Source organism: Ananas comosus, linkage group 11 (genome assembly GCF_001540865.1).
Source record: "Ananas comosus cultivar F153 linkage group 11, ASM154086v1, whole genome shotgun sequence".
NCBI lineage: Eukaryota > Viridiplantae > Streptophyta > Magnoliopsida > Poales > Bromeliaceae > Ananas > Ananas comosus.
The window spans coordinates 9582468-9651115 of NC_033631.1; the positions used below are offsets into that span (position 1 = coordinate 9582468).

At 34.2% G+C, this 68648-nt stretch overlaps 6 protein-coding genes, 1 long non-coding RNA gene and 1 pseudogene across 12 annotated transcripts; 4 read left to right on the top strand and 4 right to left on the bottom strand.

Moving 5' to 3' along the window:
• LOC109717148 (protein RADIALIS-like 3) lies at positions 6040-11201 on the top strand. Its single transcript, XM_020242821.1, has 2 exons — positions 6040-6320; positions 11102-11201. The coding sequence occupies exons 1-2, from the start codon at positions 6040-6042 to the stop codon at positions 11199-11201; spliced, it is 381 nt and encodes a 126-aa protein (XP_020098410.1).
• On the top strand, positions 12794-14085 carry LOC109717582 (protein RADIALIS-like 3). The gene is made up of 2 exons (XM_020243428.1): positions 12794-13152; positions 13738-14085. The coding sequence occupies exons 1-2, from the start codon at positions 12869-12871 to the stop codon at positions 13757-13759; spliced, it is 306 nt and encodes a 101-aa protein (XP_020099017.1). The 5' UTR covers positions 12794-12868; the 3' UTR covers positions 13760-14085.
• Positions 18521-20375, top strand: LOC109717389 (late embryogenesis abundant protein D-29-like). Of its 2 annotated transcripts, XM_020243157.1 has the most exons (4): positions 18521-18838; positions 19364-19473; positions 19813-20160; positions 20297-20375. In XM_020243157.1, exons 1-3 carry the CDS (start codon positions 18594-18596, stop codon positions 20115-20117), a joined length of 660 nt encoding a protein of 219 aa, XP_020098746.1. In that variant the 5' UTR covers positions 18521-18593; the 3' UTR covers positions 20118-20160; positions 20297-20375. The 2 variants fall into 2 exon arrangements, with proteins under 2 accessions (XP_020098746.1, XP_020098745.1); XM_020243156.1 differs by having other exon boundaries at positions 19813-20324.
• On the bottom strand, positions 23012-28672 carry LOC109717388 (zinc-finger homeodomain protein 6-like). Of its 5 annotated transcripts, XM_020243154.1 has the most exons (3): positions 26412-28672; positions 25244-25342; positions 23012-24419 (listed from the first exon to the last, which is right to left on the bottom strand). In XM_020243154.1, the coding sequence occupies exon 1, from the start codon at positions 27823-27825 to the stop codon at positions 26776-26778; it is 1050 nt and encodes a 349-aa protein (XP_020098743.1). In that variant the 5' UTR covers positions 27826-28672; the 3' UTR covers positions 23012-24419; positions 25244-25342; positions 26412-26775. The 5 variants fall into 5 exon arrangements, with proteins under 5 accessions (XP_020098743.1, XP_020098744.1, XP_020098742.1 ...); XM_020243155.1 differs by lacking the exon at positions 25244-25342; XM_020243153.1 differs by having other exon boundaries at positions 23012-25342.
• Positions 46176-48406, bottom strand: LOC109717716 (long-chain-fatty-acid--AMP ligase FadD26-like). Its single transcript, XM_020243594.1, has 2 exons — positions 46845-48406; positions 46176-46765 (listed from the first exon to the last, which is right to left on the bottom strand). The coding sequence occupies exons 1-2, from the start codon at positions 48224-48226 to the stop codon at positions 46240-46242; spliced, it is 1908 nt and encodes a 635-aa protein (XP_020099183.1). The 5' UTR covers positions 48227-48406; the 3' UTR covers positions 46176-46239.
• LOC109717149 lies at positions 55542-56677 on the top strand (annotated as a pseudogene).
• LOC109717843 lies at positions 57204-58580 on the bottom strand. Its single transcript, XR_002218321.1, has 2 exons — positions 57695-58580; positions 57204-57546 (listed from the first exon to the last, which is right to left on the bottom strand). It is a non-coding gene; the product is annotated as an uncharacterized LOC109717843 (long non-coding RNA).
• Positions 59455-60926, bottom strand: LOC109717842 (probable DNA-3-methyladenine glycosylase 2). The gene has a single exon (XM_020243783.1). The coding sequence runs from the start codon at positions 60909-60911 to the stop codon at positions 59766-59768; it is 1146 nt and encodes a 381-aa protein (XP_020099372.1). The 5' UTR covers positions 60912-60926; the 3' UTR covers positions 59455-59765.

A 68648-nucleotide genomic window follows, 5' to 3' on the forward strand; every position in this document is an offset into this window, starting at 1 on the left:
TTCTGGCGTCACAATGACAATAACATTTTCACTGCTTAGAATAAGTGTATCTACATAAAACTATCAGTAGGGGTGGAAACAAGCCGAGCTTGAGCGAGCTTATCTCAGCTCAAGCTTGGCTTGAAATTAATCTCGAGGCTAAATTTAGGCTCAAGCTCAGTTTGAAATCTCGAGCCGAGCTCGAGTGAGCCTAATTTCGAGTCAAACGAGCTCGAGCCCTAAACGAGCATTTTGAAATTATTAAATTATGCAATTTATAGTTTAATTTTTATAAACATTATCTAAAATGTAATACAAAAATATGTCTAATAGTTTAATATACAAAATAAATGTATGAAACACGATATTATAATATTAAGAAAAATAATTTAGGGGAAGGGACATTGCGAGCAAATGAAAGAGAGGGAGAAAGAGACTAGGGTTTTGCTGGTTTGGTTTTGTGGACCAACAAATATGCCCAATAACCTAAATTATATATACATATGATTAGAACTATGCTAGAATACTATCAATAGCACCAAGTTGTTGCTGTTATTAGGTTTTCGGCCATTGGATTAAGAAATGTCCGGCTAGGATGATGTGAGCCCTCTAGGATTGAGGGAGTTATTGGTTGAGTAGTATAATCTAACGGATAAAAATAGTCAAAGGGTTAAATCTAACAGCGGAAAATTTGGTAGCACCAAGTGCTTGGTGCTATCGATAATATCCCAACCGAACTCCATATAATTAATATATATATTATATATTATTATATATAATTATATTTATATATTTATAAATATTTTTATTTTATATATATATATATATAGAGAGAGAGAGAGAGAGAGAGAGAGAGAGTTGAGCTAGAATACTATCGATAGCAAACGGGTTCCGTTGCCACCCATTTATTTTCGATGATGGAGCCTCCAAATCGACGATAGGTACTGTTGAACATGATCTATACCACTTGAAATGTTTAGAAATCAAATTTCAAATCACTACAACAAAAACAGTCTATAGCGACACTTTCAAATATCGGTACAGGTCAAAAAAAATAATGCTGACTAAATTACCGACACTTTTAAAAAATGTTGCTATATGTGGGGTCACTAGATATATAGTGACAGTTAAAGAGTGTCGCTATAACCTAAAAAGAGTGCTGCTAATTTACCAACACTTATTTAAGTATTTAGCAACCACCGGAATTCTACCTCGTTGGCTGTGGTGGTAGAGGAAGAGGAGAGTGAAGGGCTCTTCGTCTAGAATTTAAGTGGATTGAGTGAGGGAGAAGGGGAGATGGTAATCGATTTTTCTTTTTTTTTTTCTTTTCTATTTGTAATCGGGCAGAATGGGCTGGGTGGGGTAGTTAAGTAGAGTAATCTTTTATTTTTGATTGGATTGAATTTTATATTTAGGCATTAGTAGATTTTTTTTAAGCTTTGGTATAAATGAGACACTTACATAAAAGTGTCCCAAACATGTCTCCCTATAACCCAATTCTGTTGTAGTGAATCTTTTCGACATCATTTGCCTAATGATCAAAGGATTTCAAAATTTGTAATTTTAATGATCGATAAGAGGCGTTTTCTCGTTTAACGGCGTAAAGATATTCAAATCAATTGAATTTTTATTAGAAAATTCTTTAAACTATTTAAAATAAGATCCATACTCTTGANGTCTCTGTTCCCAGGTTCCCTCAAAGGTTGGCTCTCGTTAATTATTCACAGCTGTTTTATGCTGTGAGGTCTAGTTGTTGAATCTCCCTATTATGCCGAGGCTACCACCTTTTCCACCCTATCTATAAAAGCATGAAAAAAAATTTGGTAGGGAAGATCAGTAAGGTAAGGCCATTTTATCTGTCATTCATCTATATCATGTGAACGATACGAATCTTAGAGTTACGTGAATGGTGGATAGGAGAGTTTAATATTGAGGACTCTTCTCACCAATTTTTTTTCTTCTATATACATACACCATGCATCCATCAATACCTCTATCCTACTTGTACCTCAAAGATTATAATTCATCAGTGCTGCAGCAGATTGCAATAAGAGAAAATATAAAACAGTTGATGAACATTTGTTGTTAAGCATGCGTGCAATAATTTTTCCTCCAACGATTAACAAAAAGTCGTAATATATGGTGTAACTTAACAATTTGTGGACGAAGATGAATTCGACGAAAACTCCAACTGCGAATATTGATTCTCTGATAATCTATTATATCCGTGTTCGAATCTAGTTGATACGAAGACCACCATAGATTCTTGCACAAGTTGTGTGCAAGGGACCAATAAAACATGAAAAAAGGGGGGACCCAATTTATGCGGATGGAAAGAGAAGGAATCAGCATTCAACACTCATTATGGAGAGAGATATGAATGATAAGGATTCTAAATATTTATCGCGAAGGATGTGTATCTCAAGGGATCTAATGCTTTTTTTTTGCACGTATATATTTGGCTGAATCTTGTGCACAACAAGAGGTGCAATTTGATAGAGGGGGACCTCCTCTTTTTTTATAATTTTTTTTTATTATTCTTTTAAATGGATCTCAAAGTTCCACATCTCTGAGGTGGAGGAGAAGCGCTTTTGGTGATGGGGTCTTCACAAGCCTTTTGTAGATTCTGTAGCCGACTATTGTAGCAATCAGAGTGGGGAGAGGTGATATTGTGTGAATGAGACAAAAAAAATTCCCTTCCAAAGTCATAGGAGGGTCAGCAACATGTGCCTTTTTGTTTTGATTATTTTAATTTATTTGGTTGCTATATATTGGTGATATGATTTTTTTTTTTTTAATGAAAATGTGCTAGCCATATTATATGTATTAAAAAACTTCATTTGTTGTGTGTGTGTGTGTATATATATACATGCATACATATATATATATATATATATATATATATATGGATTCTGGAGTTGTTATCTTTTCTATGATCAATGTGACAAGAATCGAAGTGTGTTATGTTACGAACGAGCGCACAAATAGAAACGAAAACAACAAACATAAAGTAAACAAATCACGAATAGAAAATAAAATGAACACAAAGATTTACGTAAAAAATCCTTAGTAGAGAAAAAATCACGGACAAAGGAGAAGAGAGCTTCACTATAAAAAATGGAGTACAATGTTCTGGAGATTACAAATATTGTATTGCGTCTAAGGCAAAAGAGAAGAAGAAAATTTCTTAACAGGTTCTTCACCATCCGCTCGAGCCCTCTGCTACCTACAACAAACATTCATTTTTTCTTCACAATTTATTTTTTTTAAAAAAATCTATAGCTCCTCCAAACTATTGACGAATAGAATTTCAAGGCACCTCTAACATGTTATTAATTTGTTAACTTGGGAAGGTACAAGAGTCATGTAAATAAGTGTGTTGAAACTAGAATATTGAAGGTTCAATCTAAGCTGCTAACGTTTTTTTTTTCATTCCATATAGTGTGACACTTGATTTATTTTCCTCGGGTAAAGTTGCTAAGGATGTTAATTCCATAGTGGATAGAAATTAGAATTTTGACAAGCATGTTATGTGAAGGATTGCTAAACCTAGCTCTCGGTTTATGCTTCTAGTGTGAACGTCAGCCCATTAATTAACATATTATCAGATGTAGCTTGGTTTCACACCTCTCTTATTTCCAGTCCAGTTTCTTTCTGTGTAGCCCTCTTTCAATCTACTTTCATCCTTCAGCGAATAATTTAATTGTAAAATTAAAAGAAACAATAGTTATTCTCTAAAAGTTTAGGCCGATAGAAAATAATGTTTAAATATTTTTATATTTAACACTCTCCTTCGTGTCTGGACTAGACATTTTTTGTAGGTCCATAATGTGGACTTAAATTAAATTGGAGGAAATTAATAATACTAGAAGCCTGTAGTGACTCGAACTCAAAACTTTCTATTCTGATACCATGTTAAATAATATTAAACGACTGTTATTTTCTAAACACTTAAGCTGGTAGAGAACGGTACGTATTTAAATATTTTTATATTTAATATTAATATGGTATCAGAAAAAAAGGTTCGAGTTCAAGCTTAAGTTATTGAAAATAAACGGTTGTTTTATGTAATTTAACAAAATAATTATTTTTAATATTTATATTATTAAAAATATCATTTTCTAATAGTTCAGGTCATTAGAATAGGCAGTTGTACTTTCACATATAATTTAACATAGAAGCTGTTTTACTATTCTATTTCAAGCTATTATGCGCCTAATGAGAGGACTTAGTATGATGAATTCATCATGCGTGGATATCCCTTCATAGCAAAATTATTTATTCTTTTTGTGAGTGGAAAAATATATACATTTTCTAAAGTTAATTAGCACCTACGTACTAATATGCTTTCACCAAGTTGGTAATGTGAACATCAACCATTAGGACCATTTGGTACACAACTTGAATATCCCTTTTGCAACTATTAGAGATCCTGTAGCAATGCATATAGCTCCTCCAAAGTTTGAGGGAAAAGTAGTCAAAGAGAGAGGCTCATATTGAAGAATCTATCCCAGGAAATGCACCAAGGCTAAGTTACATCCCGAAAGGAACTTTTCTCAAAGAAAGTGATGGAGAAAACATAATTTGGAAAACAACATCTTTTGGATATGAAGGGAAGAAAAAAAATACATTCTTTTAGGTTATTAACAAAGTTGGATTGGGTAGCTAAAAGTTGTTACTGTCATATTGAAGTATAATATTCTTTCATAGATATGATTCTACTAGCCTTTGTTTAAAGCACTTAATTTCTCCAAGACATTTGACATGCTACCCTATTTCTCTTTAATTTGTTAGTCACTATGATAGTCACAAGTCATTAATTTAACTTATATCATTTGTACCAGTAATTGGCTCTCGCAAAATATAAAAAAAGATCCTTCAAATATGGTTTGATGAGTCAGATTTAGAATATAGTACACAAAATAGATATAAGTCTAAGGGTCAGTTTGAAAATATTGTTTGTTCGTGGCACTGGAGTAGCAGACGCTTACAGAAGCATTTTCCAAAATGCTTTTGCTAACGTAAGTCACATTGCAGAAAATATTTTATAATTATTATAGTGGAACGCTCATATGCAAAACCATTAGAAAAGACAGAAGATATATACCAAACAGTCGCAAATTAATTTGCACATCGACACTGCCACGCAACATGACTTCCCAAACACACTCCCTCTCTTTCCTTTGCGTCGCACCGCATTGTCAATCGAGTTCTAATAAGAGTTTAACTCCAAATAAGAAAACAATAATATAAAATAAAGAATTATTGAACGCTCAATCTGAAATAATAATCACTTCTTTTATTGCGCGGTGATCCTCATTTCATTAATAAATTCGCGGCGCCACACATGCAGTTTGTTGCAGCTTTCACTTCAGGGCCACTAACTGCTACATTTCGAAGCGCTTTCGTAAAATCTACTTTAATTGGGGCACGTTAATATTGAGATGCCTCTAACGTAACTATACTCTCCGTGAAGTGTTAACAGGAATTTATCCCAATAAAGTGGTTTAAGTGAATTTTGACATTTAACCTAATTCAGTAATCTATTCTTAATTTCATCAGTACCCTCAGATCATCATTTTACTTACTCTCTTTTTTTAATCCTTATTTTTTTATTCAATATATAAGAATAATAGTAAAAAAAAAGAAAAAGGGATGTGAATATATGATGTTGATAGAATATATTATGTTAGTTAATTAAGGGCGCAGTATAGAGGATAAATAGGAAAACCTAATTTTCAAGAAGTAAAACAATATTTTTTGAAGGATTTAAATATATGTTCTCTTCATTGCACACATTGAATTCCTTAGTTCATGGAAGAGTAATTCCTCTATATATTCCTCTATATAGAGTAATTCCTCTGAATATATATTCTGGGCATGCATTGTTATATCTCTAGTCATTGTGCTAGTCCGACATTCCTATATATGGGCTCCACAACTACACCCCACAAATCCACTCCCCTTGGGTATATAAGGAGCAGCACACGCCAACTCTTTTTACGTGCCAAACTTAAACGAGCAAATTAATAATATAGCCTTGCTTTGAGCTCAAGAGAGATGGCATCTGGGTCATCGAAGAGCTCGTCGCGTAGCACTGCAGGCTCGCAGTGGACTGCGAAACAAAACAAGACGTTCGAGAGGGCGCTCGCTGTCTACGACAAGGACACACCCGACGTGGCTCGAGCCGTCGGAGGGAAGACGCCCGAGGAGGTGAAGCAGCATTACGAAAAACTCGTTAGGGACGTCCAGCAGATCGAGTCTGGCCGCGTGCCGTTCCCTGCGTACACTAGCTACTCATACAGTCGCGAAGGAAACACTGCTGCCAATGAAGAGGAGAGGTATATATACCATCTACTAATTATTTATCACTTAAAAAAAAAAAATGAACAGTTACTAAACATATGCTCCCCTTTTTTTGGTAAAAGAGTTAATGCATGGCAATTTTTTCATTTAACCTATAAAGAGTTTTATACACGAAAAAAACGTGAATACAGACTTAACAAAGACCTTTTTTTTTTTTTTTTTTTTTTTTTTGAGAAAAGATACACGTTTCCGTTTCCAATTCATTGGACTATACGAATTAAGGCTTACAAATTGGAACACAAGAAAAAAAAAAAAAAAAAAAAAAAAAAGACTTAACAAAGACTTAACAATCGTTTTTGACTGGTTAAAATTTACATATACCATTCAGTAAATGGGCCCCACATTAACTCTGAATATTTGACTTGTGCTTCTCCATGTATATTACATGCTTAAAGCATGAGAACCTTGCTTTGATCTATAAATGACGTTTACATCTTAGGTTGCTTTAAATCCTAAATTTTAAAAAATTTGAAATTTTATTTTTTCTAAATTAATTATATCTTGGTTTTAGTCATTTTCGAATGATTTAGTAAGATTTTTTTAAGTACAAATGATTTTCATTCATTTTTCATTTAGATTTGTTAGAACTCAATTTCTATGCAAAATATTTAAAATTAAGTACGTAAATTAAAGCAGTATTAAGAAAAACTCATTAGCTAGGGACGAGTAGATGACCACAAGTGGCCGAGAAAAACATACCATAAAAAGAAGAGATTTCATATAGTAATTGTTTAAAGTTGCTTAATATATATACTTCTTATTTTTAGACATAAATAGAGTATGAATATAAATTTTTTTTTTTCATTTTGACTGATCGCCTGTGTCTAACGTAGTGAGTAAGGGTTTAATAATTGATTTCAAAGGTCCCAAGTTGATGTAACATTCAATTAATGAGCGCTACAACTATGGAAGAAGAAAGAATTAATTCTAAAAAATTTGACTTTACTTCTCCATGTACAAAGCATGTTGTTTTAATATTATTTGGTTACTTTAAATTCTAAGTTTTTCCAAATATATACCTTTATTTTAGTCATTTTGAATAATTTAATAAGATTTTTTTCGAATACAAATGATTTTAATTCAATTTTCGTCTTTTACGGTTATATTTGTAAGAACACAATTTCAATCCGAAATATTAAATATATGAGGTGAAGCAACATTACTAAAAGAGCAGATACAAGTTGCTTAATATATGCTTTTTTTTATTTAGTGGCAATTTTTTTTTATTTGGCCTATAGAAATTTTCGACACAAAAAGAATCTAAATATAGAGTTAACAAATTTTTTTTTTATTTTGATAATCGGCTGTACCTAGTACAGTTGACTAAGAGTTTGATGGTTGGTTGGTACTCGAGATTCTAAGTTTATGCATCATTCAACAAATGAGTCCTACATGTATGAAATAATAAGCAATTAATTCTAAAGTTTTGGCTTTGCTTCTCTATATATTACATGCTTAAAGCATGCTGACCTTGATTTGGTTTACAAATAACATATTATACATGTTATTTGATTGCTTTAAATCCTAAATTTTAAAATTTTGAAATTTTATTTTTCCCAAATTTATAGTTTGATTTTGGTCATTTTGAATAATATAGTAAAGTTTAAAACAGATTATTTCTATTCAATTTTCATCATTTGATGTTAGATTTATGAGAATTCAATTTCTATTCAAATTATGTCCATTCTTAAAATAGTTATTTTACCCTTAAAATAGTTATTAAGAATAAATTAAAAAAATTAATTCCTATTTAATTTAATTTATACCGATTTTCATATATCTTTATAATTTAATTAAGAACGAATAGAACATTTAAATTAAGCTTTATTTCTGTTAGATTTTCTATTTCCGACTTTTACATTTTTTATACTTTTTCATATTTTCATATATTTTTATATATTACAGCTAAATGAATATAATTGCAGAATTGAGCTTCTATGCTTTTAAAAGTACAAAGTCATTGGTGCTTGTAAGTTTTCGGCCCTTGGATTAAAGGATGTGCGGTTAGGATGATGTGGGCCTCCTAGGGTTGAGTGGGTGGTTGGTTGAATAGTATAATCTAACGGGTAAAAATGATCAAAGGCATAGATCTAACGGTAAAAAATTTACAAGTACCAAGTGCTTGGTACTTTTACAAGCACCATAGTCGGACTCTATAATTGCATTAATTTTATCAGATTCCTATTTAATTTAATTTATACCGATTTTCATATATTTTTATAATTTAAGAGTGAATAGAACATTTAAATTAAGCTTTATTTCTGTTAGATCTTCTATTTCTCACTTTTAAATTTTTTTTATATTTTCATATATCTTTTTATATAATTTTATTTTCGCTGAAGTAATTCTATTGTAGCTAATGGTCTTTTCAGCATAACATTTTAATTTAGATACAAAGATCAAAAATCAAGAATAAGATGATTTCTATTTATTTTCTAGTAAATGCAACACTTGAAAAAAGTAGAATAGTATAAGAAGGTATAAATGATAGTACATAATTTACATAAATAACAGAGAATATTGTATTGAACTTATTTATCCCATTAAACTTATCAGTTTAACATCTTTTTTATAAAAGGAAGAATTAGACTTTGCTTCTTGAAGCATGCTTCACAACGCATTACTTCAATCTGTAACTCACATATACATCTTATATAGTTTTCATGAAATTTAGAATTCTACAATTAGAATCATAGATTTTTCAAAATCATTATTCGAATTACAATCAATTTGGAGAATTTGGTATGTTCTAAAATTTCCACATGTATTATGATTTAAGAATTTTGTGAAAACAAGAATCAAATTTTTGTCAAATGGAAATAGTATTTGATGTAACTGCAACTTTGTTTAATGATTGAAGCTTGACTGCGAAGATAGTATTGGATGTACAGGTGTGCCTACCTTATAAACGTAGCGAAACAAACTCTTTAATTTTTAAGCCTCAATTCCATCATATACTTTAATACCTACGTTGTCCGTCATGATTCTATATACTACTATTTTTTAACCGCCAATCACATCGCATATTTCAATATGCAACTTGTAGTTGTCTATACTAATCTAGCTAGTATGTAATAGAAAAATGGATGATTCTGAAAGGACGCTAATGTTGTGCACCTGTTGAAGGCACATTATTTCTACTCACTGAGATGCATTTTAAACTAAAATAGATTTTATTGCTTTGAATTTCCAGTGATGGTTTTATATGCATATTTTTAAAGCATAATATGCTTTCAAAATTTCTTCTATAGATCTCGATCCATGAAATTTCATGTTTTTATAATTTGCTTAAACTTTGTCCGAATAAAATCAGAAAATAGATTTTTTTTAATTAATGTGTAACACCAGTTAATCTTACTACTTCTACATGCTTTACAGGTTGAAGTATCTAAATTAAGCTCCAGTGAAGAATGAAGAACAGAAACAAGTCCTGATATTGCTAGATAATTATAGTTTAGATCAAGAAGATCCGTTATTAGTTATCATATAGAAGACTTAGTTTGTGCTCTCTTGTATATGTCTAGTTCTCTCTTCCAATAAAAATGTATTAATTAAAGAAAGTCATATGTATTAGACGTTAGTGTCAGTGTATTTGTTGTTTAATAAAAGTTTATTTGATAGGGTGAGTGTATTTGTTGTTTAATAAAAGTTTATTTGATAGGGTGAGTGTATTTGTTGTTTAATGAAAGTTTGTTTTATATATGTTATTAAACATCTTTGTACCCATTGGTTGTGATTGAAGGAATAATATTTGTCCTATAATAACTATGTAGTTCACTATATATAGCATTAATTGTGTGATAGAGCAAAAGGCATAAATCAACTTGTGTGGAGAATCAGGATTGGCATGGCCTCGAGTTTTAGGGCTTTACATCGAAGTGGGCACAAAACACTGGAACGTGTGGGAGTCGAAGTCATATTCATCCTATAAGAGAATCTGGTTTGATTTTAAGCATAAGCTGCATATGTATTCTAGACTAAGTTACTTTATGTTGTTATCAAAGAATCGGCTTCTGCTGATATGCTGCAGCAAACAATATGCTTTTAGTTCGTGAATTTTTGATGAATTGAAGAGAAAAACAACAACAACAACAACAACAACAAAAAGAAATTAATTTGTGGCTCTGCACTAGGCATATTAGTGCATCACTTTTGCCTACTTTTCTGTTTTTTTTTTTATAAAAAAAGAATATATTATTAACGTTGCATATATTTTCCGTGAAAAATGCCCAGTATCTATCTGGTAAAGTCAAAACACTTTTCTATCTAAAACTACAATTTTAGTTGAAAAATAATTTGATTAAGTAAAAATAAAATATGGGTCAACTTGCCATATATCAAGAAAAAATTAAAATCGACAACTATATATATGTGCGCTGAATCATAAGGATTATTAAAAAAAAAAAAATAGAGAATGATAGCATGCTATCACTTCATTAATTTTTTTTAAAAAAATAATTAAAAATTTTAAACAATTAGATTTAGAATTTGAAACTCAGATACTAACAATTAAATCTTTTGCCACTTTGTACTAGAAATGAGCGGGTTTTTTTTTTTCATTTGTCGATGTCATGCTTTTAAATGTCATCTCCTTAAACATGGTGACAAATTCAATTTCACTGATATTGCCACATATCTTATGTGACAAATTCAATTTCACTGATATTGCCACATATCTTATCTCTCTCTCTCTCTCTCTCTCTCTCTCTTTCTCTCTATTATTATTTTTCTTTTTAAATGTTGACTCCTGTGAAAGTGGGAGACAGACGAGTGAACAGATGCAGCAGCAGGACAAGGCCAACGAACCTTTCTCTGTAAAAGATGTAAGACAGCTTGATTATGCTAATATGCTTTAGGCTTCTCTTGGGATTGCAAGCAAAATACGAGTTTTAGACGCACGACGAAAAAATGCGATAGAAAAATATTTTATTTTCGTAGATAACAGCGTGGGGGACACATTCAGAGTAATAAATTCCAACTAGCTGATAGTTCCAATCTTAAACCAGCAATTTTGATTAATTTTTCATCTTTAATTTGAACTGTACCTGCAATTTTGATTAATTTTTCATCTTTGAACTGTCATTATCCGTTTTCCATGATATTTATCTTGCACATCCAAAATTAACTGATAATTTTAGAAACAGTGACTTGACATGTTACAACATAAATTTACATCTATTGGCATCTGAAATTCACTCTGGGACTAAACATTTTTAAAAAATATATGATATTTAGAGTTTAACTTTGATAGAAGAAAAGTCAACAAAGTTTGGGTTCAAAGTAAAACCAGAATAATAATAAACCAACCAATTACCCCCTTATGAAAAAGAGTAGAAAACCAGGGCATCTTTAATGTTTTTTTTACTTTTTCAAATATAGAAATATAGAAGGGAATAATAAATTAGTTACAATTCTTACATATTCATTAAATTTATTTGACAATAGAAAGTAAAAATACCTAAAAAGTAACTATTTTGTGCTTTTATTTTGGTCGAGTTGTCATTCACAACATATTTTAAGCTAATCAATGAAGCCAGTATACAAATTTGATGCTTAAAAAAATAGACAACAACAATACTAAGAATGACAATTTATAGCGCAGATCTGAATAGACAACAACAATACTAAGAATGACAATTTCTGGCGCAGATCTGAATCTATGCGGCAATCCATCCTTACTGGAGTGGGAACGGGGAGGATTTTGTCCTTGGGGGACTAGAACGGAAAAAAAATTATCCCAGCTCCCAGTAACAGGCGGCCGACAAAATTTCTAATTTTTGCGAAATAATATATTTAAAACATTCATAAATTATTAAATTTAATTAAAAATATTAAACATGTTTTTTTTTAAAAAAATGATATTTGTTTGTTATATATTTTTAGTAATTTGGTTAGCCATACTAAATAATTTGATATTTTGAAAAATAAACTTAATAATTGATAGCATTTAAACAAATTTAAATTTAATAAATTTTAAAAAAATTCGCGGTATTTCTGCGGGGACGGAGGAATATTTTTTCCGCGGGAATGTGGCGGGAATGGGATTCTTTAAAAACCTGCGGGCGGGGACGATGAAGGGCCCCCCGTCCATGCCCCGCCCCGTTATCATCCCTTAAGCAATACCAAACGAGGTCTAAGTAAGCAGCTGAGTAGAGAAAAAAAACAAAGAAACAAATCATATTGGGTGAGGGTGAGATAACCAAGCAATTATTAATGAGATGAAAAGATCCCCCACTTCCCCGGGACAAATCTGGGTTCTTTCTCCACACTTTTTTTTGTGGCTCTCTTAAGCCCCGTAGTTATACCTTATTCTCCATATTTCTCCCTCCTCACTTTAGACCTTTGCAGATACTATTCCCCTTCCCATCACCCCTCCCCCACCTCTCAACCTTTTTGACCCTTATAAATACCCCACACTCACCATACTCACCTCCTCATAGCAAGCACTACAACAAATATCCCAGCTCAAAGATAACCAGTAGTTGTAGTAGTTCACAAGTTTATTTAGATAATATATATTTTCATGGCATCGTGCTCGATGAGCTCGTCCCGCGGCTCGGTGTCGCAGTGGACGCCGAAGCAGAACAAGCTGTTCGAGCAGGCGCTGGCGGTGTACGACAAGGACACGCCCGACCGCTGGCACAACGTGGCGCGGGCGGTCGGGGGGAAGTCCGCCGAGGAGGTGAAGCGGTACTACGAGCAGCTCGTGGAGGACATCGAGCGCATCGAGTCGGGCCGCGTGCCGTTCCCCATCTACCGCTCCTCCGGCGGGAAGGGCGGCGGCGCCGTCGCCTATGAGGAGCAGAGGTAGTTAACCAGAATTCTGAACCGCGTACAATATCCGAGAGCATCTCTACTTATTAGCTTAAGCTTTTGAATTTGTTCGAACTCTCTATTTAACATGGTATTAGAGCATGATTGATATCCAAAGTCCGCCTTTTATATTAGCACATGATAAGAATTTATATACTTTTCGGCTAAATAGGTGAAAACTTCAATTTGAAGCTTTTATATATACAAAACGTAGCGAACAATTATATATAAGGTCTTATTCAAAAGCACTTCTATAAAAATGCTTTTTTTAAGAATTCTGTTAAACAACACTTCAACAGAAACTTCACGCTAACAAAGATCTCACGCCTTTCCAAGGTCATAGCTACACAACCAATGGCTTTTCCTAAACCTTTTTTGGGGTCACACTCGGGCCACTTTATTCTTTTAAGAGAATCTTTGTTCTTCTTGGAATCTACTTATCTTCATGTACCTTTCATATCTGCAAAAAGCATATGTGACAGGGAGTTACATAAAGATTGATGGACATATATATACTCTACTTAAGAGCTAATTATTATGGGTTATAATTTGTTTTATTGTCTTATATATGTTTTACAGGCTCAAGCACTTGAAGCTCTAATCAAGCAAGATGAAGAAACAATTAATGGTGCATATATGCATGGTGTCTATTGGAAGAAGGGATGTTGCTGTTCTCTCAAGTGTAGTATAGATTCTAATTAATTAATGGTCTTAGTAACTTTAACAAGATAAGAAAATGCTGATCTTATTAAGGTATTTATATATGTAGATCTTTCATTTTCAAGCCCTTCGAATTATCTCTATCCTCATGTAAATCTGCTAATTGTACGTAAGGTATGGTATAAAATATATGTGTAGTTATTTTCTATGTAACTCTTTGAGAATGTATGTAACTCTTTGAGAAAGTTTGTGGAGTTTATTATTGTATATTCTATGTTGGCCAATTAAGGTTTCATGGCGAAAGCAAGATTTAGTCTATGAACTCTAGAAAGAAAGTTGCAATGATTTCAAATTAAGAGATAAAAAGAATAAAATAGCCATAAGCTGTCCTAATTAATGTTACTGTAGTTCTTGGAATTTGTCTATATTTTTATTTTATTAATAACAATAAAATAAAATAAAATCTGAAACACCTATTGAATATAAAAATAAAAAATATTAAGTTTTAGGAGAACAACAGTTTTTTTTTTCATATAATTTAACATAGTATCAAAATAAAAAATTTTACGTTTAAATCCGCTCATAATGTTATTTAATTTTCTCTCATTCAATAAAATTCACATTTTGAACTTGTCACGAAACAAATCAAGATATAAGAAAAAGTATAGAATATAAATATTAAAAAATACTGTTATGCATGCAATACAAAAAAATGTGCACTTAGTCTGTGTGTGCACGTGACAAGCTATAATTTATTACATGCACCACACTGTGTATAATACATCAAGATCTTCAAAAGTCATAAGAGGCCTTGAAATCTATATCAAAACCAATATAAATTTTTCCATCACCCTTGAGGCTTTACTGTCTCACCCATGTAGCTTAATTTATCATCGGAATGAATGAAGCGGGTAGCGAGCTATTTTTTTCTCAAAAAACAAAAAAAAAGTTTCTCCCATGCAAAGAGTGATCGTTTTAATTTTTAACACCATTAACTTTTGCAATTATTTAATGTGCAGATATTAGACTTTAAAAAATTATAATATGTGATAAACAAATTATTTAGAGGTTGAGAGAAAAATAGCATGCTATCTCTTTTGTTTCTTTTTTGGAAATAAATTTAGCTAAAAATATAAACAAAGTAAGATTCAAACTTAAAATCACGGATATCAACTAACAAGTCCTTAACAAACTATGCTAAATACAATCAGTGAGTTCTAATATTCATTTGGATAAAGCACTTTGCTCCTAAGTTTTCGAAAAGAAAAGTAACCTACTGGATTATATGATTCATAAACATTTGTATAAGGCTAATCCTAAATTTCACGCACTACCAAATTAATAATCTATAACTAAAATTCTTAAATAAGTACTATTTTTTTGACCCATAAGTTTGGCCAGTGCTCTTCTAGTCCTTCTCTAGACGATAACAAATTCAGTACAGTGTTTGGCAAATAGAACAGTCGAGAACTTTTGCCGTGGAAGGAACTAGAATTAAAATTTGCAGTCCCTACTCTCTGTAAGGAAAGGAAAGTGTGGCAAAAGCAAAAAACACAAACATCGATCATCATCGTATATATTCTCCAATCTAATTTTGAACTTCTGGTATATGATAAAAAATAATTTAAGATTTGAGTAGGGTTACTATACTCTTATGAGTATTGGACCCTTCATACTCATAAGTTGTTTTCGATGATGGGACTTCCGAATCGACGATCCACTCCGTTAAATATGATCTACAGTATTTGAAACTTCTAAAAAATAAATTTCGTAATTTTTTGAAATCATAATAAAGTCTATCAAACGGGCATAAAATGAACGGTCAAAATCGAACGACATCCTAAAAATGGATGATCGGATTCTTCAATTTAAGATCGAAATTATTGATCTTTATGTAGGTAGTGAATAGAATTTTCTATCAAAAATTCAACCGATTCCGATTCTTTTACACCGTTAAACTAGCAAGTATCCCATATCGGCCGCTAAAAATTGTCAATTTTGTGAGTTTTTGATCGTAAGGCAAATGATGTCAAAAAATTATGAAATTTGATTTCTGAAAGTTTTAAATACTCTAGATAATATTTAACGGTACGGATCGTCGATTCGAAAACTCTATCATCGAAAACGACTTATGAGTACGAGGACGATCGTACTCATAAGAGTATAGTAGCCGGACTCTTAAGATATAATTAATTAAGGCTAAAATGTAGATAAGCCTTCTCTAAATATCCTGTTTTGCACTTTCTGCCCTTATCTTTTTAAAAATTCTCTATTTTACTCCCTTACAATTTAAAGTTGTAACACTTTGTCCAACACCATTATTACTTCGGCANTTTTTTTTATATAATTTAACATGATATCAAAATAGAAAATTTTAAGTTCAAATCCGCTCATAATGTTATTTAATTTTCTCTCATTCAATAAAATTCACATTTCGAACTTGTCACGAAATCGCAAATCAAGATATAAGAAAAAGTATAGATTATAAATATTAAAAAATACTGTTATGCATGCAATACAAAAAAAATATGCCCTTAGTCTGTGTGTGCACGTGACAAGCTATAATTTATTACATGCACCACAGTGTGTATAATACATCAAGATCTTCAAAAGTCACAAGAGGCCTTGAAATCTATATCAAAACCAATATGAATTTTCCCATTACCCTTGAGGTCTTACTGTCTCACCCATATATCTTAATTTATCATCTGAATGAATGAAGTGGGTAGCGAACTATCTTTTTTTCAAAAAAAAATAAAAGAAGCAAAGAGTGATCGATTTAATTTTAACACTATTAACTTTTGCAATTATTTAATGTGCAGATATTAGACTTTAAAAAATTATAATATGTGATAAACAAATTATTTAGAGGTTGAGAGAAAAATAGCATGCTATCTCTTAATTTTGTTTCTTTTTTGGAAATAAATTTAGCTAAAAATATAAAAAAACTAAGATTCAAACTTAAAATCACGGATATCAACTAACAAGTCCTTAACAAACTATGCTAAATACAATCAGTGAGTTCTAATATTCATTTGGATAAAGCACTTTGCTCCTAAGTTTTCGAAAAGAAAAGTAACCTATTGGATTATATGATTCATAAACATTTATATAAGGCTAATCCTAAATTTCACGCACTACCAAATTAATAATCTATAACTAAAATTCTTAAATAAGTACTATTTTTTTGACCCATAAGTTTGGCCAGTGCTCTTCTAATCCTCCTCTAGACGATAACAAATTCAGTAGAGTGTTTGGCAAATAGAACAGTCGAGAACTTTTGCCGTGGAAGGAACTAGAATTAAAATTTGCAGTCTCTACTCTCTGTAAGGAAAGGAAAGTGTGGCATAAGCAAAAAACACAAACATCGATCATCGTATATATTCTCCAATCTAATTTTGAACTTCTGGTATACTGAAAAAAATAATTTAAGATTTGAGTAGGGCTACTATACTCTTATGAGTATTAGACCCTTCGTACTCATAAGTTGTTTTCGATGATGGGACTTCCGAATCGACGATCCACTCCGTTAAATATGATCTACAGTATTTGAAACTTCTAAAAAATAAATTTCGTAATTTTTCGAAATCATAATAAAATCTATCAAACGGGCATAAAATGAACGGTCAAAATCGAACGACGTCCTAAAAATGGATGATCGAATTCTTCAATTTAAGATCGGAATTATTGATCTTTATCTAGATAGTGAATAGAATTTTCTATCAAAAATTCAACATATTCCAATTCTTTTACACCGTTAAACTAACAAGTATCCCATATCGGCCGTTAAAAATTATCAATTTTGTGAGTTTTTTATCGTAAGGTAAATAATGTTAAAAAATTATGAAATTTGATTTCTGAAAGTTTTAAATGCTCTAGATAATATTTAACGGTACGGATCGTCGATTCGAAAGCTCTATCATCGAAAACGACTTATGAGTACGAGGGCGATCGCACTCGTAAGAGTATAGTAGCCGGACTCTTAAGATATAATTAATTAAGGCTAAAATGTAGATAAGCCTTCTCTAAATATCCTGTTTTGCACTTTCCGCCCTTATCTTTTTAAAAATTCTCTATTTTACTCCCTTACAATTTAAAGTTGTAACACTTAGTCCAACACCATTATTACTTCGTTACTATTTTGTACATAAGTTATAGAATTTGTAGGAATGTAAAAAAATTTTATTTTTTCTCAAATTAGGTAACTTTATGAAATAATTCTTTTACTATTTACTGATTAACCTTTTTTTTTCCCGTCACTTCTAAAAGTAAAATGGATATATCAGTAGTTATCTACAATATATGCATGGAATGGTGACGTAGTTATTTATATAATTTTAAAGTTTGAGCGGACAAAATAAAAAAAAAAAATTTCAGGAGTAGTTTTTTCCATTTGAGGCTATAATTAAATAATAATTCTCATAAATGTAACGTGACAATTTGAAGAACAAGCTCGGCCCAATGTCCGCAACTGGGGTGGCCTACGAAGCAAGCTCGGCCCAACGACTCGGTCCAAATGGTCGGTCCAAGGAATCGGGCTATGCCCAAGCCACTCCTCTCCCTTACGGACACGTGGCACTCTCTCAGCGTCTATCCACACGTGGCACCGCCACCCCCGTTCCAATCTCCACGTCTCCCTCTCTCCACTCCCCCACCGCCACGTGGGCAACGACCGTTACTATATGTAACGAAACATTGCTCTAAATAAAAAAGTGGAAAGAAATTTTTTTAAAAAAAAAAGAAAAGAAAAAAGAATTGAACAAGAGAGAATTAGAATGGCACGAAGAGGCATGGGGGAGTTGAGTAATGCTATGGCGAGCGTGTTATTTGTGGTAGTGTTGTTGTTGTTCTCATTGTGTGGGCCGAGGCCGGCGTCGGCCTACGGCTCGGTGATGGAGAACGCGAAGGAGAGAGTGAACTTGGCGGCGGAGGAGGCGAAGGTGAGGGCTGCGGAGACGGCGCAGGACGCGAAGGAGACATCGGAGTCGTGGGCTGGGTGGGCCCGTGAGAAGATCTCTGAGTACTCCCCCTCTTTTAGCTTCTACCATCTGTGCTAGCATATTTTAATCTAGGGAGTGAAAAACTATATGAATAGACCCTTGTCCTAAATGACAAAATTATAAATTTGCAAAACTTTTACTGGTGCTTTAGTCTCAAATTGTTGAAAAGTAACATTTCCATCAAATCACTCAGGTACATCTCCAAATGCACTATACTTGAGATATGATCCGCACCAGTTTTTACATTAAAAAACAATTTAATATCAATTATGAAATAAGTGGTTCATTTGTTTGAAAGGGAGAGTAATGCCTCTTTTATGAGAATGTTCAAGGACGAAAGTGTTGTAAGTTAAAATATATATATATATATATATATATATATATATATAAAATACGGACGCATAAGTGTGTTTTATAATCATGCAAATGTTCAAGGACGAAAATGTACAAGTTGCAATTTCGATATTATACTGGGAGAATCCATATATTTCACCCTTTAATTCTACGGACTAATGTGTGTTTATGCGACTCTTTTTTATCGAAAGAGGGCTCAGGCTGAGGCACGAGAATGCGAGAGAGGCGGCTGAGGAGATGATGGACGAGGCGGGGGACATCGCCATGAAGACCAAGGACAAGATGTCGAATGCCGCATCCGGTATCATCCTGAAATTTTCGAATTTTGACAGTTAAAATCAAGTTTATCATTTTATTTTTTCATCTATTTTAGAGCACTTATTGAGTGTGAATATATAGGTGCATATGACTGTGGAGGGATGTTACGGAAATTCAAATAGTATATAAAATATTATCCGATGTGATATAAGATAATTCTGGACGTACTTAGTAAGTGTGAATAGGTGTATATGGATGTAGAGGGATGTTACGCGAATTCAAATACAGTATTTGATTTGACGTATACGAAACATTAAACTGGTGCGATATAAGATAATTCTGGACGTATTATTAAACTCCAGGAGTAAAATTTTCGGTGCAGGAGCTGCAGAGATGACGTCGGAGAAAATGGGAGAGGCGAAAGACGCGATGACGGGGAAGGCGGGCGAGGCGAAGGAGCACATCATGCAGAAGGCAGAGGATGCCAAGGACAAGATGGCCGACGGAGCGGCAAACACCGCAGACGCGGCGCAGAGGGCCTACGAGGGAGCGAAGCAGAAGGTAGGGGAGACGTACGAGACAGCGAAGGAGACGATGACGGAGAACGCGAAGGCGAGCTACGAGGCCGCCAAGGAGACGGAGTCTCGGTTGGCCGGGGATTTGGGAGCCAAAATGGAGGAGCTGTGAAGGGTATCAGAGTTTCTTATGAGGCTTAGAAGAGGCTGGGGAGGTTTTTAAGTGCATCTCTCTGACTCTTTTCTTTAATCTTCTTTTCTTTTCTCTTTTTGGGTCTTTTTAATCTGGGCAGTTTCCTGAGGTTTTGGCGACCTTTTAATTTTGTGTTTTGGTACTGTATTTATATGCAGAGTGATCTTCGACATGCTGTTGCTGCGAGTGATCTGAAGCGTGTTCCCATGACACACACTTGTTATTTTTTTGCTTAAATAAAATTTGGCTAAATACTCTTGCTCGTTCTATATAAATTATAAAGCACTGCACGTATTCCAAATTAATTCATCGTAATATATATACTGTATAGAAGGCGTATACTTTTAGTCTTAAAGTTTATTAGTTGTAATTTTTGCTCGGAATACGCGAAGTATGATATTTTACTCTTTTAAATATTCTACATTATAAAGAATCTACTTACGATGCAACAATAAATAAAACTGCTACACTACTTGCAATATTAGCCATTCAATACTATTCAAGAAACTAGATTATGAAATTGTTATTGCAACAATTTGAAAAAGCTTGAAATTACAAGAATAATCTCTTACATTTTGAGTTAGAAATTGCAATAAAGTGAGACTAAATATTACAATCACCTCATAGTTAATTACAATTCTCAATTGAAATCGAATCACTAAAGTGGGCTATCTCCTATAATTAAGGAACAAAAGTGTAGAATTTACTTATTGACTGTCCTTATCGCAAGTATGAACAACTTGAAATGGTTTGGTATCTAACTACTTCCAAATTCGAATGCTATGTTTAATCACATTCTAGCTAAATTTTCTAAAAAAAAAATCAATCAGATTATAGAAATATTTGAAACACTTTTTGTGTAAATGCATCATTTATACCAAAATTTATTTAACACAACTACTCAGATATAAATATAAAACCCAATTCAATTAAAAAAAAACGTTTATCACCAACCAACTACTCAGTCCAGTCGACTTCAATTACAAATAGAAAAAACCAAAAAAAAAAAAATTGATCACCATCTTTCTTCCTCTTCCTCCCCCGCTCGCCGACCGGTAATGATTCCAGCAGCTAGAATTCGGCTCGCCAAGGATCTTGCAACGAATCAGTACGGAACTACGATCGCCACATCCTTTCGCCACATATCCTGAAAAGGGATGCAATTCAGAACCCGGCCGGCTACATATAGACGACCCAATATAGAGCAACACTTAAAAAATTCAACAATTTATCCCAGCAGCTCTTTTTTTTTTTACCCGTACTATATTATAAAGTATCGATATACACATACGTTTTATTTGGTTGGTAGACTCAAAAAAAAAAGTGTAATTATTTTAAAAACTTTTTTAAAATTAAAAGTACTCATCTAAATGCACCAGAATTCAAGATGTCCATGCATATTAGCCACAGTTTATAATTTTTCGGTCATAATAACTTAAAATGCAAAAATTCATATCAAATTGGGCGACTAATGCTGACAACAAGCCCATCTAAGATGAATATTTCTTCTACTTTTTGTGCGATCGTGTCCTTAAACAGAGATAAAACTCACAAAAAATGTTGAAATAATATATATTTGAATGTTGGCTTAACAACAATTAAGCATTTTTAATGAAATTGGATTTTCACTATTATGGATCTTTAGTCGTTTTTTCAAAGTAACCTCGAATTATAAAATTACATCCAAAATCCTAAACGGGTGTGAGGGAACGTGCACAGCACGTCGGCTATTATGTTAAGTGATCCTTTACTCCTAAGCTTTAATTATTGGGGATTTGAAAGGTACATCTTTATCTTATTAAATGATGTTTCATCATATCAATTAATGATCAAATCATAGACCGGACCACCACATGATTTAAACCAATGGATTCTATTGTGTTTTGACAATTATATAATATAATTTTCTTTGTAGATATGGAAAATAAATTCCGAGCAATAGTCTCTCCAGTAATTTTTTCACTCTTTTTAAATACAGAAAAAAATATTCTGTCAAATTAAATTAAAAATTAATTATTTATTTAATAAACAAACTGAATGCGCGCTAAATTTTTAAATTTAAAATATTAACAAGCCGAACACAAATTAAAATCAATTTACTCGTAGTTTTCTCAAAATATATATATATATATATATATATATATATATATGTGAGCTAAATATTTTCTACAAGTATTAATATTTCTTTACTTTTAACTTTTATATGGATATTGTTTACTATTTGATTTTTAGGCCAGCTCAAATGCATAAAGATTATATTCTATAAATTTTAATTATGAGATTATTAACTATTTGCGAGCTGGCTCATATTCAGCTTATTAATAACAAACTGGCTTACTATTTTAATAAGTCAGCTCGTATTCAGTTCGTTTATTACCTAAGCACGATGACAGCCCTACTTGTATGTGCATCTATAATATTATGTGAATAACATTGTTCATGCAGCACTTACCCTCACAACAAGGCCAAGCAAAATGTGTCTGCCCTAAAAACATCAATCCAACAATGAAGTACTAGGACAGATGCATCCGAGTCTAGTGTTTGAGTTAAGAGAAACAAAATAATGCGCAAAACAATTTTATTTAGAAAGGATTAATTGCACAATTGCTCCTCAAATTATATAGTGCTGGTGACACTTCTGGTACTCAAAACTTTAATTTATTATAATTTTTAGCTCGAACTTTTAAATTTGCTTTAAACTTAATTTAGTTTACTAAATATTATTGATATATCGTTAATGTTAAAGTGATATAACAATATTATGATTAATGACACACTAATAATCAAATATCACATCACTTTTATATCGGCAATACGTTAACATTTAGTCAATTAAATTGAATCGTGAAATCTGATTGTAACATTTCTGAAAGTTCAAATAAAAAATTATAACAAATTAAATTTTGAGTATCAAATATCAGCCACTTCATAGTTTGAGGAACAAATGTGCAATGTACCCATTCAGAAATTAAACTAAGTCTATAATAACATCCACCCAAAGTTAGCTAAGTATACAACATGAGATCTTACCTAGAGTCCAAGTAAACCTTTCAAGGCACCAGAGAAACAAATATTTAGATCGACTTGGAGAAATTTCATACAGCTTATGTTCAATATAACCGTCTCCATGCATCCATTATGTTTTGTTTCTATCAAAACAACTCAACTACTATTATACCAAAATAAGACACCACCGAAAGTAATATAACAATAAAAACCCTGTGTAATATATTTGAGTTTTCACTCATCACAGGTAATAATAGCAGGAAATTTAAATGTTTCATCTCGCACAAAATTTTAAGTCCTCAACGACTGATATATATAATTTCATATATCAGAATATCGGTGCTATTATCTAACCTTTATTGTGTGCGTGTGCATATATGTATATATGTTGCTATACAATAACATCAAAATAAGACATCATTGAAATCAACATAGCAGTAGAAACCTGGAGTAATAGATTTCGAGTTTACACCCAGATGTAACAATAGCAGGCAATCTACATGATTTATTTTGCCCAAAAACAGACTTATTTTAAGTCCCCAACGGCTAATATATATGATTTTATATATCAGGATATAGATGCTATTATGTAACCTTTATTTGAATTCTCTCAGCCATTAACTTATAGCATGAATAGCCACATAAAGAAAGCATATATTTCTACAATGCGCATTACAAACATGCTACTTGTAAATGAAATCACGGTAGAAGAAATAATAACAGCAATAAAATGCAGCAACTTATTTTGTTCCCAAGAAAGCTAGGAGCACATCGCTGGATTACCGAGCAAATAAGAGAACTAATCTCAAGCGTTGGAACAGTTTATACTTGCTATTGCTAGCCTTGATTCACTTACTGATATTAATTGGAAAAATATCACTTGTCTGTACACAGGATGTTATGTATATTTCAATGATGTTTTGCACAAAATAGCATAAAAAACCTAAATGAATAGCTGAACTTCGACTATCTCAGTGGATAGGTTACAATTATGTGCGAACAGGTTATAATTATTCTTTTATGTGTTTGTGCATGTGGATTTTCTTTTCTTTTCTTTTCTTTTTCTGAATATATTTTTGGGTGGGAATCCTGTACCACTGGTAAAAAAAGTACAAGATGAATGCGAACTTTTGAGTAATCTGAATATTACTAAACCTTTCAAAAGTGTGATTTCACTAACCTTTCAACAGTTTCATTGCATCCTCAGTTGGCTGCACCGAGTGCATGTGTCTTCCTGGCACGTCATCTCCAACTGTCTTTGATGCATCTCATGTGCTTTTAATCCAATCATCGAATTCATAAGTAGAGAATACATTAGTTGATGGAGATTGAATCAAACAAGAAAAAGGACATATGAAGTCACCGCATGTGCAAAACAAGTTTTGAAAGCCTGGGTAGTCATTTCTAAATTAACCAACAGTCAAGAATTTTGTAAGTTTAAACCTTTTTTTTCACTGTAATTGTAAGTTTTACCATGTGTAATAGTAGAGCATCATCAGAGTCGAACAGGAACACAATTAATATACATAGACTCTGGAATTTTCCTTCCATCACCTTAAATGCTATATAAACAATCTCCTACATTCTACACATATTTTATATAAAGGACGCTTACTAACCACACATATTGTGAAATTTCCAGAACAAAAGAAAATAGTATGCAGTATGAGCTGGTATTGTGTATAAAATTAGCAATATTCTTATATTAGTATGCTAGGCTGCAGTATGAATTTATGTTAGCTAATAGCGACTCTTTTTTACCACTAGTTTATGTGTTTCAGCCTGAGTACATGTGCAAAACAAGAATTCTAAACACACCAAAACTTCCTAATTCTGTAGCACTTCAACAAAAAGAGTAGATATGCATAATAAAGTATAAACACCACAACGCTGAAAAAAGAAAATTGCCAACTATCCTGAGATGACGTTCAGTTGCAAAAAAAGGATCTATTGCCCACTTTGGTCCAACTTTTGAAACAGTCTATCTAATTCATAAAGCATCGAACAAGCATTTGGTAAATAAAATGTCTGAAGCTTTTGTCGTGGCGGAAAGCTAAAATAAGCTTTGGGGTTATAAAAGCAGAAGCTACAATTTGCACCTTCTATGAGGAAGCTATCTGATACATTTTGATGGAAAAACAGTTACTACTGCCTCCAAACCTATAGAGCTGGGCCAACTAATGCAGGTAGTTTTCCCCCTTCAACAAAACAAACTCGTAAGCAAAGTAACAAACGCAAAATAAGATAAAAACTACGGTAAGCCTCTGAGCAAAAACAATAAGAAAGGGTGCATTTTAAAGAGAAAATACGATTAAGGGACATACGGAAACCGTCTCAACGCAAATGGTAATCTTGAATAAGTTAGTTTTATAAATCTAATTGTCATTATGGAGAAAGATCAAATTGGACAGCGCATGAAAGTCTAAAGATACAATAATGTAAGCTAGGCTAGGGAGTTTTCAACCGCACTTCCTCTTAGTATTTCTAACTTTTTACACATTGGTTCGGCATCGGCTTATACAGCTCGTTCTGAAATCAAGCTCGTTCTGAAACCAAGTTGAGAGCAAAAACCTTGATGGGTGTCCAGCTGAACGCAGCTTAAAGTACGTGCTTGATGCAAATCCAACGGACAAAAAGTTGAGGACCAAGAGGGAAACCCTAGACTCGCTTGTAATAGTACAACAGTGTGAACTTTGCTCTTTTACATTCAATGCTTCATTATGACAAACATACTGACTCATGCCAGTGGATGGACAGTAGCCATGTGACAAGGGATATCAATAGACCCTTCCCATCCCTTTCTGTCCTAAAAACAAGAGAAAATTTTGGCAATATACAATGCAAACCCCAATCCTTATTACGACCACAAAACAGTAGAAATGGAAAGAACATGCTGCATCAATTAAATGACCTTAACAACCGTAGTCTAATGCCCAACTGGTCAATTAACTGGAGATAGAAAAAGCAGAAGAAAACAAAAGAGCATGAAATAGAAACCCTTTCACTTCCTAACCAGATCACCCTTACACTTCCTAACCAGATCATTTAGCTACTTAAATGTTATCAGCATTCAATAGATAGATCAAACTTGCTGAGTGTGATTATCACATGAGTGAGCATAATTAATCTCATTTAATGCAAAGACCCACTCCAGTAATGAAATTCAAAGAGTACCATCTCTAAGCAATTAATGAGATGTTTCTCTTGGTTAGGGTCTCTCGGAAAATGCTGACAAAGAAGAAGATGTAGGAGAAGCTTGGAGAGTACCATTAATAGGGCTTTAATGTCCCTTTGACCACATAATCAACTAGTGCACCAAGCCAAAAATATCTTGTAGTAAACACTAAACAGTGAAATAGTTCCATCCCCATCCTTGATCCTCCTTTCTCCTTCTTCGATCTAACCAAGGAAAAGGAGATCCAAGGAGAATGCAGAAGATAAAACATATTTGAAAAGCAAGGAAGTAGAGAAACCCAAGAAGAAGAAGAAGAAGAAGAAGAAGATGAAGATAAGGAGGAGAATGAGTACTTTCCTTCTCTTTGCCTTTGTCTAAGTGAGAAGCCCAAGAGATATATAAAAAATGATGTTGGGGGTGGGGTGTGGTGTGGTGTGGTGTGGTGCGGCTCCTCTTTTAGGGCTCCTGCTGTTCTTGGGATTGTTGTAGCAGCTGCTGCTGCTGCTGCTGCTGCTGCTGCGGCAGAAGCTGCTTTCTGCTGGAGTGCTTGTTGTTGTGCATCCACACTTTGAGAACTTGCCGCCGCACCCCGACCTCGGAGCAGAACTGCTCCACTAGGGCTTCGTCCTGCTTCTGGATCCTCCACCCGACCCTCTCAGCGAACTCCATCATCCTCTCCTTCTGCTCCGCCGTGAACTTCGTGCGGAAGCGCTTCCGCGGCCCCGCCGCGCCCGCCGCGGCTGCCGCGGCGGCGGCGACGGCAGCGGCGGCGGCGTCGAGGCGCTCCTCGCTGGACGACTCCGTGGTGGTGCCCCCGCTCCCGCTGGTGTGCACCGCGCCGCGGGAGGGGCTCGTGGGGAAGCCGAAGCCGCCGCCGCCGCCGCTGAGATGGAAGTGCTTCTGGGAGGGGTGCGGCGGGGGGAGGAGGAGGGGGAGGCGCGCGGCGGCTGCGGCTGCTGCGGCGGCCGCGGCGCGGTGGTAGTCGGCGGCGGGGGCGTCGCGGCGGTGGAAGCTGCGGTGGCAGTCGCACGCGGCGCACTTGAGGGGGTCGTCCGGCGCGGGCATGAACTCGCCGCACCCGTCCACCACGTGGCCCCCCAGCGCCGCCGCGTGGTTGCGGAGGCACTCCCTGTACCGCGCCGCCGCCGCCGCCGCCGCCGCGTCCGATGCCACGTTTTGAACCGCCGATGCCGATGCCGATGCCGCCGCCTTTGCGGAGATTGGAGTCAAAAGATGAGACGACTGAGAGTCCAGCGGATGCCCCGCAGGATAACTACCGTTTCTGCATCCTCCTCCTCCTCCTCCTCCTCCTCCTCCTCTTGGGGAAAGCAAAGAAGAGGCCGAGGGAGAGGAAGAGGACGGTCTCGTAAAAGCGGAGCCTCTAATGGGAAGAGGATTATTGCTACTGTTGTTGTTGTTGTTGTTGTTGTTGTTGTTGTTGTTATTGTTGTAGCTTAAAGAAGAGGGAAGACCCATATCATCATCTTGGTTACTACGGAATTCCATTTAAATTATCCCCACTCACTACAACCCCGGCCTCTCTCAACCCATCAAACACACACACACATATTCCAACCACCAAATTTCAGGTGCTCAAAAGAGAGCTGGGAAAACCCAACTCGCAGTTTCCCAACAGCAGCAACGACAACAAACCACAACAACAGCAACAGTCTGCCAGCCAGCCAGCGAAAGGGGTGGGGAGGTGTGTGTGTGTGTCCAGTAGGGTGTGGGCTCGGCGAATCGAGAAGATCTCAGCTCTCTTATTATTATTGCACCACCCACATGGAGAGAGAGAGATAGATAAATAGAGAGAGAGAGAGAGAGAGAGGGAGGGAGGTGAGAGTGACTTAACAGCGAAGTGCAGCACTTAAAAGCGGCAGCGGCAGCAGCAGCAGCAGCAGCAGCAGCGGAAGCAACTGCGCATGTGGGAAGAGAGAGATTGGAGCATGGAAATGATGGGATCGAGAGAGAGAGGTTTAAGATTTGGTTTCTAACCAGGATTCAGGATTCGAGTAAGGGGAAAAAAAAAAAAAAGAAAAAGATGGAAAAGAGAAAGGATAATTAAAAAACAAAAAATTGAAGAAGATAAATTTGAGGTTAGGGTGGGGGTGTGAGATGAGGGAAGAGGGAGTCTGAGGAAGTGAAGGGATGTGGGAGATTAAGAGAGAGAGAGAGAGAGAGAGAGAGAGAGAGAGAGAGAGCGAGAGACCTTGATGTAGACGTTCTCCGCCGCCTTCTCCTCCTCGCCGAGGACCTTTCCACCGCCGGAGGAGGAGAGCCTCCTTGTCGCCACGAACCTCGCTGCCATCCTCGTCGCCATTTTCTCCTCGCCCAAGCTGACTCTAGTAAGACAGAGCTANTTATTATTATTATTATTATGTTTAACATTAGCTGTATCTCATTAGAAAAGCGAGTCGCCCTTTTTATCCCGCACCCGAAATGAAATTGACAATACTATATGTGAGTCTCTCTCTACATTAATATATATATATATATATATATATATATATATAAATATATATAAATTTTAAATACTATCTTCTATCTTCATGAATCATGGGTTCATATTTTCTCACTTTAGTATTCTATAATTTAAAGAATATTAATTTAGTGTTATGTAATTTTATTTTTATTTTATTTTATTGATTTTATTTTTTTTTTCGTTAAATCAGTGACAAAGTAAAAACTAAAGGATACTAAAGTAAATATTCGATAAATTTTGATGAAATATTTGAAGTTTTTTTATATAATTTAACGAAATATTAACAAAGAAGCTGACGAAAAGATAAAAATGAAACCACAGGACACTAATTTGATATACTTTAAACCACATGGTACTAAAATGAGAAAATGCGAAACCACAGGAGTTGTATTTGAAGTTTACCCATATATATATCTTAATTATATAGTCTTTTCACTTAAAAAAATTTACTAATTTTAAACTTTTATAAAAATATGTCATTATTTTATATTTTACAGATTCAATTTCAATTTTTAAAAAACTGATCAAAATATCTTTATTTCTTTTTCTCCCTTTTTTTTTCATTTTCTTTTCTTCTCTCCAACCCTCCCTCATCACCTTCTCTACCGCCTCTGCGGCCCTCAGCTATAGTAACGAAAGCAACGCCGCCTTCTTTTTCTCCGCCTTTGTCTCCGCCGGCGACGACATCAACGCCGGTGCCGAAGGAGGAGGACTCAGAGCGAGCACAAGTGAAGGCGAAGCGGATAGAGACGATGAGATTGTGGCTGAGGTGGTGGTCGCTGTCACCCGTGAAGGTGAGGACACAAATGCGCCCGCGCCTTTCTAATGAGCGAAAAAAGATGCAAAGAGTAGAACAAAAAAAAAAATAAAAATTTTCTTAAGAAACCATTATGTGTTATCGTTGCTACAGAAAATATCAAGAATCAGATAAGAAGAAGATGAAGTTGTACTATTAAGATTAAGTTACATTATTTCACAAAAAAAATATACTATTTGAGATGAATGTTGCACTGTTTAAGACAAACGTTATACTTTTTGAGACAAAAATTATACTGTTTGAAATAAAAGTTATATTTTCTGAGCGAAAGTTAGACTGTTTGAGCGAAAATTGCCCTCTACAATCTCCTCGCCGTGGAGGCCTACCACCTCATTATCGTCTCGAAGCCGCCCCTCGGCACCTTCATCATTGGGCTCCTCCACGCCCTCGGGGCCCCCACCTGCTCGATTAAGGACGCGCTCAAGGCGCTCTTTAGCGTTGCGCTCTACCGGCTCAACCACCTCATACTAGTCGAGCTCGGCGTCGTGCCCACTAGGCGTGGCAATCCAGCTCACCGTTCGCGAGCCCAGCTCAGTGTCGGCTCGAAAATGAGCTCGAGATCGGATCGCTCGTTTAGTAAACAAGCCGAGCACGAGCTGAAATTTTAGCTCGTTTAATAAACGAGCCGAACACGAGCTGGGGTCAGCTTGCTCGTGTTCGGCTCGATAACAGCTCGAACACATTATATTATATTATATATATATATATTACATTAATTATTATATATGTATATAATATAAATTTTTATTATTTTATTTTAGCACATCCTAAATATAAAGCCCAACTCAATTATAAAATGATTCATTTATATGTAAAATTTCAATAATTAGATTAAAATATAACGGGTAAGATCTTATAAATTTATTTTCTATATATATTCTTTCTAATCCATTTAAATTTTATTCATAATCAGCTCGTATTTGCTCGTGTTCGGCTCGTTAATAAACAGTCAAACATGAGCCGAAGTTTTCGGCTCGATACTTTAACGAGCCAGTGTCATCTTGTGCACGAGCAACATCGAGCCGACCCCAGCTCGCTCGCTGTTGGCTCCGTTGACACCCCTAGTGCCCGCGCTCTTCTCCCTCGTCGTCAAGGACGGGTGTAGGGAGAAAGGTGGCGGGGAGAAGGCGGTGGGGGACATTGGGGAGGTCGAGGGAGCGGAGAGGGATTTCTTATGGAGGGCGATTGAGCGAGTCGGGGCCCGGGGAGCGCGGAGGAAGGCGGGAAGGGAGGCAAGGAAAGGCTACTTTGAAATGATGATACGGGCGGTAGGCCTCTGCGGCGAGTAGGCCGTAGAGTATAATTTTTGCTCAAATGGTGTAACTTTCGTTAAAAAATGCATCTTCATTGAGTACAATTTTCGTCTCAAAGAGTGCAATATTCGTTTAAACAGTGTAATTTTTTTGAAACGGTGCAATTTTATCTGAACGATATGACTTCATCTTCTTCTTCATTTCTCTCTGGTTATTGATCTTTTCTGTAGCAGCGACGATATATAATGATCTTTTAATAAAAAGTAGAAAAAATATTTTTAATATTTTATTTTTTTTTACCCTCTGCATCTTTTTCTGCTTCTTGGAGGAGCACGGACACATCTTCATCCTCACCCTCACTAATGTCAACGAGCACTGCTTCGACCATGACCTTATTGCCTTCGTTCGCTTCGCCCTTACCCGCGTCCGCTTCGAGCCCTCATTCTTCGGCGCCGGCATCGGTGCCGGCCGGTGTCGATGCCAATGTCGACGAAGGCAAAGGCGAAGGGAGAGGAGGCGGCAGAAGAGAAGGCGGCGTCGCTCTCGTTACCATCGCCAAGGGCTGCGAAAGTGGTGGAGGAGGCGATGAAGATTGGAGAAAAAAAAAAAAAACGAGAGAAAAAGAATGAGAGAGAAAAAAAGAATATGAGTGTTTTGGTCAGTTTTCTGAAAATTCAGGCTAAATCCGTAAAATCCAAAATAGTAGGTGGCCCATTTTTATAAAATCTCAAAACTAGTGAATTTTTTATGCAAATTGCCTGATTATATTTAACTATATTATACGATAATGGTATTTTAATTTAATATAGTATACATTTTTTTCCAAAACTAGTATTATATAATTATATTTTATCAATCTTATACTATTTTTTATATTTATATTTGTTTTATTTTATGTTTTTTATAGATATTACTAAATTATATTTTTTCTCTTTAATCTCTATATTAGTGCTAATAAATATATTATTTTATACAAATTTAACAATTTTATTATCAGAAACTAGCTAAATAGTAGAAAATTTGTACAATAAACATTCATGATAGATTTTTTGAAAGCTTATATCAAATTATTTTAAATTATTCTTTTATTATTGTCATATATTTTGTTATTTTTCATTAAAGCTGAATACATATTTCATCACTTTTTATAAACTTTCGTATAAAGTTATAGATTTATTGTTTGTAGTATAGAAATTGCAAAAAATATATAGTTGCGTGGTATTCTTGAAAAGAAAAATGGTACAATATAGAAAGTTAAAAAGAAAATCTGTAAAATGCAGTATAGTAGTATACTTAAGCTTTTATATATATACACACACCTCTTTCATCCTAAGATTTATAAGACTTTATATTAAAAAATATATGACTAGCAAAAGAATATAGACTTTTGAATGAATAAAATGTAAACCGTTTATCTGTTCTATAGATATATAGATCACATTGTTCAACGCCTTATCTGTTCTATAGATATAAAGATAACATTGCTCAACGCCTTTTTGTAGGAAAAAAAAAATCTTTATTGTAATAGTAATACAACATATAACATATCTCAAATTTATTATATTGTATTATATTATCTATAATGAAATTAAAATATTATTGATAGTATGAGAATAATGTTTACTATCAATTTTTTGACCATTGAACATCTAAAGTTTAGTAGAGTTGGTGAAAAAGAAATAATTCAAAGGTGAAAAAATTGATAGAAAATATTATTCATATACAATGAATAGTATGCCAGTGATATATATATATATATAGTGTAGAACTACTATACTATCAAAAGCATAGAGAATTTAATGTTTTCGACTTTTTGACCCTTTGATCAAGAATTTTACAATTTGGATGATTACTATCCCCCGTAGGGTTGAGTATTACCCTTAGGGTTGAGTGGTCTCCACACGGTAACGTATTAATCTAAAGGTTAGAAATAATTAAAGAGGTTGATTTAAGAACCAAAAAGTCGAAAGCACCAGATCCTCTATACTTCCGATAGCATAGTAATTCTACTATATATACATATATAAAAAGAATCGAAATAGAAATAAAATGATAATGGTACAACAATATATAGAGTATTTTAGCTCAACTCTCTCTATTTATATATATATAGAGTCCGGCTACTATACTCTTATGAGTACGATCGCTCTCGTACTCATAAGTTTTTTTTAATGATAGAGCTTCCGAATCGATGATCCACACTGTTAAACGTTATCTAGAGTATTTAAAACGTCTAGAAATCAAATTTTATAATTTTTCGACATTATTTACTTTACGATCAAAATGTCACAAAATTGGCAGTTTTTAACGGTCGGTATGGAATATTTGCTAGTTTAATGGTATAAAAAAATCAAAATCGGCTGAATTTTTGATAGAAAATTATATTCACTATATAGATAAAGATCACTAACTCCGATCTTAAATTGAAGGATCTGATCATCTATTTTTAAGACGTCGTTCGATTTTGACTGTACTTTTTATACCCGTTTGATAACCTTTGTTATGATTTCGAAAATTACAAAATTTATTTTCTGAAAGTTTCAAATACTCTATATTATATTTATTGGAGTGGATCGTTGATTCGAAAGCTCCATCATTGAAAATAATTTATGAGTATAGTAGCTCTAGCCTATATATATATATATATGGAATTGAGCTAAAATACTTTTAGAAGCACCACCTCCTTATTGCTTCTAAGATTTTAGCCCTGGGATCTACTCCTTGATTATTAATAATCTTTGGATCAAACATTATTCCACCTACCAACACGTACCACCATCATCCCAACCCTATATTTCTTTATCCAAAGGTTAAAAGCTCAAAAGTACCACGTCTTTGGTACTTTTGGAAGTATTCTAGCTCAACTTTATATATATGCATATATATGTATAAATACTTTTACACAATATAAAAATATTTAATTAGATATTACAAATTTTATGTGAAATAATTATAGTAGAGAAGACTCTCTTCTTTGTTAAGTGTTAACACAATAACACCTATATTTTTTATGTTGAAATATGGAGGAAATCCGAAGAAAACTCGTTGGATCTCGGAAAGAGAAACTTCGGCAAAAAGGGCTTGGCTTCCGTAAGATTAAAGAGTGAGGCAAGTTAGGAGCGCGCTTTAAATTTAAATTTCAAATAGAAAATGTGAAAATGGATGTACAATCAACATACAATTTTGAAAATGAGGCAACTTATTTCACCTAACTCACTCAAAATATGGAGACACGGGCATAGGGATTAAAGCTATAGAAGGAAACAAAACAGCGAAAAAAAAAAGAAAAATCCAAACTCATTTAATTCTACCATTGCTTTCTTCCTGCGTTTGGAGTAGATGTTGTGGATCGTAAGTATTAACTAACTGTCACAAAAATATGTGCGGATAGAAAAGGCATGCATATTCATCGCATTTAAGAGCTGAATCACAATGCTCACGAGCTTCGATCAAACTCGACTCCCCTAAATGTTAGGATTATTATTAGACCTTTCGTTGCCAAGTTTATTATAGACCACAAATATAATAAACTTATTAGGCTAATCAAACTCAATTTATTAATTTTCTGAATCTATTATCATGGAGCAGTAAGTTGTACCTATCTTAGCCAAAAATAAATAACCAGCAGATGTAACATGATGTGGAAATAGCCATAACATATTTTTTCCGTCCTTAACAAAGTTGCCGATTGTCGATCGTCCGAGACCATCCAGATCACCGCCAGAACCACCATCATCCTCGCATGCGAGCGCGTATCTCCAGCTCCAAACCTCCGTAATGTGCAACATTCCAAAAGTTGTTTTGTTGAAATGGCGACGCGTTTAAACTTTAAAGTTAGAGAAATCAAATCTAAATCGATAATAGTGTTTTTTTTTTTTTTTTTGAATGAGAGAAAGATAGCATATTACTGGCTTCATTCATTTTTTTTGAAAAATAAATTTGGCTGAAAATATGAAATAATTAATTAAACTTCGAACTTAAAACCTCGAATGCCAACCGTCAAGCTCTTTGCCACTTGCGCTAGAAACAGTCGATCCAAATAAATAATATATAGTTGAGGCAAGTTTTTTTATATTTTTACCAAAACTTTATAGAGCTATAGGGGATCTCATTTGGAAGTACATTAAAGGAGTTAATATCTGTTCTTTAATAAAATTTTACATAGGTATTTTAAATGGTATAAATTTTACTATTAATTTTCACTTCCATTTTAGAACTTTTACCATTCGATTTCACACTTGCAAGTTGATTCCTTCTCTTAAAAATATCTATAACATATATAGAGAGAGAAAGTTCAGCTACTATACTTTTATAAATATAAATTTCTTTATATTCATAAGTTTTCTGCCGTTGCCATTAGATCTACATTTTGACTATTTTCATTCGTTAAATCATATTATTCAACCAACTACTTATTCAATTTTAAAAAATTACTATTATTTTAATCGGAGATCATTATCATTTTAACTGCATATCTTTTTATCCAATGACAAAAAATTTATAAGTATAAAAAGATCAATACTTATAAGAGTATAATAACCCTAGCCTAGAAATGTTGAATATATGACCTGGCTTCTAGTAAAATTTGCAGAAACTAGATCGAAAAATCAGAAGCGATCCAGGCTCATTGGTCATGTCCATGCTTGCAAAAACCTACGTTAATTAAGATTAAACATGCGCATATAATTAGAGTACAATAGTAAGCATTTTTAAATGTTACTCTTATATATAACTTATGCACTGATACGTGGGAGTTCCTAAGAATTTCCCATATAATTTGATGAGTTGCACAATATTATACCAAATAGTGATAACAAATGATTTCCCACGTGAGTAGCTGATACACTGGATGTAGCAAATAATGACAACAAACAAATTGGGGACATGAAAGCAAACGTCTAATGCAAAATCTACACACATTATGAAAGGAACTTTTGCATTCTACATTTAGGCGATAATTTGCTAAATTCTTTCACTTAATAGGGAAAAATGCATATTTTTCATATTTGGATGGTATTTTAAAAGTATGTAATGTATTTTAGCCAATTTTTGCTAATTTAAAATTTAGATTATAAACTCTAAATTTATCATCCAAAATCGTATTGAGATTATGATTTTAAGATTAGGACAAGAAACTAATTACACAGCTTACCAAACTGCCCAATAAGATATGGCTAAGGAGCTATAAAACAAAGCGGTCAGCATTCTTCTGGGGGACTAACAATAGTGCAAGCACTCCTGCTGTTAGCAGACAAAACTGCAACTTGGCACGTAGCGCCCTTCGAATGGTTCGTCTTTTAAGTAATTAGCTTAAAATTTGTATCTGAAAAATTATCAAATTACTTAAATTAAATAAATTAAAAAATTAAATAATAAAATTAAAATTTTTTAAAAAAAATTAGATAGTCGAATTAAAAAATTTTATAAATAATTTTATAGTTTAGATAAGTTTTATATATTTTTACCTAAAATATATATATTGGACAAAATCTTTCCATACACATATGGCAGTTTCANATTGAGTACTGGGAGATTGAGAAATTGTTGACCTGTAATTGTTTTCCTGTTGGGAGCCATTTATTTATTTCATTTGGCACAAATTATAGAAATATTAATTGGAAATTTGTGGTTTTGGTGCATTCCTTAATGATGATGGTGCTTCAGAGATGATTTTGTTGTGTTGCATGTGGACAAAAGAGTACTATAAAAAAAAAAAAAAAGGAGGCAGAGGATGCAGAAGACCAAGGGATTGGTCAAAGGAATCTCCTCCCAAATTTTACAGTTTTGCCACCATGTTTCTGTTTTTCTGCGGATTTGGTGGGGATAGTGTACTGTTGAGGAAGGAGGTCTTGTCCCCTTTTAGGCAGATCCACTCTTTTAACTCTTCCAAATAATAATATAAGAAGATATATATATATATATATATATATATATATATATATATATATATATATATATATATATATATATATATATATATAACTGAGCTCCTATCTTGTAGATTCGTGACTGTTGGATTAAGAGATGTGCGGTTAGGATGATGTAGAATCTCTATGGTTGAGCGGGTAATTGGCTGAATAATATGATCTAATGGATGAAAATGATTAAACGGATAGATCTAACGATAAAAAATTTACAAGTATCAAGTGTTTGGTACTTTTACCAGCACCATAGCTGAACTATATTATATATATCATATTATTGAATGAACGAACACATTCCCAATTGTACAATTTTTGATCTCACTGTCCATCAGATAGCGAGAAATCTAATCCAGAGAGGGATAGATCATCTGATACAAAGATATTTCTTCAAACAAGATAATCTCACCGTCCATTTGAGAACGAAATACATCCGATCACCCATACAACAGCGGATCCAATTAACAGACAGAGAGTATTATATAATGGACAATCAGATCATCTGGTGCGCATAAAACTTTTGTAAAATACCTGCCAAAATAGAAAGAATGGGACCCATCCAAATTGCAGCCACGCCATGCCGGTTTTGTTGTGGGGGTGTCAGAGGTCTCGCAGAAAAGCGGGTGTGGTCTCGTCCCAAACCCACTACTTTTTCATTTTGGTTTTCTTTTTACTCTTTTTTTCTTTTTCATTTATTTGTTTCTTCTTCATCTTCTTCTATCCATCCTTTTCATGTCTTTTCTTTCACCTACTCTAATCACACCATTCTGCAGACGATAGATAACACGCTACCCACTTCATTTATTTTACTTAGAAAATAAACTTAGCTAGAAATGTGAATCAACTAATATTCGAACTTGAGTCTCGGGTACTAACCACCAAACCCTTTGCCACTTGCTTTAGGGACGGTCAGTATTAACTAACTATTGATTTTGTAGTTTAAGTTTGATATAATAGACTTTCTAGTTGTATAGAGTGACGAAAATAATTCTAATCACAGATAATAGGGCAATTTCATAGTAACTAAGTAGAACCGAGTAGCCACTACATAGTTAGAACAAAAATTTGCAAGGATCCACTAATATTCTACTGTTGGCTAAACCCTATAAAATCGAGAAAAAAAAAAACCTTTAGTAGAAGATTCCAAATTATGTTTTTTTTTATGAGCCTGATTCGCTGTCATATGCCAATTTGTCTTCATCCAAAAGTTATAATCATTTTATCGGATTTAAATTTTTTAGAAATTTTACATATCAAACGCAAACTCTTAAATGAAGATAACATTAACACGTGCCAGCAGATTGAAGAGTCTCTATCCATATGTTATTTGGGAGCTCTTCACTAAAATTTTATCCAGATCATTACGATACCTGGCTCATTTCTCTTGTTTGGCCCAACTGAAGTTAATTTGGAAATAAATTCGAGAAATAAGTTTAGAAATAAATATAGAAAAATATGTCTCATGAATTTTAGAGCCTTGGCTAATAGTCTTTAAATTTTTAGTTTTTGATTATTAGTCTTTGTAGCCATTATTAAACTGTTAAACAGATTCTCCTATTCACATAAAATTACTAATTAAACAGTTATTCTCGACAAATATCTTACACATAATCTTGTGATGTGAAGCTTTCACACACAATAAAACTCATCTTTTCCATTCTGACGTTTAAAAAAAATAAAAATCGGAGGTGATTTAAATCGTGCTTCAGAACTTATGCTTTATATTCATTCCTCATAAAAAAAAAAGCATTTTTGATATGTTTAGATTTACAAAATGATATGGAAGACATACTATAAATATAGATTTTCATTTAGTAACTCGATCTACTAGAGGGAAATGGTTGATTTAACTATCCCATAAATTTTTAGAAGATTTACTTGCCAAAATTAAAAGTTGAATAGGTTATTTGACAGTACTCGAAGTTTAAAAATATTTACATTATTTTTCAAAATGTCAATTAGAGTTTCTAAAGAAGTTTACTTTTTCAACTAAAATGTTATGTTCTAGCTAATAAAATTTGACTATAAGAAAAGCAGTATATTGAAATTTTAGGTTCTATTTAAGTTGCCCAAACAAAGATCACACATTAGAGTTGTGAAAGAGGCAACTCTCTCTCTCTCTAATAGAACATTTTAGAATGTTCTGTCCTTTTCCAATTCTCTACTAGCTAATAGAGTCCTCTATAAAACTCTAGGAACAAGGTGCTCTCTACTTGCTAATAGAGCACTTTAGTGAGTTCTAGAAACAAGTACTCTAGAATATTCTAGAGTGCTTATGTAGGTAGATTGGAGGCCTATAAATAGGTGTGAGGCCTCCACACCAAGTGTGCTTGGAGAGTGAAGAGTGAGATATAGTGAAGTAAGGATGTGAGTGGTGATGTGAGGTGAGAAAGTGTTGTGAAGTGTAGTGAAGTAGTGAAGTAAGTGTGTGAGGTTTGTAATCTTATGCGTGTATGTGAATGAGAGTTATTTTGTATGTAATAAAGAGAGTTTTATTATTAGCGGGGTATGCCAATATTCAACAAGTTGTCCATCTCATTTCCTAGTATAAAAATTTTGCATCTTAACCAAAACATTAGAGTTGTCCATCTCATTTCCTAGTATGAAAATTTTGCATCTTAACCAAAACATAAGACCTGATTATTTACAATAGGAAAAATGAAAAAAGAAAATACTATATTAATCTCAAACTTGAACCAAAGTTTGTCTCATCCCTTAAATTTTCATTTTTAAGAAGTATTATCTTGTAAAATATAGTTTTTCTTTCTTTCTTTTTTTTCCAACTCTTGTATTTTATTTTTATTTTTGTAATTGCGCACCAAATAGTGCAAACTTTTTAAAACATCAATTTTTTAAAAAAGCTAAATTACACTTTTGGTCCTCAACCTTGACACTTGGCCTGCAAACTTTAATTTGTTCTTTATAGCATTTGGTTAGGGGATAGGAATAGGCCTTTATCCCCCCTTTATACCCAAATGCTAATTTTTTATCCGAGAATAGTAGTTCTCGGTTATCCCCACCAACACCTCCATTTTCTATATAAAACTACCTAAAATTGTTCTTATCCCCGGAAACAATCCAATTTTCATCCAAACACTATTTTTCTTATCCCCATACTTGTACCTATCCCTGTAATAGCTAGTTCTTGCTTATACCCGAACCAAACGGTAAAAGTTTTTGTACGAAATTCTTACAACCACATACTACAACCTAATTTATTTAACTAAATGTTGACATGTTGCTGATACATAACTGATATGATATTTTAATTATTGTCGTATCATTAATTACAATACCACTACAGCACTTCCACATTAATATTTAATTAACTAAATTAGATTGTGAAATTTGATTGAAATAAATTACAAAATGCAAACTAAAAATTACGGCAAATTAAAGTTTGAGGACCAAAATATCAGCCTCATTACAGTATAAGGAACAGAAAAGTTATGTAGCCTTTTTTTTTTTCTTTTTTCTTTTTTCTTTTTTTCCTATCCTACTAATCGCGTTGAATGATAGCAGAAAATTAAGGCTAATGATAAACTATATAAATATTAAGAGGGTATCAAATATTTGGATTTTTAATTGTGAGAGAGTAATTACAAAAATATCAACAGAGCTTTTTTTATTTGTACTTTGGCCTTTATTTTAGTAGTATCTCCTTGCTTGGATTTGGATGGAATCAACAATTAAAAACGATCTCTTTTTGTGATATATGAGAATATATTAAATATCAAAGAAGATGCAAAACAAATATTTGACACTATAAAAAGTATTTCGCAATTAGAATGCTTTGATCTTCCAAGCAAACTTAATTATTGTTTTACAACCAAAACAAAAATGTTTTTGAGTATTTTATAATATTAGTATTATAGTTTATTGATATGTCGCAGAGCGTGTAATCAAAGACTCACACGTCACACATACCAATACATTAATAACCTATAAAAGCAGAATTTTGAATAATCTGTACGTTCGTAACTTTATTTATGATCAAAACAAACAAGAATCACAACATATATACTTTTATAATCTAGAATGTTGTTCTTATAAATTTTTGATGCATCACCACAGTATTGTTATAAAAAATTTTAATTAATTCATGTGCATAATTTAGAAACATGGTATAGACTTATCAGTTTGAGATTATCGAATCAGATCAGGTCAAATCATGTAACTAGCCAATCTAATGCTTTGAACTTTCCAAAAACTTTTTTTTTTTTTTATATCGCTCGCTCATTTTATTCTATATGATCCTATTAAACTTGAGCATGCCCAACAAGTACATGGCATGCACCATACCAACCAACTAGCCTTTGTGTTGTGCATGTCTTAATTTGCATTTACATAATTAAATTATAATTATTGGCCAGTGAGTTTTCATTCAAACCCTAAGTACTCATCATCCTTAAATTAGTCTTTTTAATTATTTTTTTATTACTCATGATCATGCAAAAATGAGACGACCCTCAGATGTATGTATCATACAATATCCAGGATTTTTTTTTTTCTTTATCAACTAATACATGCACTCATACTCTACTCAATCTCCACCTTTATAATTAAGCATTGCTTTGATAATTTAATAAAAAATTAGATAATGGATAAGGCTTCCTCCACACGTGCCACATCTATAGCATCGTCCCCCCTAATGACACCTGTCTTAATAAAAATCTCCTTAAGTACTGCTGGTACTAATCATTAATTATAGATAATCCATGCTGATTAATTAATTCGCACGAGTTATGTATATATGCAAAAGCACCTTATTTGTATTCACCAATTTTGTACTAATATTAATGAATTGTGCGCCCCGACACGTGCCACACTTGTAGCATTGTCCCCTGTAAACACACCTGTCTCATTAAGCGTTACTACGATTATCCTAAAATATTTTCTTAAGTACGGTTGATACTAATCATTATAAGATAATCCATATTGATCATTATAGATGATAATTTGCACGAACTTGGTGCACAAAGCACCTTGTTTGATCCTATTCGCCAATTTTTTTCTCCTAATATTAAATTCCTCCATCATAATTAATAATCCTCCGGATTGAGCGGTTTTGTCATTAAAAAAACCAATCAAATTATTAATTAATTATTATCAACACTGGGATAGAGTTGTTGTTACCGATAATGACACTAAATAAGTATTTAAAATAAGCATATGGGATCAAATCACACAGCAGCATCCCCTCAACTAACGCCAATAATTAATTAATTTATGCAAAAGCCGCATTCTTAATCACGCGTTAATTAAAAGTTAATTAATATTGCGATTGTTTACACGTGGGGCCCATCGGGGCCTCAAATTCGCTCTGTGTAGTGTACCGTACGATCCAGAAGGGGAAGGGGGTTTGACCAAGATCCGATGTTCAAAGTACACGTGGCTGAACGAAAGCCACGAACGCGATTTCCAACAACTTACGTGCAAGAAAATAGCAACCCAGCTTGCCACTAAATGGATCCGGATTGGTGGAGCTCCGACCCGATTATGTTCAGATGATAAGAATAAGTAAAGATCAAAAATAAGAGAAAAAATAATTCATCCTGCTAAAAAATGGGACCAAGACGAGAAATTCATTTCTTGATCCATCTAATCTGTCAAAATTTTGCTTCAACTTTGATTCTTTTCAAATGAAACGGTAAATTATAATAAATATTTATATATTACATATTTATTTTAACTGTCCAAAAAAATAGAGCAGGAGAAGGAAGAGTCGTTCGTCCTCCGATTCTGAGATAATAAACCCCATAAAATTTGAAATTTTAAACGATTTCTTTTTTTTCTCTACAATTTTATGTGTAGGAATTTATGTCCATTGATAATAGAAAATTACTTCTAAGCATTTCATAATGTTGTTTTTAAATATTAAGCATGTGGTGCCAATTTTATTCATTTTTTTATTTTTTTATTTTTTCCGAAAACAACATAACACCATATAAAATTAGTTATCCCAATTGGCTGTACGTTATTCTACTGGTTTAACCTTTATTTAGCACTAATATTTAGACATAACAAATTAATATTAGTTATTTTCATGCATTATGTAACTTATCATATGATCAAATTTATACATACATGTAGTAACGTATTAGAAAAAACGAGTTGGGCCAAGTTGATTCAAAATTATTTTGGATCTTGAAATATTGGCCCGACCCATCTTAATGTAATTTGAAAGGATGACCCTATTATATATTGTCACGCACATGTACAGTGGGGGTAGTGTTTGTTGTTCTAGGGGAAAAAATTTTGTATTTTTTTATAGTATTTCATTATTATTATTATAAGTAGAATCGGATTTTTTTGGCCTTAATTAATGCTTCGATTCAACTATTCAACCAATTTTTTAAAAACAATTTGTAAATAAGAAATTATAGATTGAGAGGTATAAATTGCGAGATAAGAATAGAGATTTTGACCGACTGTCCCAATCGCAAGTGGCAAAAGATTTGGTAGTTGATATCCGAGGTTCCGAGTTCGAATTCTAATTGATTCACATTTTCAGCTAAGTTTAATACTAAATAAAATAAATGAAGCGGATAACATACTATTTATTTCCCAGAAAAAAAAAAAGAATAAAGATTTTGTTATTCGGTTGATTTTCATAACTATGTAATGTCTATAATATGAGTCACAACTTTTCATATATTTATATTTAAATTTTGAGGGATAAAGCTTAAGAGTTTTATGAATGAAGTCTTTCGCGCGCCACCAACCGTCTATGATGCAATTGACAAAAAAAAAAATATTGATGGTTGATATACGAGGCTTTAATTTTCAAGTTAGAAAATAGGTTGTTCACGTTTTTAGTTAAATTTATTTATTAAAAAATAAATAAAATAGATAATACGGTAACTTTTACTTAAAAAAGAAAAAACTGTGTACCAAATGTAGCTTTCACTATCTTCTTCTTTTTTTCTTTTTTTGTTTTAATGCTTGGACTACTTTAATGCTTGTTGGTCCATCAATCTCAAAAATTTTCTTAACACAACTAGTACTTTCCCACATTTTAAAACATCCAAAGGGAATTGACCGATGTCTTTAGCGCAAGTGGCAAAAAAGCTTACCCGAGGTTACAAGTTCATAGTCTATGTGCTTCACATTTTCAGCTAAGTTTATTTCTAAAAAATGAACGAAGCGAATAGAATACTATCTTTCTCTCTAAAAAAAAAAGAACCATCCAAGCGGGGATTATGCTCCTGCTAATTTACTCAGTAATCGAAATAATAATTATTCGACTAGTCCTTTATTTATAGATTCAGATTGAGAAATGCTAAGTCTACGATCTTAAGAGGTTGTAATTTTTATAACCCCCTAATTCTATAGCCAAAAGAATTTTAATTTTCTACTAAAAAAATAATAAGAAAGTTTTCACAACTTGATCCTTTCTGTTAGATGTGACTCGAAATCTACTATCGATTCAGGTTTGGGTTTACGACTCGCCGACAGCTTCGCGGTGCGNGTACGGATCGGATCCGAAACCCGTTATGAGTTTTTTCTTTTCGTTTATCGTTTATGCCCTAGAGGCGTGTGATCGTGGTTGGTTGTAACCTGAAAAACTTTGTATTCCCTTTTCGTTCCATAGTGAAGAACTCTCCTCCCTCGCCCGTGGTTTTTCCCTACAAAGGGTTTTCCACGTAAATCTGTGTCTCTTTATTTTTCTGCTTGTGGTTTGATTGTTTTTGTGTTCGTCATTTCGTTTCCGTTTGTGCGTTTGTCGTAACACTTTCGATTAATCAAATTGTAAGATTAAAACCCTAAAACTTAAACCCTAAACCTAAAGGATTCAGATCAGTGAGTTGCACCTACCACCCTCAAATTTAAACCCAAAAAGAATTAATAAAGTAAGATACCACTCCCTCAAATAATAATCATTTTTTTAGTATTCGGATAAACTTTTTAATTCACAATGTCTATTACATATCACTAGTTATTTTTTAAAAGAAAAAATACTACATGTGCACCATTTTTAGTTAGTTTAATTATCCAAAAGTTGATAATTAAACTTCTTTTGAATTTTTGTTTTTTTAAAAATTGATAAGACCAGTGAGTGGATAAGCTAGCCCGAATAGGCTTAGACATAAGTCCCAATTAGGTTGGATCAAGTAACATAAATTGGACCAAAACACCAAAATTCCTACCATACTCAATTACAATCATGTTATTTCAATGTTATTGTGGACATTGGTTTAATTAACAGATTTATTTGATTACCAACTCAAAAGACAATGAGAAAATAAATAGTTAAAATGGGAATTCGAACAACAAAAAAAATAAGGACTAAGTGGAAATAATAATATCAATCTATCAAACCAAACACTACCAATATGAATGAGCACCGATCGTCTCCAATGCAAGTAACAAGGGGCTTAATATTTGGTATTCGAGCTTTTAAGTTCGAAGCGTAGTTACTTTATACTTTCAGCTAAATTTATTTTTAAAAAATGAACGAAACTAGTAGCATGTTACATTCTTTTCAAAACATAAATAAAAAATTCCAATTTCTATTTGCCTTCTTTTCAAAATAAAAATAAATTATTCCGATTTCTATTTCAAGTTTCAAATTCTTCAAACCAAATATGTTCTTAATTCTGACTCTGACTTCCCTTGATCTCCTCTTTGCTAGGTTTTCTCAAGAGACTATACAAGTCCCATTAATTAGTCATTAATTAACTAATGCCTTTTTAAAATGTGAGCTCTTTCTCTACAATATTATCATATTTTTTAAATTTGAAATTGGAAAAAAAAATATATCGTTCTACCAAATCTATTGAGAACGTAATGCCACATCTACTTGCTGTGAATGCACCTAATTAATTGTATATTGTATACACACACACACTGTTCACTTTTGGCTTGTGTGTATCATGTCAAAACTAGATATATTGAGGAATAATTATGATTTTTTAGAATAATGTACATTCTAATAATATCATTTATATTACAGCAAGAAAATAACTTTAGGACTTGTTCAGATGTAACAACAAATTATTTACTAATAGTTTGTGCATTATAAGAATTTTTCCTTGTCATCGCACGATAGGATTTTAATTTTAGCTTCTTATAAAATTGCCATGCATAATTTGTTCAGATAATACATTTCATGTATAATGTGATTTATTATATTTCTAAACAATGATTCAAAGGTGGAACGAAATATATATGTGTTTCTAAATATTTAATTATACTCTTTATGTATCCGCTATTATAAATTTCTCAAATAAGTAAGATGTTTATGCATCGTAGTCTTATTATTTTCTAAATATTAAAAATCAAAAAAGAGTTGTCTAAACCATTGGATTGAGATTGCACTCACCCTTTGATTAATTATAGACTTAAACATTTTTTTAAATCACAAAACTGTAGTACATAAGAATTACACAAACATTATAAGCAAGCATTCCTATAAATTAACACACTCCTCACAAAATAGTAATTTCAAAGAAAAGATAACAAATTAGATAATTTATGATTTTTCCCAGTACTCCTCACTTCACTCTCCTCCTCAACTTTATGCTCAAACACCATTAATTTCTCATCATATTTTGCCTCAAACACCACTTCAAACTCCCCACTCAACAGCTTCTCCTTCGCCCTCCACCTCCTCAACTTCCCCGAAGTCGTTTTCGGAACACTTCCACTCTCCACCAACACCACCCACCCCACTTCCACCCCCTCTTGCTTCATCACTCCCTCTCTTATCCCCTCACATACACTCCTGTAAACAGTACTCACTACACTCCCTCCTCCTCTTCTCCTTTCATCTACCAGCTCGGCCACCACCACTACAACGCTCCTGATCAATTCCCGCGCCGTGGATAATCCGAAGGCGGCGATGCAGCCGCCGCGGAGGCGATCGCGGCAGCTTTCGTACGCCGCGGTCTCGATGTAATGCGGGTGGACCGAGCTTCGCCCGTTGTCGAGTTCGATGACATCCGTAGTGCGGCCGAGCACGTAGAGATATCTGTTGCGTGGAAAATATTAAAATTTCGTAATTGCATAAAGTTACGAGCTTTTAGAGATAAATGGTTGTTTTACAGTACCTCTCCTGTCCTAGGACCACGCCGCGATCTCCGGTGCGCACGAAGAACCTCCCTGCGGTCCCTTTAAGCCGCCCACGGAACGCCTCGCGGGTTAAAAACGGGTGGCCGAGGTAGCCCGACGCGTTGCTCGCCGAGGAGACCCATATCTCTCCCTCGATGCCGTCCTCCGCAGGCTCGCAGGTGTTTTCGTTCACTATCATTATTGTGATATCTTCTTCTTCCGCTGCATCTGACGATTCCGGTGGCGATGCAGGAGATAGCCGCGCCGAGGGCAAGAGCCTTTTGTGCGACGGCAAATACTCATACCAATTACTAGTATTATTAGTATTCGTGCTGCCATTACTAGAATGCCATGAGGTGGATACAAAGGTGCAGTTTTCGGCGAGCCCGTAGGACGGAGAGATCACCGAAGGGTTGAGCCCCGCGGGCTTGAACTCGGCAACGAACTCATCGACGGCGGATTTATATATAGGCTCATTGATCAGAATAAGGTTTTTGAGGCTCCACAGGCTAAGGGGCGTCTCCCCATGGCCGATGCGGCCCCTCTTTAAAACGAGAGGGAGGGCGAAGGACGGGACCGGCGTGCACGTAGCCGCGAACTCGGCGATCATTTCGAGCCAAATGCGCGGGCGTTGCAGGAACGACTGCGGTGAGGTGAGCACGCACGTGGCTCCGGCGACGACGGTGAGGAGCAGGAACATGAGGCCGCAGTCGTGGTACTGCGGCAGCCACGACACAATAACGCTGCTCGGCTGCAGGCCGTAGGCCCTCCTCGCCGCCCGCACGTTGTGCGCCGCCGCCCCCGCGGTCACCACCACGGGCTTCGGTATCGCGGTGGCGCCGGACGTGTACTGGATCAAGTACGCGTCGTCTGGCCCGCAGCCGATATATCCTCGAGTGTTCGAATTCGACGTCGACGAAGGCCGGTCGACGCGGCGGCGGCTCGCGGCCGCCAATTTGTAGCGCGCGTCGGCGACGGCGGCCTTCGGATTCGTCTGCGAGATAGCGCGGAAGAGGTGGAAGTGCGGCGGGCCTTGTTTTTGCGGTGCGAATGAGCGAGCATCGGGGGGGACGATCGGGATGGCGACGAGACCGGCGCGCTGGCACGCGAAGATTAGCTGGACGAGGAGGAGGCCCGGGGAGCAGAGGACGAGGACGGCGTCGCCGCGGCGGAGAGAACCGAGTAGGCCGTCGGCGATGCGGCGGACGGATGCGTCGAGCTGGGAGTAGGTTGTTTGCGCCGACGAGATTCCGGTGGGAGTGTCGGTGGCCCACACGAAGGCCGGCTTCGACCGGAAAGCCGGCAGCCCGGCCCACATCGGGAGGTAGCGGTCGACCACCTGCTGGTCGGGGTAACACGGATCGTAATTTTCATATGACATGATTTTCTAATTCTTTTAATACATATAGAGAGAGAGAGAGAGAGAGAGAGAGAGAGAGAGAGAGAGAGAGAGAGAGAAAGTGTGTGGTTTTAAGTGTGTGGTAGTTTTTAAAGTGCATGGGTTGGTATTTATATAAGCAATGAGTATGGTAAAAATGTATATATGGAGACCCATTCAACTATAAGGAAATTTCTGAAGGGCCCTCCGATTTTTTTTTTTGGTTTTCTTATTTAAATATTAGATTAATTTTAAATTTTCTCAATTAAATGGTATTAGTCAATTGTTATTAAGATCTTACTAAAATCGGCAGTGATTTGGTCAATTTTTTGTAAAATAACTAATACCCAAATCCAATAACTATGAATAGCTAATGGAGCTATTGAATTTAATAATTTTTTTTGTTAGCCAATTAAAGATAAGAAATAATTGCTTACATATCTCTCAAAAATTAAGAAATATATTATTTATTTCTAAAAAGTTTTTGCTTCAAAAATATCCTTATATATATATATATATATATACTTTTTTCGTGATTCAAATCTACCCTCACTATTGATGGTTGTTAAATTATTTCTGAGTTAAAGCCAAATTACGTCTCAATCCAGATTAAAATAGAGATGAAATATCATAATACTTTTGGAATAGTAAAATTTTATAAAGATAATTTTCATACAAACCTTCTATTTTACAGGAGCGTATAAACAATTGTCAACTTAATTACGTAGGCGGGTATGGAGAGATGAGGCGACAAGTGAATGGTGTGTACGTAACATAGAAAATATCGGTGTGGAGAAGGACGAGAGCGCATTGGATATTCGCTCGCGAATATCCCACACTCTCTTTGGATAATTAGATTGATTGAGACTAATTTGTTCCAAGATCCTTAAATCCTTTCAGTTTAGCTCTATCGATGATACCGAGATCCCAATGGCGGTTACAAAACGAAATGACAAAGTATATGAAACAATGATGAAATATGTATGTAGGATATGTAATTAATTAATATAAATCAGAATAATGAAGGCATATTCTTATGGATTACCTAAAATTATTTTGAAAATAACGCAATTATTGTTTTTACATCAAAAGTTTAAAAGTTTTCAGCAGCTGCCCAGAGATTTTACTTTTGAAACTCAAAAACTTCATTTTGAATTTTTTAGTGTAGTAAAACTCTCAAATTTTTTTTATTTGTCTACTTCGATAAAACTGATCCATAAAATTGGCTACAGAAGCAAAACTGGGGTTACTAGTTCCTCCATAAACACAGATAAGTTCGCTCAATTGTAAGGTTGAACAAAAATATAATATTTAAAGGCCCTATCAGAAATGCTTATTGTTTTAAATTTGAATTATTGGCACTCACAGTCATAAATTTTGATTTAGCAGAATATTGTCCAAATATTTTTTAATTATATGTCCGTAGGCCTGTAATTTGTAAACCCCATAAAATTTTAAATAACATAGCTTAGATTCTAAAGTGCCGTTTGGTTCGGAGATAATGAACATTGGGAAAAAAAAAAATTTATTCCTAAAATAGCTGATAATTCCATAATAGTATGAAAGAAAGAAAAATAAGATTGTGTTTAATTTGTAATGCTGCTATTTTTAAAAATAACTAAAATTATGTTTGATTAATTTTATGGAATAGTAAAGAATGATGAAAAAAGTTAGAGATAATTTGTTATAAAAAATAATTGTTTTTTCAAATTCTACTTAAACTTAAATTGAATAGAAATAATTTATTATAATATTTATGTACAATTTATTTTATATATATATAGAGAGAGAGAGAGAGAGAGAGGGGCTTTTATACTATTATGAGTATTGGGCCCTTCGTACTCATAAGTTATTTTCGATGATGGAGCTTCCGAATCGACGATCCACTCCGTTAAATATGATTTAAAGTATTTAAAACTTCTAGAAAATAAATTTCGTAATTTTTCGAAATCATAATAAAGTCCATCAAGCGGACATAAAATGAACGGTCAAAATTGAACAATGTCTTAAAAAGATGATCAGATTCTTCAATTTAAGATCGGAGTTATTGATCTTTATCTAGATAGTGAATAGAATTTTCTATCAAAAATTTAACTTATTCGGATTCTTTTGCACCGTTAAACTAGCAAGTATTCTATACCGATCGTTAAAAATTGTCAATTTTGTGAGCTTTTGATCGTAAGGTAAATGATGTCGAAAAATTATGAAATTTGATTTCTAGATTTTTCAAATGCTCTAGATAACGTTTAACGGTGTAAATCGTCGATTCGACTCTATTATCGAGAAAACAACTTATGAGTACGAGGGCGATCGTACTCATAATAGTATAGTAGCCGGACTATATATATATATATATATAGTTGAGCTAGAATACTCTCAAAAACACCAAGAGGGTGATTCTTTTGAGTTTTTAGGCATTGGATGGAGAGATGTAAGGTTGGGATGATAGTGGTAGGTAGAATAGTGTTTAATCCAAGGGCTATTAGTAATCAAGAAATAGATCCAAGGACTAGAAATCTAAAAGCCCCAAAGGATTGGTGCTTCTAAAAGTATTCTAGCTCAATTCATATATATATATACACACACAGACACATATCTATAGAGAGTCTGGCTACTACGCTATCAATAGCATCACGCGGTTGGTGCTACCAAGTTTTCCGCCGTTAGATCTACCCCTTTGACGATTTTCACTTATTAGATCATACTATTCAACCAACCACCTACTCAACCCTAGGGGACCACTATCATTCTAACCGCACATCCCTTTATCCAAGGGCTGAAAACCTAATAGCACCAATTACTTGGTGCTATTAACAGTATAGTAGCCTAGTTCTATATATGTAATATACCGAAACCTCGGTAGGTTATATCGGACTTTAGTCAAATTGATCAAAGTGCGTCGAGAGAAATAGTTGGAAAAAATCCNTATTGCAATTTCTAATTTTAATAAAGCTTGAAATTAAACCTTATAAAATAATACTATTCCACCAAAAAGGGTGAAATAATTTATCTCAAATTATTCCGAAATAACTGAAAATAACAAGGTTTCAGCGGAATGAAATATTCTGGCCAAAAAAACCATCCCTTTTGAAGTAGATGAATGCAAGAACAAACTCAACCAAGAGGAACAAGCTTCTTGTGGATTTTATTGTTCTTATTGAGAGAAAAAATCACCAGTCAAACAGACCAGGTTGATGCGCACACAATATATAAAACACCAAGGCGTTTGATGGTTTGATGATGCAATTACACAGGCAAGTGCAATAGATATAGCAATTAAAAACAGCCAGATAGATATATATATATATATATATATATATATATATAGAGTGGAGCTAGAATACTTTTACAAGTATCACCTGGGTGGTGCTTTAGTGTTTTTAGCCCTTGAATGGAGAGATGTGAGGTTGAGATGATAGTGGTAGGTGGTGGTAGGTGGAATAGTATTTGATCCAAGGGCTATTAGTAATTAAGAAGTAGATCCAATGGCTAAAAACCTAATAGCACTATGAGGGTAATACTTGTAAAAGTATCCTAACTCAACTCTATATATATATAAAATATTTCTCCTAAATTAATAGTTTTAGTAGTATATATCAGAATATCTTCTAGAATTGATTATCCCTTGTACTTCAATTTCATATCTGATAAGAGAATCCAAATATAATGATTGATATCGTTTTAGGGGCCCGTTGGTTCGAGTATGTAATATTACAAAGTATTCGAACATATCCAGGTATTTTGAGATTTTCGGCGATGAGATTAACTACTTGATACTTGCATAGCGTGGTTGGATTTAATGCCAGTAATGAAATACTAGATTACAGTGATTTATGGCATTAATACGTTTGGTTCAGTTATAAAATTTAATTAATGTGACTAAAAAGTATAGTTTTTTCCAAATTTGCCTTGTTTTGGTCATTTGAATATTATTTTTGCGAAAAATGATGGATGGGGGAAGGAGATCGTCATGGATTTATCTGGGAGCGGACGACGCAATAGAACGATGATAGGTGTTCGTTGCGAAGAAAGAGAAAGAGAGAGAGAGAGAGACGCGAGAGAAAGCGACGTGCGAAAGAGAGGGGGAAGGCGAGAGAGATGAAAATAATGCTGTTAATTAAATTCTGGGAATTTTTTGAAGGTAAAATATCATTTTATTTAATATGTGTCATACGGGTTTCAGTAATGCAAGATACCGACCCCACTCCCGTTAATATTCGATGTAAGTCTGCTCGATTTGTAATGTACATTAACGACTAGCATTACATCGGATTTAACCAAACACAGTTATCCTGACAGGATTGCCTTAATCTCCAGGATAACTCGAACAGAACCACCTTCGTATGATCTATAGTATTAGATTGTTTAGATAGTAATTTATATAAATTTTAAAACGTTATTTTACTTATTGTTAGTGTTTTAAAATCAACAAATTCATCAAAATATATATACTATATATATATATAAATATATATATATATATATATATTATATATATAATAATACCTGTATTTAAATTTATTTAATTAATAAATAAATAAACGTTCAAAAATTTAAAATTTTAACATTGATGAAATGCAAAATCCACCAGATCGGAAATTGTTCATTTTTAGGGTTCAAGGCCGTTTCTATTTCAATTAGCTTGCTCAAGCTCAAGATTAATTGAATATCAACTTAAGCTTAACAAAAATTAAAACAGCATTAATTTTGAATCAAGGTATCACATTTTGCTACTAGATGAGATTCGTTTATTTATTACTTAATGAGTTGGATTAGTACAGATTTATATCTTATATGAGTTGTGACCGCGATGTTAAATATGAGCCGTTGAAATAAAAAATAAAATGAGAAACAAGAAAGAGAGTAAATGATTGCAGACAATGACAAAAAGTGGCTGTTGGTCTTATATAGATTATACTGTTATGTATATAAGTCATTCAGTTTTTTGATGATATAAATACTTTATCTTTCAATAAAAGTTAAAGTTAAAGTTTTAGTGAATGTGAATTTTAAACTATTGTAATAAACATAAAATTTTATTTTTTGAAACGAATAGATACATAGTTGTCTTATCATATCATTATAGTCTTTTCTTGACTTAAGGATCAAATAGTTTGTTCTAGAATATCCGATCATAAAAATTTTAATAACGATATATATAAAATTTGAAGAATATAATTCTCTTAATGAAATATGAAATACGCAAGTGAGAGATTTTTAAAATTTTATAAATATGATCCAATTATAATTATATTCAATTTAGATTTAATATTAAATAAAATCAATTATAAACATGATGGAATCTGAGGATTCTGGCCGGCCACGTGGCGTGCGGCGCGAGAGGCGGAGAGCGGGGCGTCGAGGCGGCGGCGCCAGGGCTCAGCGAAGCAGGCCGTGGGTTGCGGCGGGCACACGACGCGGTGGGCACACAGCGGTGCAGGCGCGGGTGGGCGCGAGCGACGGGGCGGATCTAAAAAAAAAAAAACGCCGAAAAAAAATAAGAAGAGTACCAGTGCAAAAGTCGGGGCTCACTTCCCTTCTTGCACGCGGCCCTGAGAGAAGAGAAGCGGGCACCTCTCTCTCCTCTTTGAGCATTATATATAATATAGAGAGTAGGTTACTATCTTTCTGGAACACGGAGGCTTCCGTACTTTCACGTCGTTTTCATGTCTGTGACTTTCGAATCGTCGATCGCTCCTTAAATTGATCTAGTAGTATTGAAGTACCTAGAAATAAATTATGCGATTTTTCGATATTATTGTTATTGAACGAAGGGTCAATACATCACGGCTGAAAGATAAAAAACCCTTTTACAAAACTTAATAATTATGACATTAAAATGTTTAGATCCAAAGATACTGATCTTATTTTATATAGTATAAAGAGTTATCTTCTCTATCAAAATTTCACCGTGAATGGTTAGTCTATTCTACCCATTAACTTGCAAACGGGTCACTATGGCCATTAACATATTGTTTTGACCCTTCGATCATTAGGCAAATGATATTGAAAAATTAAGAAAATTTAATTTTCGTGAATTACTTCAAATACCTCGTGATATCAAAGTTTAACGGAGCCGATCGACGATTCCAAAGTCGCAACAAAAAAACGATATGAAGTACGCGAGAGCTCCGTGCTTCCAAAAGCATAATCAGCCCTCACTAGCCTCCTCTCTCTATATATATATAATAATTTAAATATTTCATTTATAATATATATATTTTTTGAGAATCAATAAAGATAATATTTTACTTTAATTAATTTTTTTTTTATTTGTAATTCTACAAAATAATAATAAAAAATATATATTATTTTTAATATTACAATAAGAACTTTTTATTTATTTAAATAAATTTATTTATTTAGACCACTCCTATCTCTCTTTTTTTGATTTTTTTTCTTTTCTAACCCTTCTTATTTTAGAGTGTTATTGGCCACATACAAAAAATAAATTTTAATTAAAATTAAAATTAATTAAAATTTATTATTAATGTTTTTGGAATGGTTGCTTAGCTTTATTATTTATTAATTATATTTATGTATTATTGTAATTGAAATATATTTTTTAAAAACTAATTTGTAGTCTTATTTTAATAAAAATAGCATTATTTATATCTAAAATAATTAAAAATTAAAAATTATATTCATAAACAATGTAAAATATTAACAAAATTAGGCATAAATATTATATATTTTAAAATTTTATGTATCAATTCAAAACACAAACTTATGAATACAATTGAATCCAAACGGGTGTTAAGATCAGCATTATTAATTATAATAAAAATTGCATATCGATACACAATAATGGCAGATGAAATATACGAAATTTTATTTTATTTAATTAATTAAAAATATCTATATTATTTAATTTTATAAAAAATAATTTATTACTTATTAATATTATTTAAAGAAGATAAACTGAAATCGTTGCGTAGTAGGTTTCCTTAATAAATTTTAAAATTTCTAAATAGATACTTGTATGCATATATTTTATTCTTTTTATTCTATTATAACATTAATAGAATGCTGATTTAACGAAAGTTTTCTTTTGAACTCTATATTAAAATAATTGTCCTCAATTTTTTTAAAAAAAGAAAATAAAAAATCGATAAATCCAACCATTACAGGAGAATTACCCTTCGTTGCAGCCATGGCCCAACGCATATATATTACCTTCCTCGTCATCATCCAACAGTTAAAATTCGAGAAGTAGATACGCCCCCACGCAATTGTCGTGGCTACAAAGTGGTAAAAAGAATTTGTTTTTCACTCTTTTCGTTTTTTTTTTTTTTTAAAAGTTTGTTACTCCCCGGAAATGACCCATCATCATCCTCTTCGGTCTCCCCCGCATCCTCCCTCCTCCTCCTCCCAACCCAACCCAACACCAACCCTACACCTACCTCACATCCTCGTCTCCCCTTCCCTTCCCCTCCCCCATGGGGGAGCAAACCCTAACCCTAACCCAAACCCCAACCCCCACCCTCCTTCCTCCGCCCCAATCCCCGTCCCTTCCGCAAGGATCCCTCCGATCCCACCCGGCTTCTCCCGCCCCCACCGCGAAGATCCCCTTCCGCCGAGGAAGATCCGCAAGGTCTCCGGCGAATCGACGGCGATCCGAGCTCCTCGTCGTCGGTCTGCCAGGGCGGCGCTCCGCGCGGCGGCGCGGCCCCTCTCTGCCGACGGGAGGTGGCGGCGGCGATCGGCACCTCGCGCGGCGGACCCGCTCCTCGCCCCCGTGATCGACGTCCACGAACCCCGATCTTCGAGCGGTTCCACCCCCCTTCCACGCCTCGTCCGCCAGCATCCTCTACCAGCAGCTCGCCTACAAGGCCGCCGCCTCCATCTACGCCCGCTTCCTTCCCTCTGCGGCGAGCGAGGCCGGCGTGCTCCCAGACGCCGTCCTCGCCCTCACCCCGCACCAGCTCCGCCAGATCGGCATCTCCGCCCGCAAGGCAGCTACCTCCACGACCTCGCCCGCAAGTACCACTCCGGCATCCTCTCCGACGCCGCCATCGTCGCCATGGACACAAGTCCCTCTTCTCCATGCTCACCATGGTCAAACGCATCGGCGCATGGTCCGTCCATGAGCATGTTCATGATCTTCTCCCTCCACCGCCCGACGTCTCCCCGTCGGCGACCTCGGCGTGCGCAAAGGGCGTGCAGATCCTCTACGGGCTCACGAGGTCCGCGCCCCTCGCGATGGAGCAGTACTGCGACAAGTGGCGGCCCTACCGCTCGTCGGCGCCTGGTACATTGTGGCGCCTCGTCGATAATAAGGGCCCCCCGAATTTACTCCCGCCCACGCGTGGAGTGCTCGCCATTGCCGATCCGGAGACGGACTCGGAGCGATCGGCCGCAGCAGCAACCAGCAACAGCAGCCGCAACCAACATGCGCAGCTTATTGACCTATTCAGATGCTTCCCACTCTCAGTGAAGGCTTGTACTATTTAATTAGTTATTTTCCTGTGAGTGATGCTTTGTTGAGATGGTCTTGATTATTCAATAGTTTGTCTGCGAATTGGCTGAACTGCTGTCTGTTTCTCTTCGTCATGTGTCATTATTTAAATGCGAGATTGTAATGCTTGAACTGGCGAAATGAATGTATAGTGGCTTTTCGTCAATTGTTGCTATCATGCACAGCTAACAGTTGTTCTCTTGGGATTTTTATGAACTATGGTCTTCATAAAACATTGCTATGGGTAAATGAAAACTATTGATCAACAATCTTGCAAATATATATATATATATATATATATATATAATAAAATTGAGGAACAGCTTTTGCTACCACTTTTTAAGCCTTTGGATGCCTTGGTTTTACTATTTGATTGTTGTACTAGCATTCATCCAAAGGCTAGAAAGTAGTAGTAAATACTATTCATCTACTACTGATAATATCCTAGTTGAACACTCTCTCTCTCTCTCTCTCTCTCTCTCTCTATATATATATAGGTGAGGACAAAAGGAAACAACGAAGGAATTGAAAGAAAGGAATAAGCTTATTTGAGGAGCACTTCCAGTTTATACTATGGCAATGTCTAAACAATCTTTGAGTAAGCTAGCAGAAAACTAAATATATGAATTATAATGCGACAAATAATAAGAATCAGACTTATTAAAGGCCCGGCTAATCTGTGAATCTAGTCCAAATCTGATCCAATAAAAGGGTCCAGCTCTTATGAATTGCATATGATATCTTATCCTATCTATATTCACATCCATATCCAGGATTTTAACCTAATACAGTTCATTACCCAAACCTGACCGGACATCTGAGAGTACATCAGTTTTAATTCTTGAAGGAGACAAATACTGCAGACCTAAAAATAGAGAGAATTTCCACATAATCAATTTGAAAACCGTATATAAAGAGCATAGAAAGTATGAATTTGCCAAAATAACCTAAGAATGCCCCAATAGAAAATTGAATAGAGAATGAACAGGTAAGAGTAATATCAATAATCAAACCTTAATTTAAGAATTAGACATGAAATCCACGATCCATAGGCCTGAAAAATAGAGCTATAGGTTTTCGTTAAACTATCAGTAACAGCTTCACAACCATGAGACCTTGTTTAGTAAGAAACATATAGAGGAACATCAAACAAACACTTGAGATATAAAGCTACAAAATGTAGTGATGACAAATCAATCGTTAGTGTAACTTCAGTACTGAAGACAACAATTGGCAGAATAAGTATAATTGTGTTCAGCTTAATATGGAATTGTTTCCATTTAACTCAAAGGAGAGAAGTAAGAAAGGATTCAATTGACAAAATTAACTGGTCAGAAATATCGGGGCAGTCAATACTGACTGTCTATGGCAGCAGAGTTTCCTTCATATAAGAAGAAAAAGGCGCATGACAACAACATATCAGGGGAAGAAGAAAAGTCCAAGACCAAATGTTCCATTCAATTCAATGAATCACTAAGTTGCAGATGATCAAATTTACATAACTCTAAAGTACAAGACATAACAGGATTTTAAGACAATGATTCTGGAAGGACTCGAAGAGTGATTTCCAAGGATCACTTAACAATATTTTCAGGGGAGTTTGGATATTTTGGGGGCCAAAGTGAAAATGGCAGTGTTATTAGGAGTTTATTGAAATTCTAGTGCAAAAAAATAATACAAATCATCTTTATAATTGAAAAAATATTTACTGCAGAAACAAATTCCAGCACTAAGTTAGTCACTTTTAAAAGGAAGGGAGATGTGCAAAGTTAAACCGCAGAAAATTCCACAAGAAATATTACATTTCAGCAAACTATAGTAGTAACAGAAGAAGAAAGAGGAGAGAGGGTGATGAAGATGCAATCCAAGAACAAGTAAAAAGGAGAGAGGTACAGGTCCACAACATGAAAGCACCTTCATGCAACAAAATATATCAGAGTACGCCTTTTGATGGAAGAGGCCAAGCCTTATGATTTATGGTCTAAGATCAATTTTCCCCACATATGATTCTTCTAATAGAAAATAAATCCTGTAGAAACCCTTTTTCCTGCTAAAAGATTTTTGCTTGGAAGCCACTCCAGCCCCTGTTAATTCCTTTTCAGGAAAGGAATCCCACCGGATATTTTTATTGAGAAAACTGAACAAACGGCTGCTAATGTAGTACAATTAGGAGTTGAAAAAATCAATCTACCTTGTACACTGAGAAATATACGCCAAAAAATCCTTGGATAGGAAGAAAATATAAACAACTTGAGCTACAACTCTGTTTGAGCCAAATTGAATTGACCAACAACCCGGCGATGCGAGGCCCACCTCACACTTCCGGCCAGTAAACCGGCTATAATATTTTGCATTACAAATCTGATATTATGCTTGGATCAGATATATAAATGAAGGGAAAAGGAAACAACAAATAGCGAGGGAAATTACGGAGAAGAAACAACAAGAAAAGAGATAGATGCGCAAAGGGTAATCATCAAAATTCAGTTAATACATGAAATGAATTCCATGACCTTAATTTATTCTTTTATTGCACTCTCCTATCCTGCCTAAAAAAACTGCATACATATTCAACCAAAAATCTTAACAATTGTTGAAAATAAGGCTCACTACTAAATCTAAACAAACTTACTGATCGAGTAAAATTTAAGCAATACAGACTTAGCTAGACACTGACAAAATTTTCACCATACATAAGTGATCAACAATCTATAAATACTGGGAAAAAAAAGACTAATTAATCGAAATAGACCACAACAACCACATTGGAGAGTTGTTGCAAGATTGTTGATCAATAGTTTTCATTTACCCATAGCAATGTTTTATGAAGACCATAGTTCCATAAAAATTCCCAAGAGAACAACTGGTCTAGCTGTGCATGATAGCAACAATTGACGAAACACCACTATACCATTCATTTCGCCAGTTCATAAGCATTACAATCTCGCATTTAAATAATGACACATGACGAAGAGGAAACAGGACAGCAGTTCAGCCAATTCGCAGACAAACTATTGAATAATCAAGACCATCTCAACAAAGCATCACTCACAGGAAAAATAACTAATTAAATAGTACAAGCCTTCACCTGAGAGTGGGAAGCATCTGAATAGGATCAATAAGCTGCGCATGTTGGTGCTGCTGCTGTTGCTGGTGCTGCTGCTGCGGCCCGATCGCTCCGAGTCCGTCTCCGGATCCGGCAATGGCGAGCACTCCACCGGTGGGCGGGAGTAAATTCGGGGGGCCCTTATTATCGACGAGGCGCCACATGTACCAGGCGCCGACGGAGCGGTAGGGCCGCCACTTGTCGCAGTACTGCTCCATCTGCGAGGGGCGCGGCACCTCGTTGAGCCCGTAGAGGATCTGCACGCCCTTGCGCACGCCGAGGTCGCCGACGGGGAGGACGTCGGGGCGGTGGAGGGAGAAGATCATGAACATGTGGACGGACCATGCGCCGATGCCGTTGACCATGGTGAGCATGGAGAAGAGGGACTTGTCGTCCATGGCGACGATGGCGGCGTCGGAGAGGATGCCGGAGTGGTACTTGCGGGCGAGGTCGTGGAGGTAGCTGGCCTTGCGGGCGGAGATGCCGATCTGGCGGAGCTGGTGCGGGGTGAGGGCGAGGACGGCGTCTGGGAGCACGCCGGCCTCGCCGCCGCAGAGGGAGAGGAAGCGGGCGTAGATGGAGGCGGCGGCCTTGTAGGCGAGCTGCTGGTAGAGGATGCTGCGGACGAGGCAGTGGAAGGGGGGGTGGAACCGCTCGAAGATCGGGGGTTCGTGGACGTCGATCACGGGGGCGAGGAGCGGGTCCGCCGCGCGGAGGTGCCGGATCGCCGCCGCCACCTCCCCGTCGGCAGAGAGGGGCCGCGCCGCCGCGCGGAGCGCCGCCCTGGCAGACGACGACGAGGAGCTCGGATCGCCGTCGGATTCGCCGGAGACCTTGCGGATCTTCCTCGGGCGGAAGGGGATCTTCGCGGTGGGGGCGGCGGAGGAAGCCGGGGTGGGATCGGAGGGATCCTTGCGGGAAGGGGACGGGGGATTGGGGGCGGAGGAGGAGGGGTGGGGGGTTGGGGTTTGGGTTAGGGTTAGGGTTTGCTCCCCCATGGGGGAGGGGAAGGGGAAGGGGGAGACGAGGAGGTGGAGGTAGGTGTAGGGTTGGTGTTGGGGTTGGGGTTGGGAGGAGGAGGAGGGAGGATGCGGGGGAGACCGAAGAGGATGATGATGGGTCATTTCCGGGGAGTAAACAAACTTTTAAAAAAAAAAAAAAACGAAAAGAGTGAAAAACAAAATTACTTTTTACCACTTTTTACCACGACAATGGCGTGGGGCGTATGCTACTCTCGAATTTTACTGTGGATGATGACGAGGGAAGGGAATATATATGCGTTGGGCCATGGCATGCAACGAAGGGTCAATTTCTCCTGTAATGGTTGGATTTATCGATTTTTTATTTTTCCTTTTTTTTAAAAAAAAATTGAGGACAATTATTTTATATATAGAGTTCAAAAGAAACTTTCTTTAATCAGCATTCTATTTAATTTAAATAGATAAAAAAGAATAAAATATATCATAACAAGTATCTATTAGAAATTTAAAATTAGTTAAGGAAACCGTACTACGCAACGGATTCATTTATCTTCTTTATAAATAATTAATAAGTAATTAAATATATTTTTTATAAAATAAATAATAATATATTTTAATTAATTAAATAAAAAAAATTTAGATATATTTTCACATGCGATTAATTGTATCAGATATGCAATTTTTTATTATAATAATAATGCTGATCTTAACACCCGTTTGGATTCAGATTGTAAATTCATAAGTTTGTGTTTTAATTATAATAAAATTTTAAAATATATAATTATTTATGCCTAATTTTTTAATATTTTAGATTGTATGTATTGAATATTAATTTTAATTTTATAATTATTTAGATATAAATAATCTATTTTTATAAAAAAGAATACAATTAAGTTTTTAAAAAATATATTTAATTACAATATTACATAAATATAATTAACTAAATAATAAAGCTAAGCAACACATTCAAAATCATTAATAATAAATTTTAATTTAATTTTAATTTTAATTAAAATTTATTTTTTGTATGTGGTCAATAACACTCTAAAATAAGAGGGTTAGAAAAGAAAAAAAATCAAAAAAGAGAGATAGGAGTGGTCTAAAATAAATAAATTTATTAAATAAATAAAAAGTTCATTGTAATATTAAAAAATAATAATATTTTTTTTTTATTATTTGTGTAGAACTTACAAATAAAAAAAAAAAAATTAATTAAAGTAAAAATATTATCTTTATTGATTCTCAAAATAAATTATTATATATTTATAAATAAAATATTTAAATTATATATATATATAGAGAGAGAGAGAGTGAGGCTATTATGCTTTTGGAAGCACGGAGCCTTCCGTACTTCCATATCGTTTTTTATGTTGCGACTTTCGAATCGTCGATCGGCTCCGTTAAACTTGATATAGAGTATTTGAAGTATCTAGAAAATAAATTTTATAATTTTTCAATATCATTTGCCTAGTGATCGAAAGGGTTCAAAATCAATAATTTTAATGGCCATAGTGACCCGTTTGCAAGTTTAATGGCGTAGAAATATCTAAATCACGTGAAATTTTGATAGAAAATTCTTTATACTATATAAAATAAGATCAGTATCTTTGATCTAAAATTTTAATGTCATATTATTAAGTTTTGTAAGATTTTTATTTTCAGCCGTTGATTTTGAACCCCTTCGTTCAATAAGCAAATAATATCGAAAAATCGCATAATTTATTTTCTAGGTACTTCAAATACTATAGATCAAGTTTAAAGGAGCCGATCGACGATTCGAAAGTCACAACATGAAAAACGACGTGAAAGTACGGAAGCCTCCGTGCTTCCAGAAAGATAGTAACCTCACTCTCTATATATATATAATCTCAAAGAGGGAGAGAGAGGTCCACTGCTCTCTCTCTCCCTCAGGCGCGCGTGCAAAAAGGGGAAGTGAGCCCCGCCTTTTGCACTGTAGCTTCTTCTTTTGTCGGCTCGCGCCCCTCGCACCCGCCGCCACGTGTCGAGCCAGGGAAGCCCACCCGCTCGTGTGCCGCCCGCACCCACGGCCTGCTCGCGCCCGCGCCGCCCGCTCGCCCCGCTCTCGCGCCTCTCGCGCCCGCCGCCACGTGGCGGACCAGGAATCCTCAGATTCCCAATTCATAAGTTTATAAATTGATTTTATTTATATTAAATCTAAAATTGAATATAATTAATTGGATCATATTTATAAAATTTTAAAAATCTCTCACTTGCTCGTATTTCATATTTCATTAAAGAATTAGTAATACTTCAAATTTTATAATATGTTATTAAAATTTTTATGATCGGATATTCTAGAACACATTTGATCCTTAAGTCAAAGAAAAGACTATAATGATATGAATAATGACTAACTATGTATCTATTCGTTTAAAAATAAAATTTTATGTTTATTAAATAGTTTAACACAATTACACTAAAACTTTAACTTTAACTTTTATTGGAGAAGATAAAGTATTTATACATCAAAAAGACTGAATAGACTTATATTACTAACATAATCTATATAAGACCAACATGCCAACTTTTTGATCATTAAGTCTGCAATCATTTATTACTTTCTTTGTTTTCTCATATTTATTTTTTTATTCAACGCTCATATTTAACAACTCGGTCACACTCATATAAGATATAAAATGTACTAATCCAACTCATTAGTATAAATAAACCGAATCTCATCTAGTACAACAATGTTTAAACCTTGATTCAAAATTAATGCTGTTTTAATTTTTTGTTAAGCTTAAGTTGATATTCAATTAATCTTGAGCTTGAGCAAGCCTAATTTGAAATAGAAACGGCCTTGAACCCTAATAAATGAACAATTTCCCGATCTGGTGGATTTTGCATTTCACAATGTAAAAATTTATAATTTTTGAACGTTATTTATTTATTAATTAAATAAATTTAAATACAGGGTATATATATATATATATATATATATATATATATATATATATATATATATATATATATATATTATTGATGAAATTTGTTGATTTTAAAACCACTTAACAATAAGTAAAATAACGTTTAAATTATAAAATTTACTATCTAAACAATTCATATATATAGATCATACTAAGGTGCGTTTGGTTCGAGTTATCCTGGCAGGAATTACAGGCAATCTGTCAGGATAACTGTGTTTTGTTAATCCGCTATGTAATCTAGTCGTAATGTAGCATTACAAATCGAGCAGGATTACATCGAAAATATTAACGGAGTGGGGTCGTGGTATCTTGCATTACTGAAACCCGTTAATACTACATATTAAGTAAAATGATAATTTTACCTCCAAAAAATCCAATTTAATTAACAGCATTATTTTCATCTCTCTCGCCTTCCCCCTCTTTTCGCACGTCGCTTTCTCTCGCTCTCTCTCTCTCTTCTCTTTCTCTCTCTCGCACGAACACCTATCATCTTCTATTGCGTCGTCCTCCAGATAATCATCACGATCTCCTTCCTCCATTCATCATTTTCGCAAAAAATAATATTCAAATGACCAAAACAAGGCAATTTTGGAAAAAACTATACTTTTATGTCAGGATTATTAAATTTTATAAACTGAACCAAACGTATTAATGCTATAATACACTGTAATCTAGTATTACATTACTGCATTAAATCAAACACGCTAATGCAGTATCAGTAGTAATCTCACGCCGAAAATCAGATACCTGGATATGTCGAGATACTTTGTAATATTACATAACTCGAACCAAACGGGCCCTAAACGATATCAATCATTAATTTGGATTTCCTTTATCAGATATGACATTGAAGTAGCAAGGATAATAATTCTAGAAATATTCTGAATATATTAAAAACTATTAATTTAAGGAGAAATATTTTATATATATTATATATATTATAGAGTTGAGCTATGATACTTTTACAAGTATCACCATCATGGTGGTATTAGGTTTTAAGTCATTGGATCTACTTTTTGATTATTAATAGCCCTTGGATTAAACACTACTCCACCTACCACCACCTACCACCATCATCTCAACCTCACATCTCTCCATCCAAGGGCTAAAAACACATAAGTATCACCCATGACTTTTACAAGTATTCTAGCCCTACTCTATTATATATATATATATTATATATATATATATATATATATAATATATATAGAGTTGACTGGGCTACTATTAGTAGCAAAATTTTATTGTTGCTACAGTTTTTTAGCCTTTGGATCAACTCTTTTCATTATTTCTAGCCATTGGATTAAATACTATAACCCAGTGGGGACCACTCAACCCTAGCGGGACCACTCAACTCTAACACGACTAATATCATCCTGACCCTACAATTTTTCATCCAAGGGTTAAAAACTTGATAGCAAAAAGAGCGTTTTACTATTATAGTATTCCAGCATAATTCTATATATATATATATATATATATATATATATATATATATATATATATATAGTTCGGCTAGGATACTATCGATAGCACCAAGAGCTTGGTGCTACCGAGTTTTTCGTCATTAGATTTAACCCTTTGACTATTTTATTATACTATTCAACCAATAACTCACTCAACCCTAGGGGCTCACATCATCCTAATCATATATTTTTTATCCAATGGTCGAAAACCTAATAGCACCAATAGCTTGGTGCTATATATATATATATATATATAGAATTAGGCTAATATACTACTACCAAGTTTTTAGCTATTGGATTAAGAGACGTGCGGTTAGGATGATGTGGGTCCCCTAGGGTTGAATGGGTGGTTGGTTGAATAGTATGATCTAATAAATGAAAATGATCAAAATGGTAGATCTAACGGCGAAAAACTTGGTAGCACTAAGTGTTTCGTGCTATTAATAGCATAGTAGCCGGACTCTCTCTCTCTATATATGTATATATATTTTATAGAGTTGAGCTAGAATACTATCGATAGCAAACGAGCTCCGTTGCCACCCATTTGTTTTTGATGATGGAGTTTCCAAATCGACGATCGGTACCGTTGAACATGATTTATACCACTTGAAGTGTGAAATCACAGGAGAAGTATTTGAAGTTTTTCTTTTTTTTTTTAATATATTTTTGATTAAGTCTGTTAGATTTAGGACATATTTGGTGTTATCGTAGTGCGCCTTTTTTAAGAGTTTTTGTAACTCAACATCACCGAGGGATTATTTCCCTCCGTACATGGAGCGGAGGAGGTCATAAAAAAGGCGTTTCATCAAAATTAAACTTTAGGTTAAAATAAATTTTGAATTGAAATAAAATTCAATGAAAATTATTTTATTCTGTTTTTTGTTTCGTAACTATGAAAGTAAATTTTTTTTTAATTCTAATTTTTTTTTTAAATTCTACTATTTATTTGACAATAAGTGAATAATATAAAACTATAATTTATATATAAATAATAAATAATAAATTATAATATAATAAATAAAAATAATATAATTATATTTTTATATAATTAAAAAACTTAATCTAAAACAAATAAATTATTTTTTACACATAAATTATAGTAATACAACAATAAAATTATAAATTAAAAAAATATATAAATACTTAACTAATTATTTTTTATCATATTTTAAATCTACAAACTAAATTAAAAATATTAAAAATTTAACTAATCAAAATTATTATATTTTAAATATGCAAACTAAATAAAAGAATAATTAGTGGCATAATTAAATATATTTAAATATAACTAATATTACTCATTATATTATTTTATTAATTTTGCTTCATCTCTTTTCATCGTAATTGACCTAATTCGGTTCGGGAAAAGCCGAAATCAATTACACTGTTTCGGATAATTCAATTTTCGACCGTATCTTTATTACAGCGAAACAAACAGCAAAAATAATTATTTATGACTGAAAACGATTTCACCTCTATCCACTTTCGTCCCAACAAATAGGTTCAGAACAACATGTTAGGCTCATTCTCATGTGAACTCGTGTAAAACTAAAACTTGGTACCGCATTTTCAAACACTTAGAATTCTTCATATTTTTGAGTTCTACATTTTCACCTCCCTCTTCTCCGTCCAAGAAATACATGGCAAGAGATCGAGCGGATAGCGAGGAGGAGGAAAGGCTCAAAATATTCACAGCACCCGGAGGAAAATTTGGCACAATTAAGAGGCGACTAGATGGAGTTTTTTTTTTTTTTTTTTTTTCAAATGATGTTTTTATTTATATTTATAAGATCAAATTTAAGTTGTACAATGTATTTAGCAGTTCATTGCAGAAGCAAGATTGGCCGAGACAACGAGGCCACATCCATTATGATTGGATGATTATATAATTCACTTATTAAATGAGTTCAACATTTTGATAATCTGCACCAGAGGTCGGCTTCCATTACCCTAAAAGGGCCACTTTATGGTGGTCTTATCTTTAACATTATATACATATATATATAAAATATAGAACTATTATATTTTCAGAAGTATAAAAGAGTCGATGGTTTTCACTTTTTTATCCTGAATTAAAAATTATGGGATTGAAATGATAGTCAGATATAGGATTTAGTGGTATTTCAAGAAAATTAATATTAATCTAAGGACCAGAAATCATCAAAAGGTTGATACAAGAATAAAAAAAGTCGAAAACATTAACTCTTTTATACTTCCGAAAATCAGACTCTTATATGTAATACTTATTTGTTTGTTCGTAAATAATTTTCATATGAAGAGTAAAAATTACTTTAACTAAAATTTAGGTGAAAAATAATTTGTTATTTCTGTTTGTTGGATAGAAAATCAATAATTTCATAACCGTAATTATTTCCTTTTCTATTTATTTTATTAAAAATTTTCACACTAATGTATAAAATGACAAAAAGTCACAGTAAATATTTTTTTTTGTTTTTTTATTTTTTTTTTGAAATTAAATTCAATATTAATCAGAATAAAGTCAGTGATAAAATAGATATTTATAGATAAAATTAAAAAATTAATTGTGCATTTTCCATCTCATCGTATTCAAGGGATCTCTTGCGACATATAATCAAATCCTCATCAAAAAAATCTTTTTTTTTCTTTTTTTTCTTTTTTTCTTTCTCTCTCTTTCCCATCTCTTTCGTTTGTGCGTTGATTGGGTGGAGGGTTTTAATTAGAGGTGATTAGCATGTGGAAAAATCTATAACCTCTCATTTTATAAAGGTACAAAGAATCACCAGTAGTTTGATGTGTCCACTAAAATTAATTTTGAAGCAACATGTGATGATCTATATCTATATCTATATTTATGTCTATATAATTTTTTATATAATAAATTGGGAACCACCGAGTTCCCTCGTGTTTGGGAGGGTTTCAGTGGGACCTACTTAAAAAAAAGAAAAGAAAAGAAAAGAAAGTTTCGGGTGTAGGTGGCAGAAGAAAGCGGGGCGGGCGGAGAGCGGGAAGGAGAGGGGTGGGGGTGGGGCGACCCTTTTTTATATTAGATATTTTGTTAATAATTTTAATGAAATAATTCTCTTTCTATGTATCAATCTGTATAATAGAAGACGATCTTTTTTTATGCAAATTATAATAAAAATAAAAAAGCGGACTGATTTTAAAAATAAAAAGATGGTCCGATTTTGCAAAAACTTAAATAAGTAGATTTTTTTATGTAATTTGGCCAAAAAAGAATACAAAGAAAAAAACAGGAAAATAATTTATTATAGATAACTTAGTGATATTAATGCTTTCAATGGTTTTATATACCTTACCGGCCGTCCCTAAAACAAGTGGTAAAGGACTTGATGTTGGTATTCGAGATCCAAATTCGAATTCTATGTTAATTCACATTTCCAACTAAGTTTATTTTAAATAAATAAACGAAACGGATATCGTGCTATCTATCTCTTTAAAAAAAAAAAAGACTTATCATCCTTAAA

Coding starts and splice junctions, on each gene's coding strand:
- LOC109717842 (XM_020243783.1), bottom strand. CDS start 60,911: ATGACCCATCATCATCCTCTTCGGTCTCCCCCGCATCCTCCCTCCTCC.
- LOC109717389 (XM_020243157.1), top strand. CDS start 18,594: ATGGCACGAAGAGGCATGGGGGAGTTGAGTAATGCTATGGCGAGCGTG. Junction 18,839..19,363: donor GCCCGTGAGAAGATCTCTGA/GTACTCCCCCTC, acceptor TTTTATCGAAAG/AGGGCTCAGGCTGAGGCACG. Junction 19,474..19,812: donor GATGTCGAATGCCGCATCCG/GTATCATCCTGA, acceptor TTTTCGGTGCAG/GAGCTGCAGAGATGACGTCG.
- LOC109717148 (XM_020242821.1), top strand. CDS start 6,040: ATGGCATCTGGGTCATCGAAGAGCTCGTCGCGTAGCACTGCAGGCTCG. Junction 6,321..11,101: donor GCTGCCAATGAAGAGGAGAG/GTATATATACCA, acceptor CTCCTGTGAAAG/TGGGAGACAGACGAGTGAAC.
- LOC109717582 (XM_020243428.1), top strand. CDS start 12,869: ATGGCATCGTGCTCGATGAGCTCGTCCCGCGGCTCGGTGTCGCAGTGG. Junction 13,153..13,737: donor GTCGCCTATGAGGAGCAGAG/GTAGTTAACCAG, acceptor TATGTTTTACAG/GCTCAAGCACTTGAAGCTCT.
- LOC109717388 (XM_020243155.1), bottom strand. CDS start 27,825: ATGGAATTCCGTAGTAACCAAGATGATGATATGGGTCTTCCCTCTTCT.
- LOC109717716 (XM_020243594.1), bottom strand. CDS start 48,226: ATGTCATATGAAAATTACGATCCGTGTTACCCCGACCAGCAGGTGGTC. Junction 46,766..46,844: donor GTGGTCCTAGGACAGGAGAG/GTACTGTAAAAC, acceptor TCCACGCAACAG/ATATCTCTACGTGCTCGGCC.